Below are 71,506 nucleotides of genomic sequence, written 5' to 3'. Positions count from 1 at the left end.
TCTTCTAACTTTCCCGTGTCGGGCGTTTCCTCTCCAGTACCTGGTGCCTTCAACGCTACAGGCTCAATTTTATTCAGTTCGGACGTGCTCTGAATATCAGCTTGCTGCGCCTCCGACCCTTTCTCATTGTTCGACAACGTCGGCCCCGCAACTACCGCCTTTGCAGCGAGCTCCCGAATTCTCGATCTGGTTAAGGCCTGAACGCTAGCCTCACCAAACAAAAGCCCCTTCTCGCGCAGGAGGTGATCGGACCTGTTCGAAAATAGGTACGGGTACTGGGGGGGGGGGGGGGGGGGAAGCATAGATGACACTGCGGCCTCCGTCTCAATTGCTCCGAAAGGTCCTTCAATAAGCACTTTTGCTACGGGCAGACACACGCTATGAGCTTCCACGGCTTGTTTGATCCATGCGCATTCGCCCGTGAACATATCGGGTTCTACGTAAGAGGGGTGAACTACATCCATTGTAGCTGCGGAATCATGAAGCACTCGGCACTCTTTCCCGTTCACGAGGAAGTCTCGCATGTAAGGCTCGAGAAGCTTCATGTTCTCGTCAGTGCTGCATAATGACAAAAACACGACTTTTGTTTTTGTTTCTGGACACTGCGCCGAAAAGTGACCCGGCTTCTGGCACGTATAACACACGCGCGCTTGCCTCGTCTCGAACCGCTTTCTGCGTTCGGCTTCGGCTGCCGCCGTCTCCTTACGTTCGGTCGGACTGCTTTCACTCGCATCCGCACTACGTGTGTCCCCCCTTGCTCTCATGGGTGTGAACTTCGGCCTCTCAGACTTGGAGCCAAATTCACCCTTTTGACCGTCCTTAGCTCCGCGAGCCCGACGCGTCACAAACTCCTCGGCTAGCTCGGCGGCTTTAGCCACTGTACTAACGTCTGGACTATCCAAGACCCAGTACCGCACGTTCTCAGGTAACCGACTATAAAACTGTTCCAGCCCGAAACACTGCAGAATTTTCTCGTGGTCACCAAACGCTTTCTCTTCTTTGAGCCACTCCTGCATGTTTGACATAAGCCTGTAGGCAAACTCTGTATATGACTCACTTCTGCCTTTTTCATTTTCCCGAAACTTCCGACGGAACGCCTCCGCTGACAGCCTGTACTTTTTTAGCAGACTCGATTTCACTTGGTCGAAATCCTCTGCCTCCTCTCTCTTCAAGCGAGCGACTACGTCGGCCGCCTCGGCGGGTAACAAAGTGAGCAAGCGCTGTGGCCACGTTTCCCGAGAGAACTCCTGCTTCTCGCACGTTCGCTCAAAGTTAACCAGGAACAAACCAATGTCCTCTCCAAGCTTAAACGGCCGCATCAGGTCAATCATTTTGAACGATACTCGTTCTCCTGCACCGTGTGCCTGACTTCCATTACGAGCGCGTTCCATCTCTACCTCGAGACGCTTCATTTCCAAAGCGTGTTGACGGTCGCGCTCTTCTTTCTCTTTCTCTTTTTGTTCTTTACGTTCGCGCTCGTCTTTCTCTTTTTGCACCCTCTCCTCAATGGTCTCAAGGCATTCCGACAGCTTGTCATCCTCAGCCTCCAACTCAAGAATAGCCCTTAGCAGTTCTGGTTTTCTGAGTTTGTCTGAGACATCCAGACCCAACTCTCTTGCAAGCTCCAGCAATTTCGGTTTGCGCAACGACTTCAAATCCATGGCTGCTCCGAATGCTGCTTTCTCTACTGCCTACTATTGTCTTGCCGCAAACTAACCCGGCAGCAACGACAACCACAATTACCAGCTCTGTTTCTGACACTAACAAAAGCCTGGCAAAACTCAGAAGAAGAAAGTCCCGCACTCACCAAACCTCGCAGCCAAGAATTCAGCGCAGTCGTTCCGCTGCAGGCAACCAGTCATCACACAGGGCTCGTTGCACTGCTCCCGGATGGTCGTTGTGCTGCTCAGCATACAGTCGACCGCATATCTTCGATGCTGGCCTCCGTTGTCGAGATCTCACCGCTGGCAACCAGTTGTTGCAAATGGGTCGCAAGCCCCAAGGGTAGCGTTGGCCTGGCGGCCTGGGGCACAGCTGGAAACATCCGAAGGTCCTGGCAAAGGATGAGTCGACTGCCAACAGAACAACTTGTTTATTCTAGCATCGCAAAAGAGCAGCCGGTCAGGGCGACCACGTTACTCGACGGAAGAAATCGAAGTCTCTTCTTGGCGTCCGGGGCAGCTGCCTTTATACCCTCGGAGTCGAGGGCAAGAAGGAACGGCTCGGGATGAGGCGCCCGAGACGGCGACGCACGGACATGTTGAGACGTGACGTGACGCGTCCGCCGGGCCGGCGCCGGTCAGACCTCCTCGCCTCCCAGTTGGGGAGCTCCTCTCCCCGGCTGCCGCGCTTTGACAAGCGTGGGCACCAACATGCACACACACACACACGCACACACGAAGACACGTGGCATTGAAACCTGCCTGGACGCGCTTGGCGGGAGGCGTTGCGGCAGCGATGAACGGGTCAAAATGACCGCCACTTTGAACGAAGCCCCGGCGTCCGTTGCATCCGCGCCGGCTATACCGCGCGTCGTAGGCGAAACGTAACAGCATCCAGCGCCCGAGAACGCGCTGTTCTCCGCTCTGCGTGTGTGTGTGGAGTCATGTTGTGTGGCACGGGTTCGACCCATAGCCTGTGGCGCCACAGCTCCGGGATACGGAGTGGTTCCTCCGGGACACGGGGTATGCTTATTTTGAGGCGACTGAGTATACGGCGTCCTGGCCCCGTCTGCTGCAGTCGCGTGTATTGACTCATGAGATGAGCCTCTAGCAGCTCCGTGCAGGTGTTGAGCACCCCCATGGCCGTGAGGCGGACCGTGGATGCGGTAATCTGGAGGTCCAGAGCTTTTTTCACGACATTGCGATTAATGACGTCCAACTGCTTTATGTTAGCTGCATTCAGGCGGACGTACGGCGCCGAGTACAAGATAGGACTAGTGATATAAGCTTGAGCGATACGGAGCGCATCACGTCCGCGCAAGCCACCGCGCCGGTTAGACACGCATCGTAGCATACGGCCTACCATTTACCCCACGCGCTTGATTTTGGCGATGGTGGTTTAGGCTTTTAGCCAGCGATGAATATGCAAGCCCAAGACTCTGATCTCGTCGACCTCGAGGACAGGACCCTCGCGGAGGGTAACACACATCGAGGTGGAGTTGGTCTTGCAGGCACGAATGTGCAGTAGCTCGGACTTGGTTGGGGCAAGAGCGAGCCCGCGTAAGTTGGCGTAAGTCTCGACTATGGTCGCGGCTTGCTGGAGGTTCCCCTCCATTTCACCAACCCTGCCTTGGTTAGCCCATAGTGTTACGTCGTCAGCATGTATTGCGTGGTGCACCCTCACCACCCGCTGCAGTAGGGAAAGTAGCTTCATCATTGCGATGTTGAACAGCAGAGGCGAGAGCACAGTGCCCTGAGGGGTGCCCCTGGTTCCCATGCGGTAAGGTCCGTACCGCTGCATATCGATCCAGAGCAGGACCTGCCGTTGGGAGAGGAAGTCCTGGACGTAGCTGAACGCCTTTGCACCATAATTTGTGCGGCTTAGGTTGAACAGTATGCTGCTGTGTTTTATGTTATCGAAAGCGCCATTAAGGTCTAATGCCACAATAGCGCGGTCTCTGTGTGTGGACGTCCGAGGAGCGATGATGTCCTCGCGGAGTTGTAAGAGTACGTCTTGGGCCGACATGTACGGGCCGATCCCGTGCATGGTGTCTGCAAACAGACCCTTGGATTTGAAATAGAAAGACAACTGGCCTCGAACCATCGTCTCCATGAGTTTCCCAACGCATGAGGTTAGTGCAATCAATCTCAAGTTGTCAAAGTGTATAATGTCTTTCCGGGCTTAGGAATGAAAATTACGCGGGAGGTTTTCCATTCGCTAGTGAGGGGGAACGTGTCCCAAATCTTACTGATGTAGTCAAGGAGTTGAAGATACGCCTGATCGGGCAGGTTCGCAAGCAGAGTAACTGTAATGCGAGCGCGACCGGGAGCCGCACCCCTTCTCATTTTGGATATGGCTGCTTTCAAGTCATAGACCCGCCGCGGTGGCTCAGTGGTTAGGGCGCTCGACTACTGATCCGGAGTTCCCGGGTTCGAACCCGACCGCGGCGGCTGCGTTTTTATGGAGGAAAAACGCTAAGGCGCCCGTGTGCTGTGCGATGTCAGTGCACGTTAAAGATCCCCAGGTGGTCGAAATTATTCCGGAGCCCTCCACTACGGCACCTCTTCTTCCTTTCTTCTTTCACTCCCTCCTTTATCCCTTCCCTTACGGCGCGGTTCAGGTGTCCAACGATATATGAGACAGATACTGCGCCATTTCCTTTCCCTAAAAACCAATTATTATTATTATGATTATTATTCGTCATAGAGCGCGAAAGGAGCGTCCAGGTACGTGCTGGGTTGTCCTGCATACTGGAGCTTAGGACCTTGTGGGCCCTCTGTGACGCATAGGCAGCGCTCACACAGATCCTCGGCCAGCTGTGAATTGGTGCCCGAGTAGCTGTGTAGAGCCCGCTTTAGGTTGCGTTGTGTTTCACCTCACGTGTTGGACGGGTCGAGGAGAGCGCAAAAGAGGTTCCAGGTGCTCTTGGAGGTCATCTGTCCTACAGCTCGGTTGCAGCGTGCGGTACAGTTGGAGTCAACCAAACTGACAGCATATTCTTCGGCCTTTGTAGTGAGTTGTGCTATTCGTATCTTGAGACGGCGGTTCGTCTTGTGTCTGCGCTTCCATCGAAGGATGAGACCGCGGCGGGCCTCCCACAGATGGAGGAGGTGTTTGTCCACCGCCGGCCTGTCATCCGTCAGAGGAAGGGTCTGAGTGTGGTCGCGCTGCAGTGCAGTGAGATGTCTGGCACAAACGTCGTACCCCTCCGTTAGTAGGACGCTTGGGATCGGAGCCGTGCGGAATTGGTGCCACTGTGTGAGTTGGGCTTAGTTCCAGCGTTTGCGGGACGGGTTTGTCTGAATGGTGACACGGAGTATGCAGTGTTCCCTACCCAGGGTATCGTTAAGATTCTCCCAAGTTGCGTGTGCAATGCATTTGATCAGGGTGAGGTCGGGGCATGTGTCGCGTGTTATGGACGTAGGGGAAGGTGGGGTCCGTAATGAGCGTGAGTTGGAGCCGGGAAATGAGTTCGGCCAGGCGTCGACGTCTAGCGTCGTCCTTGCGGTAGCCCCATTGGATCCTGTGGGCATTGAAATCGCCCACGATAACGAGTGGCGCCTTGCCTGCCACCCGGATCGCCTTGGAGAGGATATTGACACAGGCGACACGAGTCCGTCTGGGCTGGACGTACACGTTGAGCACGAACAGCGAAAGGTCCTGGCATCATAAAGAAGGATTTCGACCATGGAATATTCAGTGCAGTCGTCGTTGATTTCGAGGTCGTGTGAAAGTGCCGCATATGATTTGTGAACGAGAATGCATGCTCGGTTGTTTGTCTGGTACATGCAGCACCCTGAGATACGGACATCGGGGCCTGCTTCCGGAAGGGCGAGAACAGCCGGAGGTGCTCCCGAGTGTCCAGAAAGGTCTGCAACGAAGTCTGACGCACACCCCGGAGGAAACACCGAGTGTTGCACTGTATAATCTCTAAGGGCTCGGCTTGAGGGGAACGGTTACGTGTGTTGGAACTATAGCAATGGGTATCCGTAGATGATCCAGAGCTAAATTCGTTGTCCAAGAGAGCCACTGCAGCGTCAGCCGGGGCCAAGGAGGCGGTCGCGCCTTCCTGTGTCTCAATGTAGCGTCTGACTTTGCGGCGGCGGACTTCACGACGGTGATATATAATTGGTTTTTTGGGGAAAGGAAATGGCGCAGTATATGTCTCATATATCGTTGGACACCTGAACCGCGCCGTAAGGGAAGGGATAAGGAAGGGAGTGAAAGAAGAAAGGAAGGAGGTGCCGTAGTGGAGGGCTCCGGAATAATTTCGACCACTTGGGGATCTTTAACGTGCACTGACATCGCACAGCACACGGGCGCCTTAGCGTTTTTCCTCCATAAAAGCGCAGCCGCCGCGGTCGTGTTCGAACCCGGGAACTCCGGATCAGTAGTTGACGCAAGTTATCGATTTGGGGCATGAGCAAGTCCTCCACAGTTGTGAGGACCGTTGTGATTTCGGACACTAGCGGGGCCAGCGCTTGCCGGATAGCAGCTTCGAGTTGAGCGGGAAGCGCCACGAGCTGAGCAGCAAACTTATCGCATCGGGCTTCTATGGCTTGAACACGTACCGCTAACGCGGACGGCTGCATGACCGAAAACATTTCCTTTTTTAATACTGAGGGAGAGGTTTTCTGCTAATGCAAGCGTGAATAAAATAATGTTTGTCTGGTGCTCATGTGAGGTACGCCGCTCACTATAATGACTCACACAGACGAATTTTCATCTCGGCAACAGTTTAATAGAACATGGTCGTATATGCAGTTGAAAAAAGCGGTCAAGTAAATACGAAAACGTCAACTACAAAACAGACCTTCCTATTATATTTCACACATAACCGTAACCAAATTGTTTAATCTCATAACCGTAACCAAATTGTTTAATCTGGCTTGATTAAACTTAAAACGGCACAGGAAAGAAACAAGAAATAGGGCTTCATTTCAGTGTGGCATCTTTACTACCAATGCTAGTTACACAGAAGCAGTTCGTACGAAGCCTATCCGCGCCGTGAAAACTAAACACACAGCTCAAAATTTAAACGACGAAAAAAATACACAGCATTGCACACATAACGGTAAATATTTGCCACACGGAAAGGACACCTTAGCGATGTAAGCACTGCTGCAAAGAAGCATTAGCATCAGCACTACTGCATCTTTATCTGAGTGGCATCATATAAATTACCAAAAAACGTTATATAAAACGGTGTTTCTTTTTTTTTCTTCACCCAATTCTACTTCTGCTTTGTATTGCAATATCATTCTTGTCACGCTGTAATCCAAAGTCGCCGTGGTTTCGCCATGCATGCCGGGATAATTTTGTCAACGCTAACTGGAGCCCGATGAATTGACAGGGCTAACCCGCTAAGGCGCTCTTCACCTGTTCCGTTCCGAAGGTATGGAGGAGACATCAAGGTGCGGAGAGACCAAATTTTTAGTGGGCGTGTTCTTTGTTTCAAACGCTGCGTATTGCCCCAGGACGCGTTATACACGCTGCGAAATTCATAAATGCGCGATAAATAAGTTTTATTGCATTACTTATACTGAGCGATTTCGGTTTCGGTTTCTGAGCGTCGGGGCGTGCTGCGACGCCACAATCAGGGAAGAGCGGCAACCCTGGTCACATGGGCCCCAAAAGTTGACGCACATATTGCTGCGTCGTCTGCTCTCGTACACATGCTGTGCATAGCAGCGCCTTTCGAAATCATAAGCTGACAAACTTGATCGGTACTGCGAATCTGCGATATGCTAAGAAAAACCAAGCGAGCGAGGAACGACACTGTCCTAAAACCAAGCGGCTCGCTTCGGCCGATCTCAATCGCCATACAGCGTATGTCAACGTACGCGGTTTCAGCGTTCTATTTCGCTTTGCCACGCCGACGATGATGCTCAGCTAGCGGACGTCTATGTCAGTGGCCCATAGCTGACCCTGGTCACATTACAGCGACACGATGCCTCACTTTTCCTACCGACCAATACCAGTCTCTGTCTTCACTTCGCGCCGCCCGCGCATGCAGCCGCTTTTTTGCGAGACTGCTCGTACCCGGTCCCGTGGCTGCTGATCACGTTATCTGCTGCTTGTTTAGCTGCAGACAGTCCATGTATTCGCTAAATGAATGCTTCCAGACAACTGTACAAGATTCAGCATTTACCGCACGGGTACGTATTAACTCCTCCAGGAATGCGCCCATGACGACGACTGCGTCTCGGCGCTACTTTACATATCTGCATCTGTAGGCAGCAATTGCGCGTTAGTTTGGTAGGAATTGCAAGCTGCGTTCCACTTCGGTTAAGCAAGCTCATCTCTTTTGCGCCGGCTGCGGGTTTACTTGTTTGCGCAGTGCGATAGCTTTGCTAGATTCGCCGAAGAATGCAAGCGCTAGCCTGGGGAATGCTTCATAGCTAGCTTGTTGATAACGCGTAGGACCGGCGTTTCTGACTCGTTGTAGCTGCTTTTTTTGCTTTTCCCGGTGTGTTCATGCAGTACTTGAATTTAAATTGGTTTATCTAGAGGTATGTTCGGCCCCCATTTGAGATAAACAAAATGGCTTAATTTGGTGCCCTAAGGCAACAAAGCTCAAGCGACGCCGACGACTAGCTGCCGCCCGGGCGCCTGCAGCATTGACCGAAAGGCTGGGTCACACCGCCTAGCAGCGGCGCTTAATTCCCGCTTGATGTATTTGCGTCCTAAGATGTAAACATGCAATCCTCGATTTAAGGTTGTCAAAACCACGCTCGATGACATATATGCATCCGATAAAACTTGTGAACTCGCTCTCCACAATCGCCGACATCGCACATACGAACCCGGCGGACTCGATCGCTAGGCCTATTCGTACTGCAGCCGAGCCGAAGGGTGAACATATGAAATGTAGTCGCTCGTTTCGCTTATTCGAATTACGGCGAAGGTGCAAACAAGAGAGTCATCGTCTCATCGAGGTGAAGGGTTAATTCGCTCGGCCGCCTATATAAGGTGCCGGCTGATGCGTCAGCAACGGCAGACGTATACATGCCGATCAGCACACCGACAGATGAGTCGCCGAAGCAGCGCCAGGCAGCGCCTCGCCGATGTCGCGCGTCGCCGTTCATAGTACATCACGTTACTGTGTTGTGATGTCACTGCTATTCACTGATATCGTTCCCAGGGCTCTACATCACCACCTATATAGCGCTAGCAATGGGCAGCCATCGTGAGAAAGAGCACTAGGGACTCTTTGGAGCTCAATTAAAATATATTTTAAGCGCTTGTTGCATCCAATACTTTGCCAAAGGTGACCTTACATACAGAGGAAGCCTCTAACAAGCTTACTATAGCCTCCAAATTAGATGTCCCAATCCCTTTAACCCTCTTCAATGTAGAGAAACTGCGTTCTGCAGCAGCGGTATAGCCACAGGCATCGTTGCTGAAATCTTGAGTGTATGAACATTTGGAGATATATATGACCTTGTCGCCGTTCATTAACGTCAGTGGTGTAGCGCAGCGTTTGCTCTACTGTTGCTTCTCATTCTGCTTTCCACATCTTCCACTCTCCCCTTAGCGCAGGGATGTGCGTTGTCTGCATGTAGTACAATTCAAAAGCCAGCTGCACGGACTCAAAGTTCCCTTTAAAGACTAGTGTTGGCAGAAAAAACTGAGGACCGCAGCAGTGGCCTAATCGTGTGAGCATCCGCCTCGCATGCGGGAGGTGTGGGGCTCGATCTCCAGTGCCGCGGGGTACACTGTGAAGTCCTGCATATAGTGTGCACCGGTGCTCCCAGACTTCAGGAGAAAATTTCGACGCTTGCAAGCATTTCGTCTCACGGCCCACAGTGGCAGCTGCCTTTCGTTTAGGCGGCACAGTATTGAAGCGGCCCGCATCCAACCGGCCTTTCGTTAAGGCGGCACAAAATCCAAGCGGCCCGTAACCAATTGGCGCACTAATTAAGCAGGACACTTTATGTGGTGGAAAAGGTGAACATTTTGAACGACGCGTGGTCTTGCGGCCCACCGTTTATATGGCCTCTGAAAAAAATAATATTTTTTCTAGAATGTTTTTATGATTATTTCCAATTAAGCTTGCCGACGATCGTTTGTTTCACATTTTATCAATTTGAGCTGCACACACATATTTTCACGTAGAAACACACACTTAAACCGCAACAATGACACAAGCGGGGTTCAAATCCAGTACGCACAACATGAAGTGAGCACACTTTCCACTACAACACAACTCACAGTGAGCAGATGAAGGCTATTGGTATATTTCTAACAGCCGGACGTGTGAATGGTATATGCCAGGTGCATGCCATGTGCGCTTCACATCGAAACCATGTCGTATGTGCGCACCAGGCATCAGATATATTATTCGTCATATGAGGTGAACGTGGCGTTTCGACGTTTGTTGGTGTATCAGAGCGCTCGTTTTAAATTTTGACGTCTTCGTCACACGTTCCCGAATGGTGTTCTTCATGCGAGCTCACCGACAAAGCACGAAGGAATTTGCGGAACCGTATACATACGCTCGTTGTTTATTTAGGCTGCTGATGCGAAAAACGGTGACGGTGACGACCCGCCTTTTAAAGTCTGAGCGATCATTTTTTAGAGTTGCCATGACATGGGAACGGAGTATACACGTGCAACAAAAATGATATGAGTCTGCAGCCTGCAATGATAAAACTGTGTGTATATATGCCACAGGGACATGGCACTTGTGAATGTTTTCAGCACTGCAAACAACGCAACGTTTAGCTGTGATCATTAGTTCAAGCAGCCTTTTCGGTGTGCTTATTAGATTCTTCCGATTTGCATAAAAAGTGCAAGCACTGGACAGGCAAGATCGGTAACAAATGTGGGCCAGCTTTGGACTATCAGGATACATCATGCTGTGTAGTTCCGTGATCAGTGCACCCGCCTACAGTGCGCCCGCCATCTGTGCCGGTACTACTAATTAGGCCACAAGTTTTAACCCCACCTCGGCGGCAAAGTTTTGATGTCACCACTGCGATGGGTTTATAATGGCCGAGCGATAAAACCGACCACACACATGTAGCAGGAATTTAAGTTCGGCACCTCCCACGCCATTATGTAAAATTTTGATGCTTAGAAGACCTTCAATACATGTCCACGTCTATTCATAGTGTACTAATTAGGTAAATCCTGTAAAATTACATGTGTTATTCAAAGGACAATGAAAATAAGCGTGGTAGGAAAATAATCAGCCAGTAATGGGCGTCGCCAACATCGAAAAAGGGCACCAGTGTGTGATCAACATTCTTCAGGCAGCTTGAGTGTTAATGAAACATAGCTGCTTTGCTAGAGATCAGCGAAACTAGGTTATTGTATGAGAATAAAAAGATTCCGAATGTTTTCATGTCCTGAATAAGTATTGATACCTGGCTCTAATCTTGCATTTCTTGTCTCCTCTGGGCCATGCAAGTCACATTGGACACCAATACTAATATCATCACTGTATCCCTCTATATCCTGTTTGGTTTGGCTTGGCATGCATATGTATAATGTTGGCACCACTGCCTTTTTTTGCAATCTGTGTGCCCTGGGTCACTTGAAATACAAAATAAAGTATGATCATCAGTTTATCATTATTTGGTGACAATCAAAGCACCTGCTCATTAGTACAAGGCTTCATAAACATACAAGCATGCTATTTGACCACCTGTGTTTAGAGGATGCCTATCATTTTTAGCAGCCAAGGCTTGGGATGGGCCATGTTGATTTGGGCTACGTTAACGTAACCTAATTTGGAGAATACTATGTAAGGTTAAAAGTGCTCCTTTTGATCATATTACACTGTGTACTTTTCAAACGCACACGCGTGCTAAGTTGGCAAGATTTAGAGATAAAGTGCACTGAATCTGAGTAAAAAAGCTTCAATAAGGCTTCAGAGGCACTGCAGGCTTCAAAAAAACTTTGACGACGCCTAACATACCCCTAAGAGTTCAATGCAACAGCATTGGAGATCCTTCCTGCGAGTACGCCTTCTTATTCAGATTCCTGGATCACAGGTCTTCATACCACTACTGGCGCAGTGGTTAAGCAATGCCCACTGCTCCGGTCGGTAGTAGTTTCAAACACAGTTACCGGTGGGGCTTGTGAGACAGAGGTCACTCTTCCCGAGCTCCCGTACAGCTCGTTTTTGCATAGACTTCTTCAGGAGGCTGTTCTTCTCTGTACTGATGAGCTGATGCGCAATGCCATGGTCAGAAAATGGCCACTGCATTGGATTTATTTGGATTAATTTCATTGCCACTTCCCCATCGTGCCAGGCAGGCCATCCTTTTTATGACCTTTTCTCATGCATGGACCTCTAAACAAACATATGCGGAGTGTAAAGTGAACCACGTCTTCAGTGTAATTGTTTATTTGAAGTGGTAATGCAGTCAGGATACAGCATTTTTAAATACCAATCACGAAATCTTTTCTGCATGTAAGTGCATGTTCTGAACGCTATTCTCTTCTTAGTGATATTAAAACTTTGACATTAGGTGCCACTTAAAACACAAAACCAGAAAATGCTACTTGGCAGAAGGCAGTGGTTAAAACGAAGATAGAAAAGCAAGGTATGGTCGGCTATTTTACTTTCATTGCCTCAATTAATATCAGTAGCTTACTGCTGACCCAGCATCGAGGAAATACTTCTTTCTTAAGAGCACTCTGTGCAAGTCATAAAGTTTAGGTAAATGATGATGGATAAGTAAGGTCCTTCACATAGTAGACTGTTATGCACAGAAGCAGAGCACTTTCAAGTGTTGCTGTCGCACCAAGCACAATGTGTTCTTCGGGACTTGCACCAAAAATAGCCTTTCTTGTGCACTACAGAATATTTTTGGCCCAGGTGCCTCTCCAGGTGCTGTACCAGTGTCCTACAAATAAATTACAAAAGCAAAACATTAACATACAAACAATTTTTTTGCCCAACTGCAGCTCCAGCCAACAAACAATCTGAATTATAAAAACAGAAGCAGCCCATAGCATGACTTCCATCATTTACAGCTCTGTCGTGCTGGCACCTATTCAGTATTGAAGGTTAGGTAACTGCAGTCTACTTAAAAAAATTCCAGTGCTTTACATAATTCAGTGAATGTCACTGCAGAGGTAAAAGAACAAAACCATAATAATAGCAAAATTTTATATGGAAATCTGGACTCACAAAACTCAGCACTGTAATCGGAGCAAACCTGGCATTTCTGCCCCACAGGTATGTATCAATGTCAATGAAGTCCATCTCTCTTCTGCACATATTGGATACTAGCTTTTTGACTTTGCATAATCGCTGAACAATAGCTGTGCTTGCTTCCTCGAACCTCAGTTCCACTTCTACAGTGAGCTGCAAGTAAGTACAAAGTGCAATGTTACGATCAATGCCACAGTGACCCTATGTCATAATCCATATAATATTCATCATAATACTAACAATTTTTTCATTCAACAAATAGGGTGGTAGTCGGGCTGGCGGATTGGACTTCTACTCCAGAAGCGTTGCATGCAGAAGTTTTAGAAGTCTCTCTCTATCATAGGGCCCAGCCTGTCCAACTGCCATCTCAGGGAGCTAAAAAAACCAACTCAAATTAACTGCTTTCTATATATACTTTCCAACAGCTCTAATTTACATGGATGACTGGTAAAGTTTAAGCCAGCATAGAGACCAAAAACTGATCATGATGCAAGCCCAATGCACTACTCATGCACTGAATGAATATTAGCCTGTCTGAGGGGCATGCAAAAAAACAGAAAACCTGCTGGCCTACATCTTAACTAAACTACTTACCTGTGAAGTCAAATATTTATAAGGACAACAAAGCTTAGGGGAGTAGCAGGGCTGTCCCTCATGAACCCATGACCAACTAGTCAGCTGTACTGTGCAGGTAGTGTTTCATTGAATTAGAAGCATTTATATTACACAAGAAGCAATTTACAGTGCGAAAAATTCATGTTGAGAGCATCAATTTTTCAGGATGACACTGAATGCTTGCCAGATTAAAGAGTCATGTGAGCTGATTATCATGGAGGCTGAAGTTGCTTCTAGCATCTCGAGGCAAAGTATTGTATGTGCATGTATGGGAGCCCTCCATTCATCTTTACTATAGCTTAAAGAGCCCCACAAGTGAACATCACTCCCCTTCATTAGCATGGGACTTTTGAGCCACACCTTACATATCTATGACTTTGGAGTCTTGGAAGTGAAAAGTAAACAGAGCAAGGGTCAAATGCCAATTTTGCTGAGCTAGAGCTGATTACATGTGGTATAGTCGAGGTTACTGCAACCAATCAAACACCTGCAAACTGCCAAGACAGACAATAGGCATGCAGGATCATGTGTACATTGTCCTAATGGTGTTTTGTCAGCCGAACAGGCCACGTGCAATTTAGTCTTTCCTTCAACAACGAAACATAACAATGGAGGGCTCTATAGAAAACTGCCACAACATGGTATATCAGTGCCGTCAACACCAAGGTACGTTCACTTATACTCTTACAAAATGTGTGCAGCCATGTTTCAGCTCAACATTGTGTCCAAAAATGAACCAAGTCAGTCACATCTGTTCTTCAAGTATAGTGCTTGGCATATGCCCTGTGTTTTGAGTGCTGTAGAGCATTGTATTGATCAAACCTTAAAAATACATACAATGTTACCACAAAAAATAAATATTTACTTACAGCGAGCTCTCTTAACGCACTCTGAGGGTCTATATCTTCATCACCAATTGCAACCTGAAGCAGTTGTGCCCTAGTAGCTTCTCTAGCAGTTTTCCGTAATGCTCGATGTCATCTTGTCTCAGCTAGCTGTGACATGAAAACAGCCTTAAAATGAAAAACGAAGGCAGCATTAGGCACAACGGTTTCATCATTTATTATGCCAAGCAAAATTAGAAAACGGTAAGAAATTGAAAAATGAATATGGTGTGGCTTACAGAAAAGGTTCACAGGACTGAAATCTGGGTGTTCACGACTTTTGATATGCAGATTTATTTGGCATGTTTGCAGAAATATTCTTTATCTCGATCAAGTCCCTTGTCCACAAGAATTTCTAGCATTTAGGGTTTTCACTTTTCAAGTGAGGCAAATTACTTATTTTACTTTCAGTTTTGGCCGGAAAAGATTAGTATTCATAACATGTATATCACAACTAGCTGGCAGTTACAGCAGTTACAGCAGCTAGGTCTCTGCAGAAAATAAGAGAGCTGGAACCAGTAACATGAAGAGACAAGAGATTCTTTGCAGTTTTGCACATGACTGTGAGGTTTGTGGCACTGATCCGCGCACTCAGACACGTCACTGCAAATAGGTAGGCTCCATATCCTATAGCCAAGCGCTGTTGGCTAGTGTAGTACCGCCTGCTCAGACTTATCACTGGCTTAGGGCCGTTTTGTACAGTAGATTCTCAGCTGCATGTAAAGGCACTGACAACTTTTGAAACTAAAAAATATGTAAAAAATATCACGAGTAAAACTAACCTGCCAAAAATCCCGAAACTTATGTTCTGGAGTAAACGCACAAAAAAGTGCACCGAATTTTCACAAAATAAAAACCGAACAGTCCAACGTGTACTTATCTTGCATGCTGAGAAAAATAGTTGTAATACTTAAAATAATTGCAATCTATGTACTAAATGAAGCAACAATTAAGAATTGCAAGCTGGGCTAGTTGGTTGGTTTTGGACACTTGGGAGGTAAGCAGCGCGATTGAAACAAGACCAAAGATAGAGAACACACAACCAGTGCTAAATTACAGTGTCATTTTGTAAAATTAATCATGATACTCCCATAGGACATATATTAAAATTCTCCATAATTAGCTAAAACACTCATACAGAACCATAACCATCATTACTTTAGGAGACTTGATGTGTCCTTTTTTGTCTCTTTGCGGTTCTTTGCAAAGCATGTTTGGGTAAGCAGATGCAGTAGCCTCGCCCAAAGCAAAGTACTTCCTGCGCTTGACAGCTGAGTTCTTGTCTAAAATTAACTTATTCTCTCTGGAATAAGTGCCAGATAAGCAGTTAGTTATTGACAATAATCCAATTGCCAAGCACATATGATGCAACATTTGGATTTCTCAAACACTGCATCATCACTGCAGTTGTGACCGTATGCATAAATCTTTCATGTGCAAATTATAAGTATGGTGATTCCACGAGAGGTCAAACTGCTAAAATGTTCAAAATTTTTCATATTCTTGATTATTTTATATACCGTACATTCATTATTCAGTAAGCCAACAGTGAATTTTGTTTTGTGAAAATGCTAATATTTCAGGAGAAAAAAAATGTAAACGACGTCATAATAGAGGCAGCATTTTCATTCACAGCTCAATTTCGCAAATTTGCATTGACGTAATACTCGGGATATGAAAGCCATGGTGGACATATTTTGCATGCTAAAAGTACAGGTGAGAAAAAATGGCAGGCTTATTTCTGCCATCATGAAGAAGTTGTCGCTTACTAGAAAAAAATTCGAAAATGAGAAGTCTCAAATGAAGCTATTTTCAAGAATTCTTTCTCCGCAAATATAAAACATATCCTTGAAATTTTCACATTAGATAAGCATTGAGGCATTAAAAGAGTGTATTACCTTTCATTGTTACTTAATATAGAGAAGTACAAGAAGTATTGCCCTAAATCTAGCATTTTTGAATATTTTAGTGTTTTTGAAAAATCAGAGAAAAAAACCCTTTTTTAATTTTTCTTAGAACTCCTGAAACAAACCTCTAGAACAAGCCAAAAAAAAATGAAAGAACATGTTGCTTATTTTGTTTCAAACAGCCTTATCCAAGCTCAAATTTGTAGCTTCTTGAGCATCGGCAAGAGCACCTTAAATGAGGGGGCAAAAGCAGCAAACGCCCTCCACTGATTTAAATTTTGCTCAAATGTCAAGACAGACCTTTTCATTGACAGAGCATACCTAATTATATTTTTGGACAAACACCGATCTGTGATGTAAGCAGGATTCGGTGACGTTGCTATTGCCGAGTGCAGGTAGCAACTAGGAGTGTTGTTCATAGGAATGCATGTCAAGAAACGTCTTGAATGTAATTACTACAGAGTGCATCTATGAAGCCATGCATGACCCCAGGCCCTCGCTTTGTCATTCCAGTCCAAACATACCTTGCCTAATTTTTTTCTTCTAATTCATGTTTGATCTAAAAATGCATTAACCACTGTTCATTTATTTTGATTGGTTGTGCTGGTTATATGCTGGATTGGTTATAGCTATGCAGGAGTAGGCATTCCTTCAACTTATGTACAATTTTCTTTAAGCTTTTGCCTATCAAAGAGACTCCAATGTGAGTAAATGAGGTCATCCTTCATTAATAAAAGATGAAAAGAGCCTCTAGTAGAGAATATGACTTTTTAAGACTCCTCTGACATGCACATAATGTGATATTTAAAAAAACATTGGCTTTGAAATGACATTGTACATTTTCACGTTCCTTTCTATGATGTGATCAGCTTTTTTTAATGGAAGACAGCCTCATAGGTGCACTGTGCAGTCAGAAAATTACAATGAGAGCTTTTCTTTACATGCATTCCTATGGGCCGCACTATCAGTTGCTACCTGCACTTAACAACACCGGCACCACCGAATCCTGCTTATGTCACAGATCGGTGTTTATCAACAAAAAGTAGTCAGGTGTGCTCTCTCTTGATAGAAAAGGTCTCAGTCTTGGGATTTGAGGAAAATTTAGAGCAGTGGAGGGCGTGTTTGCTGCTTCCACTTCCTCATTTAGGCGCTCCTGCCCACGCTCAAGCAGCTACAAGTTTGAGCTTGGATAACATTATTGGAAACAAAATAATGCAATATGTTCTGTTGTATTCTTTTTCACCTCCTTCTAGAGGCTTGTTTCAGTTTCAGGATTTTTTTTATTTTTGAAAAACACTATATTCAAAACTGCCAGATTTAGGGGAACACTTCTTGCACTTTCCTAAATTATATAACAATATATAACTGTGGAAATTTGAAGGTGTGCTTTATATTTGCAGAGAAAAAAAACTTCTTGAAGATAGCCTTATTTGAGAATTGTCATTTTTGTAATTTTTTGTCTAGTAAGCGACATCTCCTTCAGAGTGGCGTACATAAGCCTGACATATTCTTTCTCACCTGCACTTTTAGCATGCAAAATATATGCATCATGCCTATCATATCTCATTTCTTATGTCATTGCAAATTTGCAAAATTGAGCTGTGCATGCAAATGCTGCCTCTGTCATGATGTCGTTTAAATTTTTTCTCCTGAAATATTAGCATTTTCACAAAATGAAATTCACTGTTGGCCTACAGAACAATGTTCGCATAATATATAAAATAATTGAGAAAAGAAAAGTTTGAAATAATTTGGCAGTTTGACCTCTTGCAGAGTTGCCCAGCAGGAAAATCGCATCAGGTAGCATTTATATCTGAGCACAACTTTATGCCGGTGAAGAAATCATCTAATCTTGGGCTGCTGCTTGTGTTCCTTCGTTAGGAGCTCAGTGGATGCCAATATTAATGTCATTTTTTAATCAAAGCCACTTTGCAAGATTGTCCAAACAATTTAGAAAAACTTACCTTCCAGACTTTTAAGCTAAGTTTAAATACTTTTTCATTACATAAAAAACATGAATGGGAAGTCAGAAAATATGAGTCACACAAGTTTTTCATGCCCACTCAAATGATTCCATTAAGACTCCCTGGAGATGCATTCACTACTATCCTTTCAATGCTTCCAGCAAAAATTAAATCCTGAAATCTACACCTTTCTTCTATAAGGAATGGCAAAGAGCTTAGCAAACACTGAATTTTTCTTGATTAGCCTGCTTTTGGGCTAGAGGACATCCTACCCACCCAGTGGTAAAAAAACTATTGTTCTCCAGACAGATCATTCGAACCAGAGCTTCGTGATGCACTCTTTGCTATGTACCTTCACATCTTAACGGATGCAGTAGTAAGTGACAATGAGTACACAGCCTGTGACCAGCAGACCAAGGCTTTGTTCAGCAGAAATCAGCAGGCATTATGAGCATCTAATTCCTGCAAAGTGCAAAATCAGCTGACTTTGAGCTCCATCCTAAATTTGAAAATTTCAGAAAACTATATACATTCTTCTGCATTTCTATGGTCGCAGAGATGAATGGTATTCATAAATATTGCTCAAGCTTTTTTGTGGCTTTCTTTGCCACAGAATACCAGTAAGAGAAATGTGTGATAGCGGGGAAAACGGAATTACTTGGCAAGGAACAAATATAAAATACTTATGAGCAAGAATAAAAGAAAACATGAGCCTGCACTTATTTGATTTTAGATACGAACAGCCTTTTTCAGCTTTTGCATTGTCAGTATTGTGTATCATAGAGACACTTACTCAAGATAATTCATGGTGAAGCTGCCTTGAAAGTTGTCTGTGTTGTAGTTCGCCCATTCCTGTTCCATTAAGCAATGGTGCCACAAGTGTAGAAAACTGGCGGCTGCTGGTTGTGTGATCAATGCACACTTGACAATGCCAGCTGCAAGGAATGACATCCAGTACTCAGTATGTTTTTTTCATTAAAACAAAACTCTTGAACACCACACAAAACATTTCACATACGAGTATTTGGGTGAAAATTACATGATACACATCTTGGTGACAACCACTACTGCTCTATATATGTTGAACTTGCTTTGAAAATACATTGCAGCAATGTAATCATGAAGAGAAACATGGAACTGAGGCTTTCAGGTCATGCTAATTACATTTACATCAGCCCTTCTCTACCCATTTTACTATTGATGACCTTTGTATAAGGCAAGCTTAACATGTAAACTAATCAAACCAATGCATGTGATAGAAATACACAGAAGAAAACAAAGTAAAGAACACACTTTGACATCATATAACAATCTTGTGCTTTGCACACTATCACATCTGTGCAAAATTTTTGAGTGCATATGTACAAACTAGGCAGCCGTTATTAGCACAAACAGTAGCACACCTCACCAGCTTTGATCAGCAAACACCTAAGTATTCAAATAAATTATCAGTCTAGTAACTTAGCCCATATACAGTAGCCGACGGGTCATTCGGACTCCAATAATTCGGACTTGTAGGATATTTTGGACCTCGATGAGGCGCCGTCAGTCACCCCATAGAAGCACATACATATTCGCGACGGATATTTCGGACATCAAAAGTCGAAAAGTTCGATTTTTCAGACTAACTTCAGTCGCCTGCGGGCCAAAATCGGCCATCTTATCGGCTTCTCGCAGGCGCAAAAGGTGCGATCTTGGATTGAGGTGGATTTACGCTGCAGTTGGATTGGCTTGACATACTTTCGGTACCTCATTGTTGCTAGTAGAGGTCCCTGCGATTTCTGACACTTCGAGGTGGCAGCCGCATTGTTATCGCCGTCAACTTGTTTTTGTCGCCGACGTTGTCGCAGGCAGTTATTGCTTGTCCCATACGTTGAAAATTGGTTGTTGGGGAAAGGAAATTGTGCAGGAGCAATCTCGCATCTCGGCCGGAAGGAATAAAGGAGGGACTGAGAGAAGGAAGGAAGAGGTGACGTAATGGAGGGCTCCGGAATAATTTCGACCACCTGAGGATCTTTAACATCGCACAGCACACGGGCGCCTTAGCGTTTCGCCTCCACCGAAACGCAGCCACCGCGGTCGGGATCCAAGCCGGGTACTCCTGAAGGGTAGCCAAGCGCCCTAACCACTGAGCCACCGCGGCGGGTTTCATACATTGGTCTCATATGCGGCGGGTCTCTTACGTCGTTTCGTCACTTGGGTTCTTCTGATCCCGTCGACCGAGTGGCGCTTCACGAAGTTACATCCGTTCGCCATTTTGTGATTGCGTCCGGCGGTTCCGCCGCTTTGAACAAAAAGTGCCTTATCTTTGCGTGTGTTTGATGAGCGGTACGGTGCACACTCGGGTTGTGGACAACATGGCCCCACCGGACCCGTCAAAGAAGCGTGGGAAGTATTCCAAATAAATGCAGTGACCTTGCTGTCTAGCGTGTACAGTGAAAGCACAACTTTGGCACAAATACAGGCGCAAATCGTCGCCAGCAAGAGAAATTTGTTGCAAGGTAAAATCAGTGACATTTTTAAGCCGATTTCATCTCAATAAAGTGGCTTTTTTGTACTTCACGGATTTTTCGGACTTTTCGATTATTTGGACCATTCTCCAGGTCCCTTCGAGTCCAAAAAACCAGTCAAGCAAGCAAGGAGAATTAATTAAACAGTCATTACCGGGACTAATATACGCCGATGATACAGTGCTAATGGCTGACAACAAGGAAGATTTACAGAAGTTGATAGACATGTGGTACAGAGGAAGATAGATTAGCTTTCAAGTTTAGTAAGGAAAAATCTGCAGTCATGATATTTAATGATGAGTTAGGCGAGCATAGAATACAGGAGTTCACACTAGAAGTAGTGGATGAGTACAAGTATCTTGGGGTGTGGATAAATAACGGTGCTGAGTATCTGACAGAGCATGAAAAATATGTAATGAATAAAGCTAGTAGGAATGCAGCTGTCATGAAAAATAGGGCACTGTGGTATTACAATAGGTATGAAGTGGTAAGAGGGATCTGGAAAGGGGTGATGGTCCCTAGTCTGACTTTCGGTAATGCGGTCCTGTGCATGAGACCAGATGTTCAAGCAAGGTTAGAAATTAAACAACATGGCGTAGGGAGACTAGCTTTGGGAGCACATGGCAATACAGCAAATCAGGGGGTACAGGGTGATATGGGATGGGCGTCTTTCGAGAGCAGAGAAGCTAGCAGTAAGATAGCATGTGAGGAGCGATTGAGAAAAATGTGGGAAATGCAGTGGGCTAGGAAAGTTTTCAGATACCTGTATATAAAGAATGTTGATACGAAATGGAGAAAGCAAACTAGAAAATTGACAAGCAAATATCTGGCCAGCAGTAGGGGTCAAATCTGCAATTATCGGTTAAGAAAAAGGTTAAAGAAACAAAGAGAGCTCTGTGGAAAACAAGGATGCTGACGAAATCAGCACTGGGAACACAGAGGATTTTTAAGCAGGAAATTGCCAAAGAAAATATCTATGATAATTGTAGGGGAAGCTCTTTGTTGTTTGAGGCCAGGACAGGACGGGAGTTTTGTGGACTAAGACATATAGAGTCAGGTACTACAAGATAGACACGTTGTGCGTTGTGTGCAGAGAAAAGGAGGAAATGGCTGAACACTTGATACTTTTCTGTAAAGGGCTTCACCCTATAGTGGAAAGCAGTGGGGCTGATTTATCCAAGGCATTGGAGTTTAAGGACAGTGAAGGGAAAGTAGATTTTAAGCGGGTAGAAATAACCAAGCGAAGGTTATCTGACTGGTGGCTAAAATCAAGAGTAAAATTTCATGAGTCATGGCTGGGTGGCTTGAGCCACCGCCCGATTTAAAGGGTGTAGCCGTATCCATCCATCCATCCATCGGTAGTGAATCCTCACGAAATCTCGAGACATGATGAGCAGTTACTGCCACAGATGGCGATGTGATCTAATGGTGGTAGCAGACCCCACAAAATCTCCAAACGTGATGAGTAAGAGCTAACACTCTTAAAACGGCGTCCAGAGAAGACTGGTAGATCATTCTGAATGCACACAATGCACAAAAGTGGTAAAAATATAGGACGTAGGCATATATGGCTTAAAAATTTCATTTCAATGGGTAAAATATTCTCAAGAATACACAGATACTCATACATTGATATGTGATGCTAGTGTAGCAGTAGCCAGGCCAAGGAAGCATCAATCTTTCAGCTGAAATGACAGTCTCATGACATGTACCGAATTGAAGGAATGAATTCGTCTTTCTCAGATAGGCACTCACGCTTAGCAGCTGGCACCTTAAAGGGAAGCTGAAGCACTTTTAGAAAAAAAATGAGTTCTCTAAGTCATTTTATAGCTTTTAGTCGGCTGAAAAAAATATGTCACTCAAAAAGAGCGGAAATAAACGCAAAAAGCTGTTTTTTAGAAGAAAACGCCCCCGTCGCCTCAGGGCGCCGAGCGAACGCCGCTCTTGCCTGCGATTGGCCGGGACTGTCGTGACGTCATCCACGGGGATCTCCGGCCGGCACCGACGTTCATTGCTGCGTAGCGCGTTGCTTCAGCTGGCTTTTAAGGACTACGTTTTGGTAATTATGGATAATTCAAGCAGTGTTAAACAGTTTGGACTTTCACCATGCATGTTCGAGACGTCAGCAGCTTCAGAAAATGGCGGAAACAACGACGCCGCGGAGTTCACGGGCAACAAAAGTCAAGTCGCGACATTTTCACGTGTTGGAAATCTCGACTGGATGGATGGATGGATGACAGCTTTTATTTCCACCAGAAATGGAGACCTCTTACTACTCACTGCTCCCGGCACGCAGGCCTGGAGGGCGGGGGCCGGAGCCTCTGTGAATAAAGGCTAACAAAGAGATTTTATCTCTTCGCGGCTTCAGCCGCCGGGCGGATTGGCTTGTTTCTGCCGAGCGGGTTCTTCGCTGCGCAACAGGGCTTCCCAACTTTCTCTGCTATCGATATCTGCGTCGACTCCGGGGTAGTCAGCGCATTCCCATATTCTTTGGTTCCGGGTAATTGTGAAACCGCCGAACTGTCGGAACCTGGACGAGCGCACGCAAACCTATTCCGAAATCGTTGAGAACTACAGACTAAATAGAAAACTAGCGCCACCGCCGGATAAAAAGCTAAGTAATAGAGAAGCGACCGCATGGCGGTGCCTGCAAGCCAGAAATTTCGTTAACCCAGTATGGGCCTTTCACGTCCTACCAGGGTAACACGAAAACCAAATCTCGACTGAAACGTATGTTTTGTGTAGGTGCATGTGTAAGTGGCGATAAAAATAAATGAAATTGCGCCAAAACGTTGTTCTCTACCGCTGCTGCATAAAAGCCTGACCACCAACTTCTTTACGGCGACAGCAAGTCCGTGTGTGTCTTCTCCTGGCCCTGCGTCTTTTTTTCGCTGTTTTTTTTATCTTGACCAACTTCTTGTAACGCCTGTAAATATGATCTAAATCAGATCACCGGCACACTTACACGAGTCGCGCGAGGTAAAGCATTTGTTTGTTCATTTATTTATAGTTACTTGCCTATAATTGCTCCCGAAGGCCGTTTAGAACTACAGAAGAATGCCAAACTGGATGATTTGGAGTGAGTTCAATGCTGTACTGCAGCGCGAAGAGACGAGGCGACCGGGAGGAAGCTCCTGTGTGCGCTGTCCTCCTGTCGCATGTTCGGGCTACTGTTCAACCATGAAACTTCTGCGCTTACCCTTGTGCGTTTTTTTTTTCGTGCTGAACATGCTTTTGAACAATAATTATGGCTGCGTTTCGGAGCTCGCAGTGCTGCTCATCAAAACTAGTGTGCTGCGAGATATAGTTGCTGCTGTTGCGCATCGAGATAACCAGCAGAATTACTTGTGGATGATATACATGTATGCGAAACGCGGCTCGACCACTTTGCCGTTCTGACTCAAGCACAAATTAGCATGAAGTCTGATGCCATTGTCGAACGTCAGCCACGACCAAGCGCTCATGAATGCAAATGCTTGCTTTGCTTAAGTATACTAGGCTTACATAATCGCTTTTTTGTTTAGTTAGGTGCAGCTAGGTGTGCTGCACGCTGATGAAAGATTAAGAGAATTGCTTGTGGTGCCATGAGGTGCAAGCAATCAGGAAAAAGCAAAAAGGCACACAGTGCATAACGAGCTCAAATGAGTTCAAGACTGTGCCTCAAAGACAGTGCTGGAAGTGGCCTTGGCTCAGCATGGATGTGAACCAGCTGGAAAAGGGAAAGAGTTTACAACAAGTAAGAAAGTAATATAACGAAAAGAGAAATATTGATGCACATATTTTGTGCAGGCAGTTTCGGCATGCTGTGCACCACCAGATTGTTTGGTGAACATGGAAGAGGCTAGGGGAGAACAACCGAAGGATTCTACCAAGCTGTGTGCTGAGCGCTGTTCGAAAGAAGTGCCATGCCACTGGTTTATATACACGTAGGCTTCAAGCATTGCGCAGAACGACTGAACGAGAGAAAGTGAACGGCACTGGCAGAAGATTACGTTGATGTGTGGTTCGCCGCCAAAGCGCGCGCCGCAGCGAAGCAAGCGCAGCCGGACGGCCGGCCGACTCTCCGTGAATGGCGTCACTTCCGCCAGTTCTCCCTCTCAACCGTCCCCCCACCCGGCGCTTCCGGAAGCGACGAGGGCGTGCCGGCGGTGGGTTTTTAAGAAGCGATTGCAGCTCTGTTTGCGGACAGAATCGGGAAAAAATTTACACACATGATTTTCAAGGTCCTTTCTTCCCGACCACAGCGTTTCATGCGATTTGAAAACCGTTTCAGCTTCCCTTTAAGAAAACTTTCTCTTGGAAACACACATAATTCAGTATCCTACAAAAGCATGGGTCATCAGAGCCAGTTCCCATGAAACAATGTCGTTGACTCTGAGAATAACATTTCTGATAGAGACTTTGGGAATGCATAAGGCTGCCTTCCTAATGTCACATGAAGGCAGTTCTGCTTCAAAAACCTTTCACTGAGGTCATAAGGAACACCAGCAACTGCAGCCACATTCATCACTGCATGCTCTATTTTGGGAGTCCCATCGTTATTCCAAAGACCGTGAGACATATATGTCTGAAAAAAAAATCACTGATTGTAAATGACGAATTTTTGAAATTGAACATTTTTTTTTGGAACAGCATTTTTAGCTTCCACCCGCAGTCCAGTGGTGTTGGCCAGGGCCATTGGTTTCTATTTGCTCGACAGTGTGCAAGAGCATGTGGAGCTTGGGAAAAACAGCATCTTTTCCATAACATTTCATGAAGGTCTCATGGTGACTTGCAACCAGCTCCTCTAAATCACCCACAGCTTCTACCATTAAAACTGGAGACAGTATTAGCTGCGTTATTTGAGCTAGTTGTACAAGGTTTCCCAAAAAGGGGTAGTTATCTGGAAGGTAGGGCTCAAGAACGAATGGAAGATGCAGAACCAGTACAAGAGATGTACTTGCAGAAGAAACCACACACAAGTCTCGCTAGAACAGCCTCGGTCTATTACTTTTGCTGATGGCTTTATGACACTGAAAGCTTGCTCGCGCATCATTCAACTCTGCGCGTGAAAGCCATTTCTTCTCCCTCACTGCTGCACTCAGAAAAAGAGCTATTTCCTTCGGCATAGTGCCCTCAAGGAGACTATGCATTGGGTCATACAAGATGTCTTCTTTTAGCTGAAAAAAAGGGAATAGGGCTAGCACTGATCCGCCACCAATTCCAAACTCCCTTGACAACTTTCTGAGGTCAGAAATTTTAGTGCACTCTTTCAGTTGCTGCACCTGTGCTTTAATTTCATTCTCTACTCATACAATACACTGTTCATGATAAGAGTATTTTGCATAGTCAGCTGTAGGGACAACACAAGTGTGACAAGAGCAAAAAACTGTGGGACCAAAGGATTCCTTAAATCCTGCTAAGAAATGAGTTGGCAGAGAATCTCCTGTCAGAGTCATAACAGCTCCAAAAAATCTTTCAGGGCCCCAGTCTGTCTCAAATACCATAACTTCATTGCCAAGTGTACCTTTAACACTTCTATGAAATTATAAAAAAATGTCAATCATGCAGTGTGCTTCTTTAAATGGACCTGTGCCTGTGACCATAGCCTGTGCCCAAAAGGAAAATGTTACTCAATTTTGAGCGCTCATGAGGAGGCAAGTTCAGGAGAGTTATATAAAACATACTCAGTTTTCCTATTTCCTCTCTTTACACCAATTGGGTTCCGAAGTTCAATGTTATCATAGTACAGATTGAGAAAGATAACATTTTTTTTGTGCCTCTGAAAAATTGGGTGAGAACAAAACCTCATGCCATCACAAAAATCACTAAGCGCAGTCATTTCGTGCTTTGCAGAGATCTCAAACACAGGCTATAACCTCAGGGTGTTTCAAAAGGTTCTGAAGCAGTTCTTCCACTTTTACTACATAAGCACTTGTGGATTCAGTGAGCTGAACTGCAGTAGCAGGGACAAAAATTCCTGCCTTTCTGTCACAAAGCTTTCAAACTGATCTGTCCTCAGATGATCAGTGTCAATGGGAACACTTGTCAAAAACATCTTGCTTATTTCTAGAACATAGTCAATGGTTCTCTTGTGACATCTGTGCTCACCTTCTAGCTTCCAGCAAAGACCAGTTAGCATTTCAGTAACAGTAGCACAACCTTCACGCTGCACACTTTCAATGTCATAAAGGTGGCATGATTCTTCAGTATCCTTTTGGCTTTGTGAATGAATAGAATGGGAAACTGGGCTTCTCCTTTCGCACTGTTTAAAGTGCTTTTGTAGTTTTTCGAGTTCTTACAGGCAACACTGCACAAGCTGCACTCAAATATTCCCTTCGTGCTCCCATGAACAGTTCTAGTGTGGTCCGCAAATATGCTCAAAGCTGCACTGAAGAACTCACGCTTCATGCATACGTGCAGTCCTGCCAGGCCAGCTGGTATGCTTCTCACCGGGTCTCCATGGCGAGGCGAGTGCTCTGTGCCATGGCAATGCTGTCCAGCTACAATGTCATCAGCACTTGATGCTGAAATTCCTGCATTTTAAGATGACAAAAAGACAAAACATAATTAAGCCACAAGTACAGAAAATACTCAAATGATGACAAGTCAGCAGAGAAAAAGAGAGGGCAATAAATTGCCTTGCCTACAAAGTAATATTACATTCTTGTGATAAGAAAAGCATTCACAGTAATTATTGATGCGTGTATTTTCACAAGCTACATTTTTTCGACTACTTTTCTGATCTGCAAGGCAACTGCCACAGCACTTGACACTGAAACTTTATAAACAAGATTGTAATTCATACAATTCGGTGTACTGATAATTAGAGCCTTTGTTCGATAGCATCCTACAGCCTGTGACTATTGATGCTCACCAGATAGTTCTCGACCAGCTGGAGTCTCCATACTGTCAGTCACTTTGGGCAAGGGTACGCACTGTTGTGGTGTGCCTACCAATAATGCAAACAGCGCTGCATCAACTCAACAGGGGAACAAGTTTACTCATGCACTTTACCATAGGAACAAACCAAGGCTGCTGATGCATTTTTTTCCTATGCAAACTGTGGACAGTAACATTGTTTTCTTCTCTTTCTGTACACTTGATTTATTCTCTGTTGCTTAAAAGTAACTGTTGTGATCCTTGACATTCTCATATCATAAATGTGGAAAAAATGATTCCATTTGAAAGTACTGCCCAGGACCATTACTTATGACACCATGCACTTAATAAAATTTACTATCAGCTAAACTGCATTTCCTCTAATAATGCTCACCAAAGCTCTTGATTACATGGAAACATGGTGCTGTCATAGATGCATGGCAGGGACGCATCACGTTCAGGTGTGCCCGTGCACAAAACAGTACATTATGAACTGAATAGGTATACAGGGGTAGACGTGCAGGCAAGAAGGTGGTTCATGCTTCATAAAACAGCGCAAAAGACATGGATGGAGACAAAAGGAAAACAGCTTCACTGTTGCTAATCTACTGTAGCAAAAAACAGGGCTACTCATCCCACTTTCTTACCTTTTGTGCAAGACAAAAATGTGCACAGTAATTAAAGAACTTTTCTGTTTCTGCATGCTTGAATTATTTGTCTGTCGCCAAAGGTAACTGTTGCAAGTCGACACCATACATAATCACACAGCAATTCATATAAATGTTAGGTACCACTGGTATGGCCGATAATGAGGGCATTGTTTTCTGGCTAACAAGTTTTCACTCCCATATCAACCACACTCAGCACTTGTCTATTGATACTAACCAGGCAATTCATCAGTTGGAGTTTGTTCATTTTGGTCTTCTAGCACGCCGCTGTGCACAGGTACATCCTTTAGATTGCCACCTGCACACAAAGAAAATGCCGCAGTATTAACCTACAATACCATCGGCTCCAGTAGGAATACTAAGGAACTGGGTCACTCTATTTCTGCAGTGAAGAACTGTTACAGGTAGCACATCCACAATGATCTTCAGTAAGCAGCACCAGAGGTGCAGGGACTGGCACAACCAAATGCCTTGCCCTTTAAGGGTAACTGAAGTAGTGTTCCCCATGGGTAATAAGAGTTGAAATACTGACACTGAATCGCCCATCAACATCCCACAAAAATTTTTCACCCGGCATATATGGAGCACCAGAGATATTGGCGATTAAAAACAGCCTCCGCATTTTGCCTCGCAGCTGAATACATCGGACCGAGCAAGAATTAAAAAAAATATAATCCGCGACCCCACTCCTCCCGCGAAGCTTCACCCAGCCAACCTGGCTCGAGCCGATCGTGTACTTTCTTCTTTTTTTGCCATTTGCACCCCTGTTATGGTTATACAATGAGGAGGGAATGGAAAGGAGATGCGTTGCTGTCTCCTGCCGACTGTGCATCCCCAGTCAATAATGAAACGTCGGAAATTCCAGTTGGAACCAGCTGATTTTTGTACACCATTGGAACCAATTGGACTAGAAACCAATTTGAACCAGTTGGTTCAATCGTGTCCAAAAATCAACTGGTTCCAATTGGTATGGAATTCCAATTGGTTCCAATAGTGTCCAAAAATCAACGGGTCTCAGTTTGTTTTTCTGTGACCAGTTCACTTTTGAAACCAATTACGTCCCGTTGGAGCTATATCATTATGGTGTATTCAAAATGCAGCCAGAGGCACTCCAATTGGTTCCTGTGTGAATCTGCAGAAACGTACAGCTGAACATGCTCTACTTAGAGGAATACATAGACAGTAAAAGTGCTCTAAAGTTTATTGAGAAGATTATAGTAAGATGCTTGAGCTCACTCCGTGGCCTTATTCTGAGACCTAAAGAAAGAGTAATATTTACTAGTATCAGTTTTTAGATATGTTTCTTTAATAAATTGGCCATTAATAAATTGGCTCCGAGATTTAAAACAAAGCATCCTCAATCATTCATGGCATATAAAACTATGAAAAATATTGTGCCATCCTTGCATAATGTTTGGTATAAAAAATTTTAATGTAAAAGAAATGAGAAGATGCCATATAAAAAGAGCTTTTCTACGCACACACCGATTCAATTCGCACAGGCATCAATAGTTTTAGCACAGAAAGGGAAATCACTATTCATAGCGACTGTCGCAGAACAAACAACGAATGAAGAATGCAAAAATGCCGAAGGAACCATGCAAAATGCGTACAGCTGCAACTCTGCAAAAACTCTCCATACATACCGTTTGGCAGTCTTCTGAACATCAGAAATTTCCTTGCTTATGTAGCGGTTGAATGATTTCATCACGTTTTCCAGATGGGCTTCAGGAAAGCCCTGAGAATGCAGGCTCTCTCTGTAACAATCTATGAACAGAAAACAATGAAAATACGTTTGAAGACTCAATGCACACACCAATATCCACAAAATTTTAACTTGTAATGCCAATCAGGACTTTGATATTTTCATTTCAAAACAAAATACGCCTACAGGTCTATCCTTGCTAAAACAGCGTGGAAAAACATGAGGTCGGAACAAACACGACGGCACGATCGCTTACTTTCAACTGGTGATTTATTACACACATGTGTACATATGCTATTCCCGCCAAACACTAAACAGAACAAAAATATTGAACAAGCATTGTGTCATGAATAGTACAGTAGCTGACGGGTAATTCGGACTCCAATAATTCGGACTTGTAGGATATTTTGAACCTCAATGATGCACCGTCAGTCACCCCATAGAAGCACATACATATTCACGACGGATATTTCGGACATCAAAAGTCGAAAAGTTCGATTTTTCAGACTAACTTCAGTCGCCTGCGGGCCAAAATCGGCCATCTTATCGGCTTCTCGCAGGCGCAAAAGGTGCGATCTTGGATTGAGGTGGATTTACGCTGCAGTTGGATTGGCTTGACATACTTTCGGTACCTCATTGTTGCTAGTAGAGGTCCCTGCGATTTCTGACACTTCGAGGTGGCAGCCGCATTGTTATCGCCGTCAACTTGTTTTTGTCGCCGACGTTGTCGCAGGCAGTTATTGCTTGTCCCATACGTTGAAAATTGGTTGTTGGGGAAAGGAAATTGTGCAGGAGCAATCTCGCATCTCGGCCGGAAGGAATAAAGGAGGGACTGAGAGAAGGAAGGAAGAGGTGACGTAATGGAGGGCTCCGGAATAATTTCGACCACCTGAGGATCTTTAACATCGCACAGCACACGGGCGCCTTAGCGTTTCGCCTCCACCGAAACGCAGCCACCGCGGTCGGGATCCAACCCGGGTACTCCTGATCAGTAGCCAAGCGCCCTAACCACTGAGCCCCCGCGGCGGGTTTCATACATTGGTCTCATATGCGGCGGGTCCCTTACGTCGTTTCGTCACTTGGGTTCTTCTGATCCCGTCGACCGAGTGGCGCTTCACGAAGTTACATCCGTTCGCCATTTTGTGATTGCGTCCGGCGGTTCTGCCGCTTTGAACGAAAAGTGCCTTATCTTTGCGTGTGTTTGATGAGCGGTGTGGTGCACACTCGGGTTGTGGACAACATGGCCCCACCGGACCCGTCAAAGAAGCGTGGGAAGTATTCCAAATAAATGCAGTGACCTTGCTGTCGAGCGTGTACAGTGAAAGCACAACTTTGGCACAAATACAGGCGCAAATCGTCGCCAGCAAGAGAAATTTGTTGCAAGGTAATATCAGTGACATTTTTAAGCCGAGTTCATCTCAATAAAGTGGCTTTATTGTACTTCACGGATTTTTCGGACCTTTCGATTATTTGGACCATTCTCCGGGTCCCTTCGAGTCCAAAAAACCAGTCAAGCAAGCAAGGAGAATTAATTAAACAGTCATTACCGGGACTAATATACGCCGATGATACAGTGCTAATGGCTGACAACAAGGAAGATTTACAGAAGTTGATAGACATGTGGTACAGAGGAAGATAGATTAGCTTTCAAGTTTAGTAAGGAAAAATCTGCAGTCATGATATTTAATGATGAGTTCGGCGAGCATAGAATACAGGAGTTCACACTAGAAGTAGTGGATGAGTACAAGTATCTTGGGGTGTGGATAAATAACGGTGCTGAGTATCTGACAGAGCATGAAAAATATGTAATGAATAAAGCTAGTAGGAATGCAGCTGTCATGAAAAATAGGGCACTGTGGTATTACAATAGGTATGAAGTGGTAAGAGGGATCTGGAAAGGGGTGATGGTCCCTAGTCTGACTTTCGGTAATGCGGTCCTGTGCATGAGACCAGATGTTCAAGCAAGGTTAGAAATTAAACAACATGGCGTAGGGAGACTAGCTTTGGGAGCACATGGCAATACAGCAAATCAGGGGGTACAGGGTGATATGGGATGGGCGTCTTTCGAGAGCAGAGAAGCTAGCAGTAAGATAGCATGTGAGGAGCGATTGAGAAAAATGTGGGAAATGCAGTGGGCTAGGAAAGTTTTCAGATACCTGTATATAAAGAATGTTGATACGAAATGGAGAAAGCAAACTAGAAAATTGACAAGCAAATATCTGGCCAGCAGTAGGGGTCAAATCTGCAATTATCGGTTAAGAAAAAGGTTAAAGAAACAAAGAGAGCTCTGTGGAAAACAAGGATGCTGACGAAATCAGCACTGGGAACACAGAGGATTTTTAAGCAGGAAATTGCCAAAGAAAATATCTATGATAATTGTAGGGGAAGCTCTTTGTTGTTTGAGGCCAGGACAGGACGGGAGTTTTGTGGACTAAGACATAGAGTCAGGTACTACAAGATAGACACGTTGTGCGTTGTGTGCAGAGAAAAGGAGGAAATGGCTGAACACTTGATACTTTTCTGTAAAGGGCTTCACCCTATAGTGGAAAGCAGTGGGGCTGATTTATCCAAGGCATTGGAGTTTAAGGACAGTGAAGGGAAAGTAGATTTTAAGCGGGTAGAAATAACCAAGCGAAGGTTATCTGACTGGTGGCTAAAATCAAGAGTAAAATTTCATGAGTCATGGCTGGGTGGCTTAAGCCACCGCCCGATTTAAAGGGTGTAGCCGTATCCATCCATCCATCCATCGGTAGTGAATCCTCACGAAATCTCGAGACATGATGAGCAGTTACTGCCACAGATGGCGATGTGATCTAATGGTGGTAGCAGACCCCACAAAATCTCCAAACGTGATGAGTAAGAGCTAACACTCTTAAAACGGCGTCCAGAGAAGACTGGTAGATCATTCTGAATGCACACAATGCACAAAAGTGGTAAAAATATAGGACGTAGGCATATATGGCTTAAAAATTTCATTTCAATGGGTAAAATATTCTCAAGAATACACAGATACTCATACATTGATATGTGATGCTAGTGTAGCAGTAGCCAGGCCAAGGAAGCATCAATCTTTCAGCTGAAATGACAGTCTCATGACATGTACCGAATTGAAGGAATGAATTCGTCTTTCTCAGATAGGCACTCACGCTTAGCAGCTGGCACCTTAAAGGGAAGCTGAAGCACTTTTAGAAAAAAAATGAGTTCTCTACGTCATTTTATAGCTTTTAGTCGGCTGAAAAAAATATGTCACTCAAAAAGAGCGGAAATAAACGCAAAAAGCTGTTTTTTAGAAGAAAACGCCCCCGTCGCCTCAGGGCGCCGAGCGAACGCCGCTCTTGCCTGCGATTGGCCGGGACTGTCGTGACGTCATCCACGGGGATCTCCGGCCGGCACCGACGTTCATTGCTGCGTAGCGCGTTGCTTCAGCTGGCTTTTAAGGACTACGTTTTGGAAATTATGGATAATTCAAGCAGTGTTAAACAGTTTGGACTTTCACCATGCATGTTCGAGACGTCAGCAGCTTCAGAAAATGGCGGAAACAACGACGCCGCGGAGTGCACGGGCAACAAAAGTCAAGTCGCGACATTTTCACGTGTTGGAAATCTCGACTGGATGGATGGATGGATGACAGCTTTTATTTCCACCAGAAATGGAGACCTCTTACTACTCACTGCTCCCGGCACGCAGGCCTGGAGGGCGGGGGCCGGAGCCTCTGTGAATAAAGGCTAACAAAGAGATTTTATCTCTTCGCGGCTTCAGCCGCCGGGCGGATTGGCTTGTTTCTGCCGAGCGGGTTCTTCGCTGCGCAACAGGGCTTCCCAACTTTCTCTGCTATCGATATCTGCGTCGACTCCGGGGTAGTCAGCGCATTCCCATATTCTTTGGTTCCGGGTAATTGTGAAACCGCCGAACTGTCGGAACCTGGACGAGCGCACGCAAACCTATTCCGAAATCGTTGAGAACTACAGACTAAATAGAAAACTAGCGCCACCGCCGGATAAAAAGCTAAGTAATAGAGAAGCGACCGCATGGCGGTGCCTGCAAGCCGGAAATTTCGTTAACCCAGTATGGGCCTTTCACGTCCTACCAGGGTAACACGAAAACCAAATCTCGACTGATACGTATGTTTTGTGTAGGTGCATGTGTAAGTGGCGATAAAAATAAATGAAATTGCGCCAAAACGTTGTTCTCTACCGCTGCTGCATAAAAGCCTGACCACCAACTTCTTTACGGCGACAGCAAGTCCGTGTGTGTCTTCTCCTGGCCCTGCGTCTTTTTTTCGCTGTTTTTTTTATCTTGACCAACTTCTTGTAACGCCTGTAAATATGATCTAAATCAGATCACCGGCACACTTACACGAGTCGCGCGAGGTAAAGCATTTGTTTGTTCATTTATTTATAGTTACTTGCCTATAATTGCTCCCGAAGGCCGTTTAGAACTACAGAAGAATGCCAAACTGGATGATTTGGAGTGAGTTCAATGCTGTACTGCAGCGCGAAGAGACGAGGCGACCGGGAGGAAGCTCCTGTGTGCGCTGTCCTCCTGTCGCATGTTCGGGCTACTGTTCAACCATGAAACTTCTGCGCTTACCCTTGTGCGTTTTTTTTTTCGTGCTGAACATGCTTTTGAACAATAATTATGGCTGCGTTTCGGAGCTCGCAGTGCTGCTCATCAAAACTAGTGTGCTGCGAGATATAGTTGCTGCTGTTGCGCATCGAGATAACCAGCAGAATTACTTGTGGATGATATACATGTATGCGAAACGCGGCTCGACCACTTTGCCGTTCTGACTCAAGCAAAAATTAGCATGAAGTCTGATGCCATTGTCGAATGTCAGCCACGACCAAGCGCTCATGAATGCAAATGCTTGCTTTGCTTAAGTATACTAGGCTTACATAATCGCTTTTTTGTTTAGTTAGGTGCAGCTAGGTGTGCTGCACGCTGATGAAAGATTAAGAGAATTGCTTGTGGTGCCATGAGGTGCAAGCAATCAGGAAAAAGCAAAAAGGCACACAGTGCATAACGAGCTCAAATGAGTTCAAGACTGTGCCTCAAAGACAGTGCTGGAAGTGGCCTTGGCTCAGCATGGATGTGAACCAGCTGGAAAAGGGAAAGAGTTTACAACAAGTAAGAAAGTAATATAACGAAAAGAGAAATATTGATGCACATATTTTGTGCAGGCAGTTTCGGCATGCTGTGCACCACCAGATTGTTTGGTGAACATGGAAGAGGCTGGGGGAGAACAACGGAAGGATTCTACCAAGCTGTGTGCTGAGCGCTGTTCGAAAGAAGTGCCATGCCACTGGTTTATATACACGTAGGCTTCAAGCATTGCGCAGAACGACTGAACGAGAGAAAGTGAACGGCACTGGCAGAAGATTACGTTGATGTGTGGTTCGCCGCCAAAGCGCGCGCCGCAGCGAAGCAAGCGCAGCCGGACGGCCGGCCGACTCTCCGTGAATGGCGTCACTTCCGCCAGTTCTCCCTCTCAACCGTCCCCCCACCCGGCGCTTCCGGAAGCGACGAGGGCGTGCCGGCGGTGGGTTTTTAAGAAGCGATTGCAGCTCTGTTTGCGGACAGAATCGGGAAAAAATTTACACACATGATTTTCAAGGTCCTTTCTTCCCGACCACAGCGTTTCATGCGATTTGAAAACCGTTTCAGCTTCCCTTTAAGAAAACTTTCTCTTGGAAACACACATAATTCAGTATCCTACAAAAGCATGGGTCATCAGAGCCAGTTCCCATGAAACAATGTCGTTGACTCTGAGAATAACATTTCTGATAGAGACTTTGGGAATGGATAAGGCTGCCTTCCTAATGTCACATGAAGGCAGTTCTGCTTCAAAAACCTTTCACTGAGGTCATAAGGAACACCAGCAACTGCAGCCACATTCATCACTGCATGCTCTATTTTGGGAGTCCCATCGTTATTCCAAAGACCGTGAGACATATATGTCTGAAAAAAAAATCACTGATTGTAAATGACGAATTTTTGAAATTGAACATTTTTTTTTGGAACAGCATTTTTAGCTTCCACCCGCAGTCCAGTGGTGTTGGCCAGGGCCATGAATTTCTATTTGCTCGACAGTGTGCAAGAGCATGTGGAGCTTGGGAAAAACAGCATCTTTTCCATAACATTTCATGAAGGTCTCATGGTGACTTGCAACCAGCTCCTCTAAATCACCCACAGCTTCTACCATTAAAACTGGAGACAGTATTAGCTGCGTTATTTGAGCTAGTTGTACAAGGTTTCCCAAAAAGGGGGAGTTATCTGGAAGGTAGGGCTCAAGAACGAATGGAAGATGCAGAACCAGTACAAGAGATGTACTTGCAGAAGAAACCACACACAAGTCTCGCTAGAACAGCCTCGGTCTATTACTTTTGCTGATGGCTTTATGACACTGAAAGCTTGCTCGCGCATCATTCAACTCTGCGCGTGAAAGCCATTTCTTCTCCCTCACTGCTGCACTCAGAAAAAGAGCTATTTCCTTCGGCATAGTGCCCTCAAGGAGACTATGCATTGGGTCATACAAGATGTCTTCTTTTAGCTGAAAAAAAGGGAATAGGGCTAGCACTGATCCGCCACCAATTCCAAACTCCCTTGACAACTTTCTGAGGTCAGAAATTTTAGTGCACTCTTTCAGTTGCTGCACCTGTGCTTTAATTTCATTCTCTACTCATACAATACACTGTCCATGATAAGAGTATTTTGCATAGTCAGCTGTAGGGACAACACAAGTGTGACAAGAGCAAAAAACTGTGGGACCAAAGGATTCCTTAAATCCTGCTAAGAAATGAGTTGGCAGAGAATCTCCTGTCAGAGTCATAACAGCTCCAAAAAATCTTTCAGGGCCCCTGTCTGTCTCAAATACCATAACTTCATTGCCAAGTGTACCTTTAACACTTCTATGAAATTATAAAAAAATGTCAATCATGCAGTGTGCTTCTTTAAATGGACCTGTGCCTGTGACCATAGCCTGTGCCCAAAAGGAAAATGTTACTCAATTTTGAGCGCTCATGAGGAGGCAAGTTCAGGAGAGTTATATAAAACATACTCAGTTTTCCTATTTCCTCTCTTTACACCAATTGGGTTCCGAAGTTCAATGTTATCATAGTACAGATTGAGAAAGATAACATTTTTTTTGTGCCTCTGAAAAATTGGGTGAGAACAAAACCTCATGCCATCACAAAAATCACTAAGCGCAGTCATTTCGTGCTTTGCAGAGATCTCAAACACAGGCTATAACCTCAGGGTGTTTAAAAAGGTTCTGAAGCAGTTCTTCCACTTTTACTACATAAGCACTTGTGGATTCAGTGAGCTGAACTGCAGTAGCAGGGACAAAAATTCCTGCCTTTCTGTCACAAAGCTTTCAAACTGATCTGTCCTCAGATGATCAGTGTCAATGGGAACACTTGTCAAAAACATCTTGCTTATTTCTAGAACATAGTCAATGGTTCTCTTGTGACATCTGTGCTCACCTTCTAGCTTCCAGCAAAGACCAGTTAGCATTTCAGTAACAGTAGCACAACCTTCACGCTGCACACTTTCAATGTCATAAAGGTGGCATGATTCTTCAGTATCCTTTTGGCTTTGTGAATGAATAGAATGGGAAACTGGGCTTCTCCTTTCGCACTGTTTAAAGTGCTTTTGTAGTTTTTCGAGTTCTTACAGGCAACACTGCACAAGCTGCACTCAAATATTCCCTTCGTGCTCCCATGAACAGTTCTAGTGTGGTCCGCAAATATGCTCAAAGCTGCACTGAAGAACTCACGCTTCATGCATACGTGCAGTCCTGCCAGGCCAGCTGGTATGCTTCTCACCGGGTCTCCATGGCGAGGCGAGTGCTCTGTGCCATGGCAATGCTGTCCAGCTACAATGTCATCAGCACTTGATGCTGAAATTCCTGCATTTTAAGATGACAAAAAGACAAAACATAATTAAGCCACAAGTACAGAAAATACTCAAATGATGACAAGTCAGCAGAGAAAAAGAGAGGGCAATAAATTGCCTTGCCTACAAAGTAATATTACATTCTTGTGATAAGAAAAGCATTCACAGTAATTATTGATGCGTGTATTTTCACAAGCTACATTTTTTCGACTACTTTTCTGATCTGCAAGGCAACTGCCACAGCACTTGACACTGAAACTTTATAAACAAGATTGTAATTCATACAATTCGGTGTACTGATAATTAGAGCCTTTGTTCGATAGCATCCTACAGCCTGTGACTATTGATGCTCACCAGATAGTTCTCGACCAGCTGGAGTCTCCATACTGTCAGTCACTTTGGGCAAGGGTACGCACTGTTGTGGTGTGCCTACCAATAATGCAAACAGCGCTGCATCAACTCAACAGGGGAACAAGTTTACTCATGCACTTTACCATAGGAACAAACCAAGGCTGCTGATGCATTTTTTTCCTATGCAAACTGTGGACAGTAACATTGTTTTCTTCTCTTTCTGTACACTTGATTTATTCTCTGTTGCTTAAAAGTAACTGTTGTGATCCTTGACATTCTCATATCATAAATGTGGAAAAAATGATTCCATTTGAAAGTACTGCCCAGGACCATTACTTATGACACCATGCACTTAATAAAATTTACTATCAGCTAAACTGCATTTCCTCTAATAATGCTCACCAAAGCTCTTGATTACATGGAAACATGGTGCTGTCATAGATGCATGGCAGGGACGCATCACGTTCAGGTGTGCCCGTGCACAAAACAGTACATTATGAACTGAATAGGTATACAGGGGTAGACGTGCAGGCAAGAAGGTGGTTCATGCTTCATAAAACAGCGCAAAAGACATGGATGGAGACAAAAGGAAAACAGCTTCACTGTTGCTAATCTACTGTAGCAAAAAACAGGGCTACTCATCCCACTTTCTTACCTTTTGTGCAAGACAAAAATGTGCACAGTAATTAAAGAACTTTTCTGTTTCTGCATGCTTGAATTATTTGTCTGTCGCCAAAGGTAACTGTTGCAAGTCGACACCATACATAATCACACAGCAATTCATATAAATGTTAGGTACCACTGGTATGGCCGATAATGAGGGCATTGTTTTCTGGCTAACAAGTTTTCACTCCCATATCAACCACACTCAGCACTTGTCTATTGATACTAACCAGGCAATTCATCAGTTGGAGTTTGTTCATTTTGGTCTTCTAGCACGCCGCTGTGCACAGGTACATCCTTTAGATTGCCACCTGCACACAAAGAAAATGCCGCAGTATTAACCTACAATACCATCGGCTCCAGTAGGAATACTAAGGAACTGGGTCACTCTATTTCTGCAGTGAAGAACTGTTACAGGTAGCACATCCACAATGATCTTCAGTAAGCAGCACCAGAGGTGCAGGGACTGGCACAACCAAATGCCTTGCCCTTTAAGGGTAACTGAAGTAGTGTTCACCATGGGTAATAAGAGTTGAAATACTGACACTGAATCGCCCATCAACATCCCACAAAAATTTTTCACCCGGCATATATGGAGCACCAGAGATATTGGCGATTAAAAACAGCCTCCGCATTTTGCCTCGCAGCTGAATACATCGGACCGAGCAAGAATTAAAAAAAATATAATCCGCGACCCCACTCCTCCCGCGAAGCTTCACCCAGCCAACCTGGCTCGAGCCGATCGTGTACTTTCTTCTTTTTTGGCCATTTGCACCCCTGTTATGGTTATACAATGAGGAGGGAATGGAAAGGAGATGCGTTGCTGTCTCCTGCCGACTGTGCATCCCCAGTCAATAATGAAACATCGGAAATTCCAGTTGGAACCAGCTGATTTTTGTACACCATTGGAACCAATTGGACTAGAAACCAATTTGAACCAGTTGGTTCAATCGTGTCCAAAAATCAACTGGTTCCAATTGGTATGGAATTCCAATTGGTTCCAATAGTGTCCAAAAATCAACGGGTCTCAGTTTGTTTTTCTGTGACCAGTTCACTTTTGAAACCAATTACGTCCCGTTGGAGCTATATCATTATGGTGTATTCAAAATGCAGCCAGAGGCACTCCAATTGGTTCCTGTGTGAATCTGCAGAAACGTACAGCTGAACATGCTCTACTTAGAGGAATACATAGACAGTAAAAGTGCTCTAAAGTTTATTGAGAAGATTATAGTAAGATGCTTGAGCTCACTCCGTGGCCTTATTCTGAGACCTAAAGAAAGAGTAATATTTACTAGTATCAGTTTTTAGATATGTTTCTTTAATAAATTGGCCATTAATAAATTGGCTCCGAGATTTAAAACAAAGCATCCTCAATCATTTATGGCATATAAAACTATGAAAAATATTGTGCCATCCTTGCATAATGTTTGGTATAAAAAATTTTAATGTAAAAGAAATGAGAAGATGCCATATAAAAAGAGCTTTTCTACGCACACACCGATTCAATTCGCACAGGCATCAATAGTTTTAGCACAGAAAGGGAAATCACTATTCATAGCGACTGTCGCAGAACAAACAACGAATGAAGAATGCAAAAATGCCGAAGGAACCATGCAAAATGCGTACAGCTGCAACTCTGCAAAAACTCTCCATACATACCGTTTGGCAGTCTTCTGAACATCAGAAATTTCCTTGCTTATGTAGCGGTTGAATGATTTCATCACGTTTTCCAGATGGGCTTCAGGAAAGCCCTGAGAATGCAGGCTCTCTCTGTAACAATCTATGAACAGAAAACAATGAAAATACGTTTGAAGACTCAATGCACACACCAATATCCACAAAATTTTAACTTGTAATGCCAATCAGGACTTTGATATTTTCATTTCAAAACAAAATACGCCTACAGGTCTATCCTTGCTAAAACAGCGTGGAAAAACATGAGGTCGGAACAAACACGACGGCACGATCGCTTACTTTCAACTGGTGATTTATTACACACATGTGTACATATGCTATTCCCGCCAAACACTAAACAGAACAAAAATATTGAACAAGCATTGTGTCATGAATAGTACAGTAGCTGACGGGTAATTCGGACTCCAATAATTCGGACTTGTAGGATATTTTGAACCTCAATGATGCACCGTCAGTCACCCCATAGAAGCACATACATATTCACGACGGATATTTCGGACATCAAAAGTCGAAAAGTTCGATTTTTCAGACTAACTTCAGTCGCCTGCGGGCCAAAATCGGCCATCTTATCAGCTTCTCGCAGGCGCAAAAGGTGCGATCTTGGATTGAGGTGGATTTACGCTGCAGTTGGATTGGCTTGACATACTTTCGGTACCTCATTGTTGCTAGTAGAGGTCCCTGCGATTTCTGACACTTCGAGGTGGCAGCCGCATTGTTATCGCCGTCAACTTGTTTTTGTCGCCGACGTTGTCGCAGGCAGTTATTGCTTGTCCCATACGTTGAAAATTGGTTGTTGGGGAAAGGAAATTGTGCAGGAGCAATCTCGCATCTCGGCCGGAAGGAATAAAGGAGGGACTGAGAGAAGGAAGGAAGAGGTGACGTAATGGAGGGCTCCGGAATAATTTCGACCACCTGAGGATCTTTAACATCGCACAGCACACGGGCGCCTTAGCGTTTCGCCTCCACCGAAACGCAGCCACCGCGGTCGGGATCCAACCCGGGTACTCCTGAAGGGTAGCCAAGCGCCCTAACCACTGAGCCACCGCGGCGGGTTTCATACATTGGTCTCATATGCGGCGGGTCTCTTACGTCGTTTCGTCACTTGGGTTCTTCTGATCCCGTCGACCGAGTGGCGCTTCACGAAGTTACATCCGTTCGCCATTTTGTGATTGCGTCCGGCGGTTCCGCCGCTTTGAACAAAAAGTGCCTTATCTTTGCGTGTGTTTGATGAGCGGTATGGTGCACACTCGGGTTGTGGACAACATGGCCCCACCGGACCCGTCAAAGAAGCGTGGGAAGTATTCCAAATAAATGCAGTGACCTTGCTGTCTAGCGTGTACAGTGAAAGCACAACTTTGGCACAAATACAGGCGCAAATCGTCGCCAGCAAGAGAAATTTGTTGCAAGGTAAAATCAGTGACATTTTTAAGCCGAGTTCATCTCAATAAAGTGGCTTTTTTGTACTTCACGGATTTTTCGGACTTTTCGATTATTTGGACCATTCTCCAGGTCCCTTCGAGTCCGAAAAACCAGTCAAGCAAGCAAGGAGAATTAATTAAACAGTCATTACCGGGACTAATATACGCCGATGATACAGTGCTAATGGCTGACAACAAGGAAGATTTACAGAAGTTGATAGACATGTGGTACAGAGGAAGATAGATTAGCTTTCAAGTTTAGTAAGGAAAAATCTGCAGTCATGATATTTAATGATGAGTTCGGCGAGCATAGAATACAGGAGTTCACACTAGAAGTAGTGGATGAGTACAAGTATCTTGGGGTGTGGATAAATAACGGTGCTGAGTATCTGACAGAGCATGAAAAATATGTAATGAATAAAGCTAGTAGGAATGCAGCTGTCATGAAAAATAGGGCACTGTGGTATTACAATAGGTATGAAGTGGTAAGAGGGATCTGGAAAGGGGTGATGGTCCCTAGTCTGACTTTCGGTAATGCGGTCCTGTGCATGAGACCAGATGTTCAAGCAAGGTTAGAAATTAAACAACATGGCGTAGGGAGACTAGCTTTGGGAGCACATGGCAATACAGCAAATCAGGGGGTACAGGGTGATATGGGATGGGCGTCTTTCGAGAGCAGAGAAGCTAGCAGTAAGATAGCATGTGAGGAGCGATTGAGAAAAATGTGGGAAATGCAGTGGGCTAGGAAAGTTTTCAGATACCTGTATATAAAGAATGTTGATACGAAATGGAGAAAGCAAACTAGAAAATTGACAAGCAAATATCTGGCCAGCAGTAGGGGTCAAATCTGCAATTATCGGTTAAGAAAAAGGTTAAAGAAACAAAGAGAGCTCTGTGGAAAACAAGGATGCTGACGAAATCAGCACTGGGAACACAGAGGATTTTTAAGCAGGAAATTGCCAAAGAAAATATCTATGATAATTGTAGGGGAAGCTCTTTGTTGTTTGAGGCCAGGACAGGACGGGAGTTTTGTGGACTAAGACATATAGAGTCAGGTACTACAAGATAGACACGTTGTGCGTTGTGTGCAGAGAAAAGGAGGAAATGGCTGAACACTTGATACTTTTCTGTAAAGGGCTTCACCCTATAGTGGAAAGCAGTGGGGCTGATTTATCCAAGGCATTGGAGTTTAAGGACAGTGAAGGGAAAGTAGATTTTAAGCGGGTAGAAATAACCAAGCGAAGGTTATCTGACTGGTGGCTAAAATCAAGAGTAAAATTTCATGAGTCATGGCTGGGTGGCTTAAGCCACCGCCCGATTTAAAGGGTGTAGCCGTATCCATCCATCCATCCATCGGTAGTGAATCCTCACGAAATCTCGAGACATGATGAGCAGTTACTGCCACAGATGGCGATGTGATCTAATGGTGGTAGCAGACCCCACAAAATCTCCAAACGTGATGAGTAAGAGCTAACACTCTTAAAACGGCGTCCAGAGAAGACTGGTAGATCATTCTGAATGCACACAATGCACAAAAGTGGTAAAAATATAGGACGTAGGCATATATGGCTTAAAAATTTCATTTCAATGGGTAAAATATTCTCAAGAATACACAGATACTCATACATTGATATGTGATGCTAGTGTAGCAGTAGCCAGGCCAAGGAAGCATCAATCTTTCAGCTGAAATGACAGTCTCATGACATGTACCGAATTGAAGGAATGAATTCGTCTTTCTCAGATAGGCACTCACGCTTAGCAGCTGGCACCTTAAAGGGAAGCTGAAGCACTTTTAGAAAAAAAATGAGTTCTCTACGTCATTTTATAGCTTTTAGTCGGCTGAAAAAAATATGTCACTCAAAAAGAGCGGAAATAAACGCAAAAAGCTGTTTTTTAGAAGAAAACGCCCCCGTCGCCTCAGGGCGCCGAGCGAACGCCGCTCTTGCCTGCGATTGGCCGGGACTGTCGTGACGTCATCCACGGGGATCTCCGGCCGGCACCGACGTTCATTGCTGCGTAGCGCGTTGCTTCAGCTGGCTTTTAAGGACTACGTTTTGGAAATTATGGATAATTCAAGCAGTGTTAAACAGTTTGGACTTTCACCATGCATGTTCGAGACGTCAGCAGCTTCAGAAAATGGCGGAAACAACGACGCCGCGGAGTGCACGGGCAACAAAAGTCAAGTCGCGACATTTTCACGTGTTGGAAATCTCGACTGGATGGATGGATGGATGACAGCTTTTATTTCCACCAGAAATGGAGACCTCTTACTACTCACTGCTCCCGGCACGCAGGCCTGGAGGGCGGGGGCCGGAGCCTCTGTGAATAAAGGCTAACAAAGAGATTTTATCTCTTCGCGGCTTCAGCCGCCGGGCGGATTGGCTTGTTTCTGCCGAGCGGGTTCTTCGCTGCGCAACAGGGCTTCCCAACTTTCTCTGCTATCGATATCTGCGTCGACTCCGGGGTAGTCAGCGCATTCCCATATTCTTTGGTTCCGGGTAATTGTGAAACCGCCGAACTGTCGGAACCTGGACGAGCGCACGCAAACCTATTCCGAAATCGTTGAGAACTACAGACTAAATAGAAAACTAGCGCCACCGCCGGATAAAAAGCTAAGTAATAGAGAAGCGACCGCATGGCGGTGCCTGCAAGCCGGAAATTTCGTTAACCCAGTATGGGCCTTTCACGTCCTACCAGGGTAACACGAAAACCAAATCTCGACTGATACGTATGTTTTGTGTAGGTGCATGTGTAAGTGGCGATAAAAATAAATGAAATTGCGCCAAAACGTTGTTCTCTACCGCTGCTGCATAAAAGCCTGACCACCAACTTCTTTACGGCGACAGCAAGTCCGTGTGTGTCTTCTCCTGGCCCTGCGTCTTTTTTTCGCTATTTTTTTTATCTTGAACAACTTCTTGTAACGCCTGTAAATATGATCTAAATCAGATCACCGGCACACTTACACGAGTCGCGCGAGGTAAAGCATTTGTTTGTTCATTTATTTATAGTTACTTGCCTATAATTGCTCCCGAAGGCCGTTTAGAACTACAGAAGAATGCCAAACTGGATGATTTGGAGTGAGTTCAATGCTGTACTGCAGCGCGAAGAGACGAGGCGACCGGGAGGAAGCTCCTGTGTGCGCTGTCCTCCTGTCGCATGTTCGGGCTACTGTTCAACCATGAAACTTCTGCGCTTACCCTTGTGCGTTTTTTTTTTCGTGCTGAACATGCTTTTGAACAATAATTATGGCTGCGTTTCGGAGCTCGCAGTGCTGCTCATCAAAACTAGTGTGCTGCGAGATATAGTTGCTGCTGTTGCGCATCGAGATAACCAGCAGAATTACTTGTGGATGATATACATGTATGCGAAACGCGGCTCGACCACTTTGCCGTTCTGACTCAAGCAAAAATTAGCATGAAGTCTGATGCCATTGTCGAACGTCAGCCACGACCAAGCGCTCATGAATGCAAATGCTTGCTTTGCTTAAGTATACTAGGCTTACATAATCGCTTTTTTGTTTAGTTAGGTGCAGCTAGGTGTGCTGCACGCTGATGAAAGATTAAGAGAATTGCTTGTGGTGCCATGAGGTGCAAGCAATCAGGAAAAAGCAAAAAGGCACACAGTGCATAACGAGCTCAAATGAGTTCAAGACTGTGCCTCAAAGACAGTGCTGGAAGTGGCCTTGGCTCAGCATGGATGTGAACCAGCTGGAAAAGGGAAAGAGTTTACAACAAGTAAGAAAGTAATATAACAAAAAGAGAAATATTGATGCACATATTTTGTGCAGGCAGTTTCGGCATGCTGTGCACCACCAGATTGTTTGGTGAACATGGAAGAGGCTGGGGGAGAACAACTGAAGGATTCTACCAAGCTGTGTGCTGAGCGCTGTTCGAAAGAAGTGCCATGCCACTGGTTTATATACACGTAGGCTTCAAGCATTGCGCAGAACGACTGAACGAGAGAAAGTGAACGGCACTGGCAGAAGATTACGTTGATGTGTGGTTCGCCGCCAAAGCGCGCGCCGCAGCGAAGCAAGCGCAGCCGGACGGCCGGCCGACTCTCCGTGAATGGCGTCACTTCCGCCAGTTCTCCCTCTCAACCGTCCCCCCACCCGGCGCTTCCGGAAGCGACGAGGGCGTGCCGGCGGTGGGTTTTTAAGAAGCGATTGCAGCTCTGTTTGCGGACAGAATCGGGAAAAAATTTACACACATGATTTTCAAGGTCCTTTCTTCCCGACCACAGCGTTTCATGCGATTTGAAAACCGTTTCAGCTTCCCTTTAAGAAAACTTTCTCTTGGAAACACACATAATTCAGTATCCTACAAAAGCATGGGTCATCAGAGCCAGTTCCCATGAAACAATGTCGTTGACTCTGAGAATAACATTTCTGATAGAGACTTTGGGAATGGATAAGGCTGCCTTCCTAATGTCACATGAAGGCAGTTCTGCTTCAAAAACCTTTCACTGAGGTCATAAGGAACACCAGCAACTGCAGCCACATTCATCACTGCATGCTCTATTTTGGGAGTCCCATCGTTATTCCAAAGACCGTGAGACATATATGTCTGAAAAAAAAATCACTGATTGTAAATGACGAATTTTTGAAATTGAACATTTTTTTTTGGAACAGCATTTTTAGCTTCCACCCGCAGTCCAGTGGTGTTGGCCAGGGCCATGAATTTCTATTTGCTCGACAGTGTGCAAGAGCATGTGGAGCTTGGGAAAAACAGCATCTTTTCCATAACATTTCATGAAGGTCTCATGGTGACTTGCAACCAGCTCCTCTAAATCACCCACAGCTTCTACCATTAAAACTGGAGACAGTATTAGCTGCGTTATTTGAGCTAGTTGTACAAGGTTTCCCAAAAAGGGGGAGTTATCTGGAAGGTAGGGCTCAAGAACGAATGGAAGATGCAGAACCAGTACAAGAGATGTACTTGCAGAAGAAACCACACACAAGTCTCGCTAGAACAGCCTCGGTCTATTACTTTTGCTGATGGCTTTATGACACTGAAAGCTTGCTCGCGCATCATTCAACTCTGCGCGTGAAAGCCATTTCTTCTCCCTCACTGCTGCACTCAGAAAAAGAGCTATTTCCTTCGGCATAGTGCCCTCAAGGAGACTATGCATTGGGTCATACAAGATGTCTTCTTTTAGCTGAAAAAAAGGGAATAGGGCTAGCACTGATCCGCCACCAATTCCAAACTCCCTTGACAACTTTCTGAGGTCAGAAATTTTAGTGCACTCTTTCAGTTGCTGCACCTGTGCTTTAATTTCATTCTCTACTCATACAATACACTGTCCATGATAAGAGTATTTTGCATAGTCAGCTGTAGGGACAACACAAGTGTGACAAGAGCAAAAAACTGTGGGACCAAAGGATTCCTTAAATCCTGCTAAGAAATGAGTTGGCAGAGAATCTCCTGTCAGAGTCATAACAGCTCCAAAAAATCTTTCAGGGCCCCTGTCTGTCTCAAATACCACAACTTCATTGCCAAGTGTACCTTTAACACTTCTATGAAATTATAAAAAAATGTCAATCATGCAGTGTGCTTCTTTAAATGGACCTGTGCCTGTGACCATAGCCTGTGCCCAAAAGGAAAATGTTACTCAATTTTGAGCGCTCATGAGGAGGCAAGTTCAGGAGAGTTATATAAAACATACTCAGTTTTCCTATTTCCTCTCTTTACACCAATTGGGTTCCGAAGTTCAATGTTATCATAGTACAGATTGAGAAAGATAACATTTTTTTTGTGCCTCTGAAAAATTGGGTGAGAACAAAACCTCATGCCATCACAAAAATCACTAAGCGCAGTCATTTCGTGCTTTGCAGAGATCTCAAACACAGGCTACAGTAGAATCTCGTTACAACGAACTTCACGGGACCGCCGAATTTCAATCGTTATTTTGAAATATCGTAGTACTGAAAAACCATTATTTTCATGTCAGTAATGCATCACAAGAACTAAAATTAGGTACCTTTGCAGCAGATTTATGTGTTGGTAAGTAAATAATAAACGATAACGCTGGGCACAGTTTAACTACAATTTATTGCTTGAAAAAGTCTTATCTTCTTCTGGCGAGTAGACGACAAACGCTGCAGGACGAACGTCTCCACATCCTCGACCTTCCTGTGCACGTCATCGGGGACATCTTTGCAGCGCCCGAGGAATGATTGGGTCTTCTCTAGAAAGACTAGGACATCCGAGCTGGAAACAATCTCTTCCTCTTCGTGCGCTGATCCAGTGTTGGCATCGTCTTTGTCGCTACTACATTCTTCTTGCTCACGCACTTGATTCACGATGTCTTCGGTGGTGAGCTCCGCGGATGTAGCCGCCGCGCTGTCGCTATCCACATAATTCGAAAGTCGCTGTCCACGGTAGTTGCCCAGCCGCAGACGTTTTCTTGAGGGAGCCAGCTGCGACACTCGATGTAGTTTTACGATCTTGTCCCGATCTTGGAACATCGTTGCTATTGTTGACGGTGTAATGCCAAGCTCCCTGCACAAGTCCGCTTGCTTTTTTCCAGCAGCTGCGACAGAATGTCCGCTTTTTCTTTAAGCGAAAACTGGCGTCGCTTCTTTTTAACGCGGGGGCCAGGAGAACTCATTGTCAGCAAAGCTAATGCACAACACAATCACAGCGCCGATAACTTCGCAGATCCTAACGTTCGCTGTCGACGTGGTGACACTGCGCTGAATAGGCTTAAGACTGCTGCGCAGTACGTATGTGACCACACGCTGGGTGGATGATAATGGTGATAATGGCCTTACCCTTTGTATCGGGCGGCAGCTCGCGCCGCCTCGTGTGATGGCGATACCGCTGGGGCTGTATCCGTTGCAACGAGTTCCCCAGCGCATAGCTGATGCTTCGGATGATGATGACAGGCGTCAGCTTCAGGGATTTGGTACGGAACTTCGTAATAACGAAGCGTTTTGCGACGAATGCGAGATTAAATTACATACGTTATTCTGAAATATTCGGTAATTTGAAATTCGTAGTACTGAAAGTTTTTTACATTGAAAGTATAGGCATTTTGGCGGGGATTTTAAAAAAATTCGTAAATCTGAAAATTTCGTTAATCTGATGTTCGTAGTAACGAGATTTTACTGTATAACCTCAGGGTGTTTCAAAAGGTTCTGAAGCAGTTCTTCCACTTTTACTACATAAGCACTTGTGGATTCAGTGAGCTGAACTGCAGTAGCAGGGACAAAAATTCCTGCCTTTCTGTCACAAAGCTTTCAAACTGATCTGTCCTCAGATGATCAGTGTCAATGGGAACACTTGTCAAAAACATCTTGCTTATTTCTAGAACATAGTCAATGGTTCTCTTGTGACATCTGTGCTCACCTTCTAGCTTCCAGCAAAGACCAGTTAGCATTTCAGTAACAGTAGCACAACCTTCACGCTGCACACTTTCAATGTCATAAAGGTGGCATGATTCTTCAGTATCCTTTTGGCTTTGTGAATGAATAGAATGGGAAACTGGGCTTCTCCTTTCGCACTGTTTAAAGTGCTTTTGTAGTTTTTCGAGTTCTTACAGGCAACACTGCACAAGCTGCACTCAAATATTCCCTTCGTGCTCCCATGAACAGTTCTAGTGTGGTCCGCAAATATGCTCAAAGCTGCACTGAAGAACTCACGCTTCATGCATACGTGCAGTCCTGCCAGGCCAGCTGGTATGCTTCTCACCGGGTCTCCATGGCGAGGCGAGTGCTCTGTGCCATGGCAATGCTGTCCAGCTACAATGTCATCAGCACTTGATGCTGAAATTCCTGCATTTTAAGATGACAAAAAGACAAAACATAATTAAGCCACAAGTACAGAAAATACTCAAATGATGACAAGTCAGCAGAGAAAAAGAGAGGGCAATAAATTGCCTTGCCTACAAAGTAATATTACATTCTTGTGATAAGAAAAGCATTCACAGTAATTATTGATGCGTGTATTTTCACAAGCTACATTTTTTCGACTACTTTTCTGATCTGCAAGGCAACTGCCACAGCACTTGACACTGAAACTTTATAAACAAGATTGTAATTCATACAATTCGGTGTACTGATAATTAGAGCCTTTGTTCGATAGCATCCTACAGCCTGTGACTATTGATGCTCACCAGATAGTTCTCGACCAGCTGGAGTCTCCATACTGTCAGTCACTTTGGGCAAGGGTACGCACTGTTGTGGTGTGCCTACCAATAATGCAAACAGCGCTGCATCAACTCAACAGGGGAACAAGTTTACTCATGCACTTTACCATAGGAACAAACCAAGGCTGCTGATGCATTTTTTTCCTATGCAAACTGTGGACAGTAACATTGTTTTCTTCTCTTTCTGTACACTTGATTTATTCTCTGTTGCTTAAAAGTAACTGTTGTGATCCTTGACATTCTCATATCATAAATGTGGAAAAAATGATTCCATTTGAAAGTACTGCCCAGGACCATTACTTATGACACCATGCACTTAATAAAATTTACTATCAGCTAAACTGCATTTCCTCTAATAATGCTCACCAAAGCTCTTGATTACATGGAAACATGGTGCTGTCATAGATGCATGGCAGGGACGCATCACGTTCAGGTGTGCCCGTGCACAAAACAGTACATTATGAACTGAATAGGTATACAGGGGTAGACGTGCAGGCAAGAAGGTGGTTCATGCTTCATAAAACAGCGCAAAAGACATGGATGGAGACAAAAGGAAAACAGCTTCACTGTTGCTAATCTACTGTAGCAAAAAACAGGGCTACTCATCCCACTTTCTTACCTTTTGTGCAAGACAAAAATGTGCACAGTAATTAAAGAACTTTTCTGTTTCTGCATGCTTGAATTATTTGTCTGTCGCCAAAGGTAACTGTTGCAAGTCGACACCATACATAATCACACAGCAATTCATATAAATGTTAGGTACCACTGGTATGGCCGATAATGAGGGCATTGTTTTCTGGCTAACAAGTTTTCACTCCCATATCAACCACACTCAGCACTTGTCTATTGATACTAACCAGGCAATTCATCAGTTGGAGTTTGTTCATTTTGGTCTTCTAGCACGCCGCTGTGCACAGGTACATCCTTTAGATTGCCACCTGCACACAAAGAAAATGCCGCAGTATTAACCTACAATACCATCGGCTCCAGTAGGAATACTAAGGAACTGGGTCACTCTATTTCTGCAGTGAAGAACTGTTACAGGTAGCACATCCACAATGATCTTCAGTAAGCAGCACCAGAGGTGCAGGGACTGGCACAACCAAATGCCTTGCCCTTTAAGGGTAACTGAAGTAGTGTTCACCATGGGTAATAAGAGTTGAAATACTGACACTGAATCGCCCATCAACATCCCACAAAAATTTTTCACCCGGCATATATGGAGCACCAGAGATATTGGCGATTAAAAACAGCCTCCGCATTTTGCCTCGCAGCTGAATACATCGGACCGAGCAAGAATTAAAAAAAATATAATCCGCGACCCCACTCCTCCCGCGAAGCTTCACCCAGCCAACCTGGCTCGAGCCGATCGTGTACTTTCTTCTTTTTTTGCCATTTGCACCCCTGTTATGGTTATACAATGAGGAGGGAATGGAAAGGAGATGCGTTGCTGTCTCCTGCCGACTGTGCATCCCCAGTCAATAATGAAACGTCGGAAATTCCAGTTGGAACCAGCTGATTTTTGTACACCATTGGAACCAATTGGACTAGAAACCAATTTGAACCAGTTGGTTCAATCGTGTCCAAAAATCAACTGGTTCCAATTGGTATGGAATTCCAATTGGTTCCAATAGTGTCCAAAAATCAACGGGTCTCAGTTTGTTTTTCTGTGACCAGTTCACTTTTGAAACCAATTACGTCCCGTTGGAGCTATATCATTATGGTGTATTCAAAATGCAGCCAGAGGCACTCCAATTGGTTCCTGTGTGAATCTGCAGAAACGTACAGCTGAACATGCTCTACTTAGAGGAATACATAGACAGTAAAAGTGCTCTAAAGTTTATTGAGAAGATTATAGTAAGATGCTTGAGCTCACTCCGTGGCCTTATTCTGAGACCTAAAGAAAGAGTAATATTTACTAGTATCAGTTTTTAGATATGTTTCATTAATAAATTGGCCATTAATAAATTGGCTCCGAGATTTAAAACAAAGCATCCTCAATCATTTATGGCATATAAAACTATGAAAAATATTGTGCCATCCTTGCATAATGTTTGGTATAAAAAATTTTAATGTAAAAGAAATGAGAAGATGCCATATAAAAAGAGCTTTTCTACGCACACACCGATTCAATTCGCACAGGCATCAATAGTTTTAGCACAGAAAGGGAAATCACTATTCATAGCGACTGTCGCAGAACAAACAACGAATGAAGAATGCAAAAATGCCGAAGGAACCGTGCAAAATGCGTACAGCTGCAACTCTGCAAAAACTCTCCATACATACCGTTTGGCAGTCTTCTGAACATCAGAAATTTCCTTGCTTATGTAGCGGTTGAATGATTTCATCACGTTTTCCAGATGGGCTTCAGGAAAGCCCTGAGAATGCAGGCTCTCTCTGTAACAATCTATGAACAGAAAACAATGAAAATACGTTTGAAGACTCAATGCACACACCAATATCCACAAAATTTTAACTTGTAATGCCAATCAGGACTTTGATATTTTCATTTCAAAACAAAATACGCCTACAGGTCTATCCTTGCTAAAACAGCGTGGAAAAACATGAGGTCGGAACAAACACGACGGCACGATCGCTTACTTTCAACTGGTGATTTATTACACACATGTGTACATATGCTATTCCCGCCAAACACTAAACAGAACAAAAATATTGAACAAGCATTGTGTCATGAATAGTACAGTAGCTGACGGGTAATTCGGACTCCAATAATTCGGACTTGTAGGATATTTTGAACCTCAATGATGCACCGTCAGTCACCCCATAGAAGCACATACATATTCACGACGGATATTTCGGACATCAAAAGTCGAAAAGTTCGATTTTTCAGACTAACTTCAGTCGCCTGCGGGCCAGAATCGGCCATCTTATCGGCTTCTCGCAGGCGCAAAAGGTGCGATCTTGGATTGAGGTGGATTTACGCTGCAGTTGGATTGGCTTGACATACTTTCGGTACCTCATTGTTGCTAGTAGAGGTCCCTGCGATTTCTGACACTTCGAGGTGGCAGCCGCATTGTTATCGCCGTCAACTTGTTTTTGTCGCCGACGTTGTCGCAGGCAGTTATTGCTTGTCCCATACGTTGAAAATTGGTTGTTGGGGAAAGGAAATTGTGCAGGAGCAATCTCGCATCTCGGCCGGAAGGAATAAAGGAGGGACTGAGAGAAGGAAGGAAGAGGTGACGTAATGGAGGGCTCCGGAATAATTTCGACCACCTGAGGATCTTTAACATCGCACAGCACACGGGCGCCTTAGCGTTTCGCCTCCACCGAAACGCAGCCACCGCGGTCGGGATCCAACCCGGGTACTCCTGATCAGTAGCCAAGCGCCCTAACCACTGAGCCACCGCGGCGGGTTTCATACATTGGTCTCATATGCGGCGGGTCCCTTACGTCGTTTCGTCACTTGGGTTCTTCTGATCCCGTCGACCGAGTGGCGCTTCACGAAGTTACATCCGTTCGCCATTTTGTGATTGCGTCCGGCGGTTCCGCCGCTTTGAACGAAAAGTGCCTTATCTTTGCGTGTGTTTGATGAGCGGTGTGGTGCACACTCGGGTTGTGGACAACATGGCCCCACCGGACCCGTCAAAGAAGCGTGGGAAGTATTCCAAATAAATGCAGTGACCTTGCTGTCTAGCGTGTACAGTGAAAGCACAACTTTGGCACAAATACAGGCGCAAATCGTCGCCAGCAAGAGAAATTTGTTGCAAGGTAATATCAGTGACATTTTTAAGCCGAGTTCATCTCAATAAAGTGGCTTTATTGTACTTCACGGATTTTTCGGACCTTTCGATTATTTGGACCATTCTCCGGGTCCCTTCGAGTCCAAAAAACCAGTCAAGCAAGCAAGGAGAATTAATTAAACAGTCATTACCGGGACTAATATACGCCGATGATACAGTGCTAATGGCTGACAACAAGGAAGATTTACAGAAGTTGATAGACATGTGGTACAGAGGAAGATAGATTAGCTTTCAAGTTTAGTAAGGAAAAATCTGCAGTCATGATATTTAATGATGAGTTCGGCGAGCATAGAATACAGGAGTTCACACTGGAAGTAGTGGATGAGTACAAGTATCTTGGGGTGTGGATAAATAACGGTGCTGAGTATCTGACAGAGCATGAAAAATATGTAATGAATAAAGCTAGTAGGAATGCAGCTGTCATGAAAAATAGGGCACTGTGGTATTACAATAGGTATGAAGTGGTAAGAGGGATCTGGAAAGGGGTGATGGTCCCTAGTCTGACTTTCGGTAATGCGGTCCTGTGCATGAGACCAGATGTTCAAGCAAGGTTAGAAATTAAACAACATGGCGTAGGGAGACTAGCTTTGGGAGCACATGGCAATACAGCAAATCAGGGGGTACAGGGTGATATGGGATGGGCGTCTTTCGAGAGCAGAGAAGCTAGCAGTAAGATAGCATGTGAGGAGCGATTGAGAAAAATGTGGGAAATGCAGTTGGCTAGGAAAGTTTTCAGATACCTGTATATAAAGAATGTTGATACGAAATGGAGAAAGCAAACTAGAAAATTGACAAGCAAATATCTGGCCAGCAGTAGGGGTCAAATCTGCAATTATCGGTTAAGAAAAAGGTTAAAGAAACAAAGAGAGCTCTGTGGAAAACAAGGATGCTGACGAAATCAGCACTGGGAACACAGAGGATTTTTAAGCAGGAAATTGCCAAAGAAAATATCTATGATAATTGTAGGGGAAGCTCTTTGTTGTTTGAGGCCAGGACAGGACGGGAGTTTTGTGGACTAAGACATATAGAGTCAGGTACTACAAGATAGACACGTTGTGCGTTGTGTGCAGAGAAAAGGAGGAAATGGCTGAACACTTGATACTTTTCTGTAAAGGGCTTCACCCTATAGTGGAAAGCAGTGGGGCTGATTTATCCAAGGCATTGGAGTTTAAGGACAGTGAAGGGAAAGTAGATTTTAAGCGGGTAGAAATAACCAAGCGAAGGTTATCTGACTGGTGGCTAAAATCAAGAGTAAAATTTCATGAGTCATGGCTGGGTGGCTTGAGCCACCGCCCGATTTAAAGGGTGCAGCCGTATCCATCCATCCATCCATCGGTAGTGAATCCTCACGAAATCTCGAGACATGATGAGCAGTTACTGCCACAGATGGCGATGTGATCTAATGGTGGTAGCAGACCCCACAAAATCTCCAAACGTGATGAGTAAGAGCTAACACTCTTAAAACGGCGTCCAGAGAAGACTGGTAGATCATTCTGAATGCACACAATGCACAAAAGTGGTAAAAATATAGGACGTAGGCATATATGGCTTAAAAATTTCATTTCAATGGGTAAAATATTCTCAAGAATACACAGATACTCATACATTGATATGTGATGCTAGTGTAGCAGTAGCCAGGCCAAGGAAGCATCAATCTTTCAGCTGAAATGACAGTCTCATGACATGTACCGAATTGAAGGAATGAATTCGTCTTTCTCAGATAGGCACTCACGCTTAGCAGCTGGCACCTTAATGGGAAGCTGAAGCACTTTTAGAAAAAAAATGAGTTCTCTACGTCATTTTATAGCTTTTAGTCGGCTGAAAAAAATATGTCACTCAAAAAGAGCGGAAATAAACGCAAAAAGCTGTTTTTTAGAAGAAAATGCCCCCGTCGCCTCAGGGCGCCGAGCGAACGCCGCTCTTGCCTGCGATTGGCCGGGACTGTCGTGACGTCATCCACGGGGATCTCCGGCCGGCACCGATGTTCATTGCTGCGTAGCGCGTTGCTTCAGCTGGCTTTTAAGGACTACGTTTTGGAAATTATGGATAATTCAAGCAGTGTTAAACAGTTTGGACTTTCACCATGCATGTTCGAGACGTCAGCAGCTTCAGAAAATGGCGGAAACAACGACGCCGCGGAGTGCACGGGCAACAAAAGTCAAGTCGCGACATTTTCACGTGTTGGAAATCTCGACTGGATGGATGGATGGATGACAGCTTTTATTTCCACCAGAAATGGAGACCTCTTACTACTTACTCACTGCTCCCGGCACGCAGGCCTGGAGGGCGGGGGCCGGAGCCTCTGTGAATAAAGGCTAACAAAGAGATTTTATCTCTTCGCGGCTTCAGCCGCCGGGCGGATTGGCTTGTTTCTGCCGAGCGGGTTCTTCGCTGCGCAACAAGGCTTCCCAACTTTCTCTGCTATCGATATCTGCGTCGACTCCGAGGTAGTCAGCGCATTCCCATATTCTTTGGTTCCGGGTAATTGTGAAACCGCCGGACTGTCGGAACCTGGACGAGCGCACGCAAACCTATTCCGAAATCGTTGAGAACTACAGACTAAATAGAAAACTAGCGCCACCGCCGGATAAAAAGCTAAGTAATAGAGAAGCGACCGCATGGCGGTGCCTGCAAGCCGGAAATTTCGTTAACCCAGTATGGGCCTTTCACGTCCTACCAGGGTAACACGAAAACCAAATCTCGACTGATACGTATGTTTTGTGTAGGTGCATGTGTAAGTGGCGATAAAAATAAATGAAATTGCGCCAAAACGTTGTTCTCTACCGCTGCTGCATAAAAGCCTGACCACCAACTTCTTTACGGCGACAGCAAGTCCGTGTGTGTCTTCTCCTGGCCCTGCGTCTTTTTTTCGCTGTTTTTTTTATCTTGACCAACTTCTTGTAACGCCTGTAAATATGATCTAAATCAGATCACCGGCACGCTTACACGAGTCGCGCGAGGTAAAGCATTTGTTTGTTCATTTATTTATAGTTACTTGCCTATAATTGCTCCCGAAGGCCGTTTAGAACTACAGAAGAATGCCAAACTGGATGATTTGGAGTGAGTTCAATGCTGTACTGCAGCGCGAAGAGACGAGGCGACCGGGAGGAAGCTCCTGTGTGCGCTGTCCTCCTGTCGCATGTTCGGGCTACTGTTCAACCATGAAACTTCTGCGCTTACCCTTGTGCGTTTTTTTTTTCGTGCTGAACATGCTTTTGAACAATAATTATGGCTGTGTTTCGGAGCTCGCAGTGCTGCTCATCAAAACTAGTGTGCTGCGAGATATAGTTGCTGCTGTTGCGCATCGAGATAACCAGCAGAATTACTTCTGGATGATATACATGTATGCGTAACGCGGCTCGACCACTTTGCCGTTCTGACTCAAGCACAAATTAGCATGAAGTCTGATGCCATTGTCGAACGTCAGCCACGACCAAGCGCTCATGAATGCAAATGCTTGCTTTGCTTAAGTATACTAGGCTTACATAATCGCTTTTTTGTTTAGTTAGGTGCAGCTAGGTGTGCTGCACGCTGATGAAAGATTAAGAGAATTGCTTGTGGTGCCATGAGGTGCAAGCAATCAGGAAAAAGCAAAAAGGCACACAGTGCATAACGAGCTCAAATGAGTTCAAGACTGTGCCTCAAAGACAGTGCTGGAAGTGGCCTTGGCTCAGCATGGATGTGAACCAGCTGGAAAAGGGAAAGAGTTTACAACAAGTAAGAAAGTAATATAACGAAAAGAGAAATATTGATGCACATATTTTGTGCAGGCAGTTTCGGCATGCTGTGCACCACCAGATTGTTTGGTGAACATGGAAGAGGCTGGGGGAGAACAACCGAAGGATTCTACCAAGCTGTGTGCTGAGCGCTGTTCGAAAGAAGTGCCATGCCACTGGTTTATATACACGTAGGCTTCAAGCATTGCGCAGAACGACTGAACGAGAGAAAGTGAACGGCACTGGCAGAAGATTACGTTGATGTGTGGTTCGCCGCCAAAGCGCGCGCCGCAGCGAAGCAAGCGCAGCCGGACGGCCGGCCGACTCTCCGTGAATGGCGTCACTTCCGCCAGTTCTCCCTCTCAACCGTCCCCCCAACCGGCGCTTCCGGAAGCGACGAGGGCGTGGCGGCGGTGGGTTTTTAAGAAGCGATTGCAGCTCTGTTTGCGGACAGAATCGGGAAAAAATTTACACACATGATTTTCAAGGTCCTTTCTTCCCGACCACAGCGTTTCATGCGATTTGAAAACCGTTTCAGCTTCCCTTTAAGAAAACTTTCTCTTGGAAACACACATAATTCAGTATCCTACAAAAGTATGGGTCATCAGAGCCAGTTCCCATGAAACAATGTCGTTGACTCTGAGAATAACATTTCTGATAGAGACTTTGGGAATGGATAAGGCTGCCTTCCTAATGTCACATGAAGGCAGTTCTGCTTCAAAAACCTTTCACTGAGGTCATAAGGGACACCAGCAACTGCAGCCACATTCATCACTGCATGCTCTATTTTGGGAGTCCCATCGTTATTCCAAAGACCGTGAGACATATATGTCTGAAAAAAAAATCACTGATTGTAAATGACGAATTTTTGAAATTGAACATTTTTTTTTGGAACAGCATTTTTAGCTTCCACCCGCAGTCCAGTGGTGTTGGCCAGGGCCATGGGTTTCTATTTGCTCGACAGTGTGCAAGAGCATGTGGAGCTTGGGAAAAACAGCATCTTTTCCATAACATTTCATGAAGGTCTCATGGTGACTTGCAACCAGCTCCTCTAAATCACCCACAGCTTCTACCATTAAAACTGGAGACAGTATTAGCTGCGTTATTTGAGCTAGTTGTACAAGGTTTCCCAAAAAGGGGGAGTTATCTGGAAGGTAGGGCTCAAGAACGAATGGAAGATGCAGAACCAGTACAAGAGATGTACTTGCAGAAGAAACCACACACAAGTCTCGCTAGAACAGCCTCGGTCTATTACTTTTGCTGATGGCTTTATGACACTGAAAGCTTGCTCGCGCATCATTCAACTCTGCGCGTGAAAGCCATTTCTTCTCCCTCACTGCTGCACTCAGAAAAAGAGCTATTTCCTTCGGCATAGTGCCCTCAAGGAGACTATGCATTGGGTCATACAAGATGTCTTCTTTTAGCTGAAAAAAAGGGAATAGGGCTAGCACTGATCCGCCACCAATTCCAAACTCCCTTGACAACTTTCTGAGGTCAGAAATTTTAGTGCACTCTTTCAGTTGCTGCACCTGTGCTTTAATTTCATTCTCTACTCATACAATACACTGTCCATGATAAGAGTATTTTGCATAGTCAGCTGTAGGGACAACACAAGTGTGACAAGAGCAAAAAACTGTGGGACCAAAGGATTCCTTAAATCCTGCTAAGAAATGAGTTGGCAGAGAATCTCCTGTCAGAGTCATAACAGCTCCAAAAAACCTTTCAGGGCCCCTGTCTGTCTCAAATACCACAACTTCATTGCCAAGTGTACCTTTAACACTTCTATGAAATTATAAAAAAATGTCAATCATGCAGTGTGCTTCTTTAAATGGACCTGTGCCTGTGACCATAGCCTGTGCCCAAAAGGAAAATGTTACTCAATTTTGAGCGCTCATGAGGAGGCAAGTTCAGGAGAGTTATATAAAACATACTCAGTTTTCCTATTTCCTCTCTTTACACCAATTGGGTTCCGAAGTTCAATGTTATCATAGTACAGATTGAGAAAGATAACATTTTTTTTGTGCCTCTGAAAAATTGGGTGAGAACAAAACCTCATGCCATCACAAAAATCACTAAGCGCAGTCATTTCGTGCTTTGCAGAGATCTCAAACACAGGCTATAACCTCAGGGTGTTTCAAAAGGTTCTGAAGCAGTTCTTCCACTTTTACTACATAAGCACTTGTGGATTCAGTGAGCTGAACTGCAGTAGCAGGGACAAAAATTCCTGCCTTTCTGTCACAAAGCTTTCAAACTGATCTGTCCTCAGATGATCAGTGTCAATGGGAACACTTGTCAAAAACATCTTGCTTATTTCTAGAACATAGTCAATGGTTCTCTTGTGACATCTGTGCTCACCTTCTAGCTTCCAGCAAAGACCAGTTAGCATTTCAGTAACAGTAGCACAACCTTCACGCTGCACACTTTCAATGTCATAAAGGTGGCATGATTCTTCAGTATCCTTTTGGCTTTGTGAATGAATAGAATGGGAAACTGGGCTTCTCCTTTCGCACTGTTTAAAGTGCTTTTGTAGTTTTTCGAGTTCTTACAGGCAACACTGCACAAGCTGCACTCAAATATTCCCTTCGTGCTCCCATGAACAGTTCTAGTGTGGTCCGCAAATATGCTCAAAGCTGCACTGAAGAACTCACGCTTCATGCATACGTGCAGTCCTGCCAGGCCAGCTGGTATGCTTCTCACCGGGTCTCCATGGCGAGGCGAGTGCTCTGTGCCATGGCAATGCTGTCCAGCTACAATGTCATCAGCACTTGATGCTGAAATTCCTGCATTTTAAGATGACAAAAAGACAAAACATAATTAAGCCACAAGTACAGAAAATACTCAAATGATGACAAGTCAGCAGAGAAAAAGAGAGGGCAATAAATTGCCTTGCCTACAAAGTAATATTACATTCTTGTGATAAGAAAAGCATTCACAGTAATTATTGATGCGTGTATTTTCACAAGCTACATTTTTTCGACTACTTTTCTGATCTGCAAGGCAACTGCCACAGCACTTGACACTGAAACTTTATAAACAAGATTGTAATTCATACAATTCGGTGTACTGATAATTAGAGCCTTTGTTCGATAGCATCCTACAGCCTGTGACTATTGATGCTCACCAGATAGTTCTCGACCAGCTGGAGTCTCCATACTGTCAGTCACTTTGGGCAAGGGTACGCACTGTTGTGGTGTGCCTACCAATAATGCAAACAGCGCTGCATCAACTCAACAGGGGAACAAGTTTACTCATGCACTTTACCATAGGAACAAACCAAGGCTGCTGATGCATTTTTTTCCTATGCAAACTGTGGACAGTAACATTGTTTTCTTCTCTTTCTGTACACTTGATTTATTCTCTGTTGCTTAAAAGTAACTGTTGTGATCCTTGACATTCTCATATCATAAATGTGGAAAAAATGATTCCATTTGAAAGTACTGCCCAGGACCATTACTTATGACACCATGCACTTAATAAAATTTACTATCAGCTAAACTGCATTTCCTCTAATAATGCTCACCAAAGCTCTTGATTACATGGAAACATGGTGCTGTCATAGATGCATGGCAGGGACGCATCACGTTCAGGTGTGCCCGTGCACAAAACAGTACATTATGAACTGAATAGGTATACAGGGGTAGACGTGCAGGCAAGAAGGTGGTTCATGCTTCATAAAACAGCGCAAAAGACATGGATGGAGACAAAAGGAAAACAGCTTCACTGTTGCTAATCTACTGTAGCAAAAAACAGGGCTACTCATCCCACTTTCTTACCTTTTGTGCAAGACAAAAATGTGCACAGTAATTAAAGAACTTTTCTGTTTCTGCATGCTTGAATTATTTGTCTGTCGCCAAAGGTAACTGTTGCAAGTCGACACCATACATAATCACACAGCAATTCATATAAATGTTAGGTACCACTGGTATGGCCGATAATGAGGGCATTGTTTTCTGGCTAACAAGTTTTCACTCCCATATCAACCACACTCAGCACTTGTCTATTGATACTAACCAGGCAATTCATCAGTTGGAGTTTGTTCATTTTGGTCTTCTAGCACGCCGCTGTGCACAGGTACATCCTTTAGATTGCCACCTGCACACAAAGAAAATGCCGCAGTATTAACCTACAATACCATCGGCTCCAGTAGGAATACTAAGGAACTGGGTCACTCTATTTCTGCAGTGAAGAACTGTTACAGGTAGCACATCCACAATGATCTTCAGTAAGCAGCACCAGAGGTGCAGGGACTGGCACAACCAAATGCCTTGCCCTTTAAGGGTAACTGAAGTAGTGTTCACCATGGGTAATAAGAGTTGAAATACTGACACTGAATCGCCCATCAACATCCCACAAAAATTTTTCACCCGGCATATATGGAGCACCAGAGATATTGGCGATTAAAAACAGCCTCCGCATTTTGCCTCGCAGCTGAATACATCGGACCGAGCAAGAATTAAAAAAAATATAATCCGCGACCCCACTCCTCCCGCGAAGCTTCACCCAGCCAACCTGGCTCGAGCCGATCGTGTACTTTCTTCTTTTTTTGCCATTTGCACCCCTGTTATGGTTATACAATGAGGAGGGAATGGAAAGGAGATGCGTTGCTGTCTCCTGCCGACTGTGCATCCCCAGTCAATAATGAAACATCGGAAATTCCAGTTGGAACCAGCTGATTTTTGTACACCATTGGAACCAATTGGACTAGAAACCAATTTGAACCAGTTGGTTCAATCGTGTCCAAAAATCAACTGGTTCCAATTGGTATGGAATTCCAATTGGTTCCAATAGTGTCCAAAAATCAACGGGTCTCAGTTTGTTTTTCTGTGACCAGTTCACTTTTGAAACCAATTACGTCCCGTTGGAGCTATATCATTATGGTGTATTCAAAATGCAGCCAGAGGCACTCCAATTGGTTCCTGTGTGAATCTGCAGAAACGTACAGCTGAACATGCTCTACTTAGAGGAATACATAGACAGTAAAAGTGCTCTAAAGTTTATTGAGAAGATTATAGTAAGATGCTTGAGCTCACTCCGTGGCCTTATTCTGAGACCTAAAGAAAGAGTAATATTTACTAGTATCAGTTTTTAGATATGTTTCTTTAATAAATTGGCCATTAATAAATTGGCTCCGAGATTTAAAACAAAGCATCCTCAATCATTTATGGCATATAAAACTATGAAAAATATTGTGCCATCCTTGCATAATGTTTGGTATAAAAAATTTTAATGTAAAAGAAATGAGAAGATGCCATATAAAAAGAGCTTTTCTACGCACACACCGATTCAATTCGCACAGGCATCAATAGTTTTAGCACAGAAAGGGAAATCACTATTCATAGCGACTGTCGCAGAACAAACAACGAATGAAGAATGCAAAAATGCCGAAGGAACCGTGCAAAATGCGTACAGCTGCAACTCTGCAAAAACTCTCCATACATACCGTTTGGCAGTCTTCTGAACATCAGAAATTTTCTTGCGTATGTAGCGGTTGAATGATTTCATCACGTTTTCCAGATGGGCTTCAGGAAAGCCCTGAGAATGCAGGCTCTCTCTGTAACAATCTATGAACAGAAAACAATGAAAATACGTTTGAAGACTCAATGCACACACCAATATCCACAAAATTTTAACTTGTAATGCCAATCAGGACTTCGATATTTTCATTTCAAAACAAAATACGCCTACAAGTCTATCCTTGCTAAAACAGCGTGGAAAAACATGAGGTCGGAACAAACACGACGGCACGATCACTTACTTTCAACTGGTGATTTATTACACACATGTGTACATATGCTATTCCCGCCAAACACTAAACAGAACAAAAATATTGAACAAGCATTGTGTCATGAATAGTACAGTAGCTGACGGGTAATTCGGACTCCAATAATTCGGACTTGTAGGATATTTTGAACCTCAATGATGCACCGTCAGTCACCCCATAGAAGCACATACATTCGCGACGGATATTTCGGACATCAAAAGTCTGAAAGTTCGATTTTTTGGACTAATTTCAGTCGCGTGCGGGCCAAAATCAGCCATCTTATCGGCTTCTCGCAGGCGCAAAAGACGCCATCTTGGATTGAGGTGGATTTACGCTGCAGTTGGATTGGCTTGACCTACTTTCTGTACCTCATTGTTGCCAGTAGAGGTCCCTGCGATTTCTGACACTTCGAGGTGGCAGCCGGATTGTCATCGCCGTCAACTTGTTTTTGTCGCTGACGTTGTCGCGAGCAGTTATTGCTTGTCCCATACGTTGAAAATTTGTTGTTGGGGGAAGGAAATTGTACAGGAGCTATCTCGTATCTCGGCCGGAAGGAATAAAGAGGGACTGAGAGAAGGAAAGAAGAAAGAGGTGCCATAGTGGAGGGCTCCGGAATAATTTTGACCACCTGGGGATCTTTAACAGCACACGGGCGCCTTAGCGTTTCGCCTCCATCGAAACGCGGCCACCGCGGTCGGGATCCAACCCGGGTACTCCGGATCAGTAGCCGAGCGCTCTAACCACTGAGCCACCGCGGCGGGTTTCATACGTTTGCCATTCGTCGTTTCGTCACTTGGGTTCCTCTGACCGCGCCGATCGAGTGGCGCTCAGGCTTACGAAGTCACATCCGTTCGCTGTTTTGTGATTGCGTCCGGCGGTTCCGCCGCTTTAAACAAAAAGTACCTTATCTTTGCGTGTGTTTGACGAGCGGTGTGGTGCACACTCTGGTTGTGGAGAACATGGCCCCGCCGGGTCCGTCAAAAAGGCAAGGGAAGTATTCCAACTAAATGCGATGACCTTGCTGTCTAGCGTGTACAGTGAAAGCACAACTTTGGCACAAATACAGGCGCAAATCGTCGCCAGGAGGAGAAGTTTGTCGCGAGGTAAAATCAGTGACATTTTTAAGCCGATTTCATCTCAATAAAGTTTTTTTTTTGTACTTCACGAATTTTTCGGACTGTTAGATTATTCGGACCATTTTCCAGGTCCCTTCGAGCCCGAAAAATCGGTCGGTGACTGTAGTAACCAACTTGCCCAGCTTTGTGTACTCCTACAGGTCTGGTCACTTTGAATGCAAATATGAGAACCCAACTACACTGTTACACCAAAATGGTATCGGCAGAATATTTGTGACCTACAGCAGTGCATTAGCTATGAAATAAATCATAGAGGGCTCAAGCATATGGCTATGAAAGAAATCATAGAGGTCCCAAGATTATTCTGGGCAGCCTGAGGTTCTCTCACATGCATTGATATCCCCTAGCATAACATTTCACCTGCATTGAAAGGCAGTTGCAACTACACTTCAGCAGAGGCTCTCAAAGAGGGTTCTAGAGAACCCAAAGGTTTTGCAAAGTGCTTTTTGGTGTTCCCCCGCGTACCTTCATTCATGCATGCGTCACCTGCCACTTTTTTTCATCCCCTTTATTTTTGCCATCTAATGACACTGTAATTGTAGTTTTTTATGCACTCATTTATTGTATATCACTAATAATTGAACTCAGGTATTTTTAGAGGATCTGTGCACCCACAAGCCCTTTTATACACCCATATGTTAGGCAGGAAAGACTGCAGGTGCATGAGGTGGCTGAGCATTCTTTTACAAGTCGTTAGGGTTCCCTCAGGTTTAAAAGATTGAGAACTTCTTGTCATGTCAGGAAGCTAAGAATAATTAGGCTGTCAAGTGAGGTATTAGCTTTTGTATGGAGGTCCTCATACCTTATCCGATAAGGGATCTTCTTCCCGGGCAATTGAATGGTCCAAGCTACTCAGAGGGGAAGCAGGGTTCTGTATGCTTGCACGAACAGCACCAGAAGTGCTTGCAGTGGAGTGCTGCTTTTGTGGCCTTGGTGGTGGTGCAAATTCTTTCAGGTAGACAGGGGCTATAGAGAGGTCATGGAAAATATGTGCTACAGACGCAGCAGGTCATTAAGGGAGAACAGACACATAACTTTTGAATGCGTTTTTTAATGATGCATAAAGAAATATTATAAATGAATTACAATGTGGAATTCTCCTATGACCACTACATAATTTATAATTGAATTTCTTGTGCTGTATCAGTTTCAACAGCTGAATGGTGACTGTGATATCAAAGTGTAGTTATAGGTCATGTGAGACATGAAAAAACTGCAATATAGTGGCTGCTTGTACATTTGTTGTCATTGCGGCTCTTGAGGAAAGCTGGTTTTAGCACTGTAGTGAATTAAAAAACTGAGCCAGCAGTTATATTCCAGTTTTTCCATGCCTCACATGACATATAACCATATTCACAGCCAACTTTCGGCTCCTCTTTTTTTTTCAATTCCTTCTCCGCTCTCAAGTTTTCCTTGCATTTTTTCGATCTCACTTCTTGCTACTTTTTTTTTCTTCTTTTCAATAATTTCAAGGAGGTCGTTTTTTGGCATTTTCCTCTTTTTTTCCTTTCCTTCTCCACTGTAAACAAAGTCAACTGCTTGCTACACATCTGATATGTTTTAACAAGGAGAATGATCATCACACCACTACACTAAGCACTGTACCTCATGAGGCTTGTGCATGCTGGTGCTGGAATCGAAGCTTTTCTGGACATGCAGCCGCCCTTTCAAGCGTAGCTTTGATTTCTTTTTCAGAATCTGGACATAATTACCAAGGATTTTTAAACAAAACACTGGCATTGTTTGATTTATTACATCTGCACTATAATCCCACATCAAAAAAATGTGCTTGTCGAAAACTAATCTATGTACTTCCAAACTGCCACCAAGAAAAACTGATGAACATTTAACATGTAAATAAAATAAAAAAATATCAAGCTCAATGTTTCTAAACACATTAAGCACTATAATGTTACCACTAAAAATAAGTGCGCAAACTGATTTTACAAAGACATATGCAGTATAAGCACTGAAGGCTTGAAGCAAGAACATCAGGTATATATATATATATATATATATATATATATATATATATATATATATATATATATATATATATATATATATTGTTACACGTTCTATTTACAAATAATATTTACAAGGCAGGTCGAGAGGAGCCTGGTGCGCCGGCGGCAGGATACTTGGCTTTCTCTTCTACTTCCAGCCGCCGCACGTCTTCTTTATTCCTCAGAGCCCATGCCCAGCACGTGACATTTCCCCGTTCGCAGACGAAGCCCTCTGGGCCAGTCAATCAATCGGGGTCCCGAGAGTGGAATGGCTTCAGCCGTGCGACATGCACGACCTGGGTTGTCCTTGAGCGGCGTCATTGCGTTGATTGGGGAGAGATGACATAGTTGAGGTCATTGAGGCGGGCAACAACGATGAACGGGCCTGTGTAGTGGGATAGCAGCTTTTCTGATAAGCCACGCTTGCGTAGGGGCGTCCACAACCATACAACGTCACCGGGCAGGTAGGAGACATCCTTGCGCCGGCGGTCATAACGCTGCTTAGAGCGATGCTGTGATACCAAGGTGCGTATCCGGGCAATCCAACGGGCTTCTTCAGCGCGACATAGAGTGTTGGCAATAGAAGGCTCGGTGTCGAGAGAGAAAGGTAAGATGCTGTCGAGGGAGCTTCGAGGCGGACGGGCATAAAGAAGGAAGAATGGGCTGTAACCAGTTATTTCATGCCTCGACGTGTTATAGGCGTATGTAATGAAGGGAAGCACGTCGTCCCAGTTCTTATGGCGGGAATCGACATACATGGCCAGCATGGTCGTGAGTGTCCGATTGGTACGTTCAACCAGTCCATTAGTCTGGGGGTGGTACGGCGTCGAGTGGCGAAAATGGCATGAACTAAGACGCAGAAGCTCTTCCACAACGTCTGCCGTAAACTGGCGACCGCGGTCACTGATAACAACTCGAGGAGGTCCATGCCGGAGGATGACAGCACGAAGAAGGAAGAGCGAGACCTCAGCAGCGGTGGCGCAAGGTAGGGCGGCGGTCTCACAGTAACGGGTGTGGTGATCAACGCACACTATAATCCAGCGGTTACCGTTGGACGAGCGGGGAAACGGGCCGAGCAGATCGAGTCCAACTTGTTCATATGGCGTGTCTGGAGGTGGCAAAGGATGCAGGCGTCCAGACGGAGAAGTCGTGGGAAGCTTGAACCGCTGACACTGCACGCAGGTGGCCACGTAGCGCTGAACCATGTGACGCATGTTTGGCCAGTAAAAACGTTCTTTGATGCGGTTAAGGGTCCTGGCAAACCCCAAGTGCCCAGCCGTGACGTCATCGTGCATTGCCTGCAGAACAGAGGAGTACAGAGTAGCCGGAACGACGAGGAGAAAGCGCGCACCTCCAGGCGAGTAATTCGTTCTGTAGAGTAAACCGTCGCGAACGCAGAAAGGGCTTGCGGATGTCGGGTCACGGGCTTCGGCAAAAAGCGGCGCCAAGTGCTGATCCTTGCGTTGTTCCATCTGGAAAGTGCCAAGATCTGGAAACTCTTGGGAAACGGCAGCGAGATAGTCATCGAAGTTTTCATCATCGGAAGTGGTAACCGTGAGCGGCAGCCGCGAGAGGCAATCTGCGTCGGCGTGTTGGCGGCCACTTTTGTAAGACACTTTGAAGTTAAACTCTTGGAGGCGTAACGCCCAGCGGGCCAACCGACCGCAGTGGTCGCGTAGATTGACCAGCCAGCACAGAGAGTGATGGTCTGTGACGACTGTAAAAGCACGTCCATAAAGGTACGAACGAAACCGTTGTACGCCGAAAACAACGGCGAGACACTCTTGCTCTGTTACAGTGTAATTGCGTTCCGACTTGCTGAGGGTGCGACTTGCATAAGCGACAACGTGTTGATTGCCCTCATGGCGTTGGATAAGCACAGCACCCACGCCGATGCCGCTGGCGTCAGTGTGGAGTTCAGTCGGTGCTGTCGGGCAGAAATGACGCAATATTGGCCGCGAGGAGAGGAGAAACTTGAGCTGCCGAAACGCGGAGTCGCATTCGGGAGTCCAGTGGAAAGGGGTGTCTTTCTGCAGGAGACTTGTAAGCGGGTAGGCTAAATCAGAAAACTTGGGAACGAAACGCCGAAAATATGAGCAAAGTCCTAGGAAACTCCTGAGCTCTTTCACTGATTTGGGTTCTTTGACACTGCTTACAGCTTCAACCTTCTGTGGGTCGGGTCTGAGGCCATCCTTGTCAACGAGATGACCAAGCACAGTAATTTGGCGTTCACCGAAGCGACACTTCTTCGAGTTCAGCACGAGGCCCGCTCTCTCTATGCAGTCTAGGACAATGGCTAAGCGGCTGTTATGTTCGGCGAAGGTCCTACCAAAAATAACAACATCGTCCAGATAACACATGCAAACTTGCCACTTCAGGCCACGTAAAAGCGTATCCATAAATCGTTCAAAAGTGGCAGGAGCGTTGCAAAGGCCGAAAGGCATAACATTAAATTCATACAACCCGTCAGGTGTCACGAATGCTGTCTTCTCTTTGTCTTGCGGGTGCATCGGGATCTGCCAGTACCCGGACCGTAGATCCACCGAGGAAAAGTAGGAGGCTGAGTGGAGGCAGTCAATGGCATCATCAACGCGCGGGAGCGGGTAAACATCCTTCTTTGTGACAGTGTTAAGCCGGCGGTAGTCGACACAAAATCGCCAAGTGCCATCTTTCTTTTTGACAAGGATCACTGGAGCAGCCCAAGGGCTTGAAGATTCCTGAATGATGCCGCGGTGCAACATGTCACGGACTTGTTCATCGATTATCTGACGTTCGGAAGGCGAAACGCGGTATGGCTTCTGGCGAATCGGCTGTGCAGATCCAGTATTGATCATGTGATGGGTACGGGAAGCTGGAATCGGCGGTGGTTGGTCGCGACCAAAGTCAAACACGTCCGCATGCTTCATAAGAACGGCCACTAGTACCTGGCGGTCGCTAGTGGGTAGGGATTTGTTGACCATGGCTAGGAATTGAGAGTCGCTCAGATCGCGGCGTCTAGTTGGACGAGACACGTTGTCAGTGATCGCGGCAACTGGTACAGAAAAACGTTCTTCAAAGCCAGCAAGTTTTAAACCACATGGCAATACGGCAGGTTCGTTGGAATGATTGACAGTCCAAAGAGTGGCATGGCCCTTGGTCACATGGACGACGCTGCGGGGTACTAGCACACTTTTCTTTGCACAGTTAAGGGAACCAGGTTCCACCACAGCATCGAAGGCATCAGAAATCGTGCTCGAGGACACAACGGGAACGAATATGGCAGACATTGCTGGAACGACGGTATCTTCAGAGACAGAAAACACTTGGGCAACCACTGGCGAGTCTTCTATGAGAGCTGACCGAAGGCCAGGACTTAACGATATGCCACCACTGCGGAAGTCGAGAGTAGCGCCGCACTGGTGCAAAAAGTCAATACCGAGGATGATGTCATGCGTAGAACGAGGGAGCACCGTGAATTCAGTTCGGAACATGTGGCCAGCGATCACTACATTCACAAAACAAATACCAATCGGAACCAATGATTCTCCCCCGACACCCCGGAATATAACAGCACGATCCCAAGCGAACATTCTTTTACGACCCAGACGGTTCTTGAAAGTTGAACTCATCACTGACACCGTGGCACCAGTGTCCACTAAGGCCATGACGCAAATATATATATATATATATATATATATATATATATATATATATATATATATATATATATATATATATATATAGATTTAAGAGAAGTGGGCTTTGTAGAAATGCCCACTTCTCTTAAATCTTTATTCTGCGGAGCCAACGCAACCTACGTTCGTGTGTATATATATATATATATATATATATATATATATATATATATATATATATATATATATATATATATATATATATATATATATGTATATATATGCTTACAATAAGCACAAGTGCTGACATGCATACTTCTCTGGAGTATGCTGCAGTTGTGCAATTCTTGCACGATATATCTGACAGTTACCTTCTCTGTTTCTCAATATTGCAGCCTCTATAACTTAATTGTTATCTGCATCTTTTACGAATCCGCGTGGTTTGAATCATTTTCATGCTCATGGCTGCACTGAAATATTTTCTACATGTGTTATGTCGATTGATAGCTTAAAAGGAATCCAAGATTTCACATAGCAGATCAAATCATTAAGGCGCATAACAGGCGATGAGGGTCCCATAAATTAGGGCTAGGTAATATGATCACTCACAAGATTTCGTGCGCCAAAGTGCGCAGTGTCAATCTACTACTGCACAACGCCCCGTAGTGCACACATGCGCACTCATTGCCCGGCATCACATGGACCCAGTTTTGTACTCACCTCCAACTAAGATTCAATTCTTGAAGCATAATGATCGCTTTCGCAATCGGCGTCAATCCACTTCACAAAGTATGTACGCACCGTGAAGTCGTTTTTGTTTTCAGGATGAAAACCTCTCACATCAATGGCAGGAACAATAGCAAAGCTATTGTTGTCTTTGTACCTTACGTACACATGAGAAGGCATACTGCAGAAAAGCAAGATGACCACGATTCAAAAGCAATGCATGGTTCAGCTGACAGCGCCACTGGGCCTACTGGCTACTGACTCCCTGATGGATTCTTTTTTTGGATTCATTCTCAGCAGTTTTGTGCATGCAGAAATAATTGCCTTCCTAAAAACAAAATTGTCTTAAAAACATTGTTTTCTGTCTAGCTGAAAGCGTGCAAGGTAGATAGCACTGTGGTTGATGCCTACTTGTAGCGTGCGTATCTATCGACGCTCTATGTGGCCACCGCTTGCAAAATTGGCAAAACAAAAAACAAAAATTGGCCACCGCTTGCACCCGTGAACTACTGCGCGCGCCCTCCCCGAGACCGGCCATGACTGTACTAGTGGCACGAATAGGAGGGCGCGGGCGAGCTGTTTGGTGTAGAAGCCACCAGATATATGGTGACACTGCAACTTTTCCCAATATTATTCTGCTGGGTTACATGAATGGCCCCATTGAGTATCTGG

The 71,506-nt window shown here is 44.8% G+C and overlaps 2 protein-coding genes across 17 annotated transcripts; both read right to left on the bottom strand.

Moving 5' to 3' along the window:
• Positions 1–11,987: 11,987 nt before the first annotated feature.
• On the bottom strand, positions 11,988–37,850 carry LOC144112431 (uncharacterized). 9 transcript variants are annotated; one of them, XM_077645264.1, is made up of 9 exons: positions 37,721–37,850; positions 29,888–30,008; positions 28,459–28,539; positions 27,569–27,643; positions 27,096–27,227; positions 18,996–19,137; positions 14,317–14,460; positions 12,809–12,985; positions 11,988–12,521 (listed from the first exon to the last, which is right to left on the bottom strand). In XM_077645264.1, exons 2-7 carry the CDS (start codon positions 29,907–29,909, stop codon positions 14,439–14,441), a joined length of 474 nt encoding a protein of 157 aa, XP_077501390.1. In that variant the 5' UTR covers positions 29,910–30,008; positions 37,721–37,850; the 3' UTR covers positions 11,988–12,521; positions 12,809–12,985; positions 14,317–14,438. The 9 variants fall into 9 exon arrangements, with proteins under 9 accessions (XP_077501390.1, XP_077501395.1, XP_077501397.1 ...); XM_077645269.1 differs by having other exon boundaries at positions 14,317–14,442; XM_077645271.1 differs by having other exon boundaries at positions 27,145–27,227.
• LOC144112430 (uncharacterized) lies at positions 37,789–63,638 on the bottom strand. 8 transcript variants are annotated; one of them, XR_013310255.1, is made up of 9 exons: positions 52,873–52,963; positions 52,401–52,521; positions 50,972–51,052; positions 50,082–50,156; positions 49,609–49,740; positions 40,513–40,633; positions 39,084–39,164; positions 38,194–38,268; positions 37,789–37,852 (listed from the first exon to the last, which is right to left on the bottom strand). XR_013310255.1 is itself a non-coding variant. In XM_077645263.1 (7 exons), exons 1-6 carry the CDS (start codon positions 63,051–63,053, stop codon positions 50,998–51,000), a joined length of 486 nt encoding a protein of 161 aa, XP_077501389.1. In that variant the 5' UTR covers positions 63,054–63,638; the 3' UTR covers positions 49,609–49,740; positions 50,972–50,997. The 8 variants fall into 8 exon arrangements, 1 of the variants encoding a protein (XP_077501389.1); XR_013310257.1 differs by lacking the exons at positions 37,789–37,852; positions 38,194–38,268; positions 39,084–39,164; positions 40,513–40,633; positions 52,873–52,963 and adding exons at positions 60,240–60,371; positions 60,713–60,787; positions 61,603–61,683; positions 63,032–63,152; positions 63,347–63,638 and having other exon boundaries at positions 49,677–49,740; XR_013310258.1 differs by lacking the exons at positions 37,789–37,852; positions 38,194–38,268; positions 39,084–39,164; positions 40,513–40,633; positions 52,873–52,963 and adding exons at positions 60,240–60,371; positions 60,713–60,787; positions 61,603–61,683; positions 63,032–63,152; positions 63,544–63,638 and having other exon boundaries at positions 49,677–49,740.
• Between the last annotated feature and the right edge of the window lie 7,868 nt (positions 63,639–71,506).

Source organism: Amblyomma americanum, unplaced genomic scaffold (genome assembly GCF_052857255.1).
Source record: "Amblyomma americanum isolate KBUSLIRL-KWMA unplaced genomic scaffold, ASM5285725v1 scaffold_113, whole genome shotgun sequence".
Lineage (NCBI taxonomy): Eukaryota > Metazoa > Arthropoda > Arachnida > Ixodida > Ixodidae > Amblyomma > Amblyomma americanum.
Note: the sequence above shows the minus strand (reverse complement) of the source record. Positions and strands in the feature narration are given on the sequence as shown.

What these genes read in the sequence shown, in the direction of transcription:
- LOC144112431 (XM_077645264.1), bottom strand. Translation starts at nt 29,909, where the DNA reads ATGTTCAGAAGACTGCCAAACG. An exon ending in GTTCAGAAGACTGCCAAACG is followed by an intron (nt 28,540 to 29,887) that starts GTATGTATGGAG and finishes CTTTGTGTGCAG; the next exon opens with GTGGCAATCTAAAGGATGTA. An exon ending in TCCAACTGATGAATTGCCTG is followed by an intron (nt 27,644 to 28,458) that starts GTTAGTATCAAT and finishes CATTATTGGTAG; the next exon opens with GCACACCACAACAGTGCGTA.
- LOC144112430 (XM_077645263.1), bottom strand. Translation starts at nt 63,053, where the DNA reads ATGTTCAGAAGACTGCCAAACG. An exon ending in AGCTGGTCGAGAACTATCTG is followed by an intron (nt 60,372 to 60,712) that starts GTGAGCATCAAT and finishes CTTAAAATGCAG; the next exon opens with GAATTTCAGCATCAAGTGCT. An exon ending in GTTCAGAAGACTGCCAAACG is followed by an intron (nt 51,053 to 52,400) that starts GTATGTATGGAG and finishes CTTTGTGTGCAG; the next exon opens with GTGGCAATCTAAAGGATGTA.